Raw genomic sequence first — 70,088 nt, 5'->3', positions numbered from 1 at the left:
TCCATTTATTTTTATGGTTGAATACATTGTATGGGTATGTTATTTGGTTATGCATCAGTTGGTGAGCATTTGGGTTGCTTCTACTTGTAGACTGCTATGAACACTTGTGGACATGTCATTTTTTTTGGGTCAGGTACACCTAAAGCAGAGTGGCTGACCCATTGTATTCCCACTAGCAGTGTATAGGGCTTCTGATTTCACTACACCCTCACTTGCCATTATCTGACTCTAATCCTGGTGGTATGAAGTGCTAGTTGTGGGTTTGATTGCATTTCCCTGTGGACTCTTACTAGTCTTTACTAGAGCGTCTTTTCATGTATTCATTGGCTATATATCTTTGGAGAAATGTCTTTACCCATTTAAAAAATCCAGTTACTTCTCTTTGTCGTCACTGAGCTGTAAGAATTTTTTTTCCTATGATTTTTGTATTTTTAGTAAGAGAAGGGGTTTCGCCATGTTGGCCAGGCTGTCCTTAAATGCCTGTTTTCAGTGATCCACCTCCCTCTGCCTCCCAAACTGCTGGGATTACAGCTGTGAGCCACTGTGCCCTGGCAAGAATTCTTTTTTTTAGACAAGTCTCTTTCTGTTGCCCAGGCTTGAGTGCAGTGATGTGATCTTGGCTCTCGCTCACTGCAACCTCCTCCTCCCTTGTTCAAGCAGTTCCCCTGCTTCTCCCAAGGATTACAGGCATCCCGACTCCTTCCATGCCCGGCTAATTTTCTGTATTTTTAATAGAGACTGGGTTTCACCATGTTGGCCAGGCTGGTCTTGAACTCTTGACTTCAGGCCTGCCTCGGCCTCCCCACAAGTGCTGGGATTACAGGCGTTGAGCCACTGCACCGGGCCTAAGAATTCTTTATATATTCTGCAAACAAGTACCTTATCAGACGCATGATTTGCAGATTATCTTCCACCATTCTGTGAATTGTCATTTAACTTTCATGATGGTGGCCTTTGACCAAGTTTTTAATTTTTATGATGTCTGATTTCTTTTGTTGCTTGTGCCTTTGGTGTCAATCCTAAGAAATCATTGCTAAATTCAAAGTTGTGAAAATTTACCCCCTTAATTCTGAGTTTTGTCCTGTAGTTATATTTAGCGTTTTGTTCCATTTTGAGTAAATGTCTGTGTATGTTGTGAATGGAGGGGTCCAAATATAGACTTTGGGTGTAGATGAGCAGTTTCCCCAAATGATTTGTTCAAAAACTATTTTTCCCCATTGAATGATCTTGGCAGCCTTTAAAAGAGTCACTTAAGGCTCGGTACGGTGGGTCACGCCTGTAATCCTGGCACTTTGAGAGTCCCAGGCAGGTGGATCACGACCAGGAGATAGAGACTATCCTGGCCAATATGGTGAAACCCTGTCTCTACTAAAAATACAAATTTTAGCTGGGCATGGTAGCATGTGCCTGTAGTACCACCTACTCAGGAGGCTGAGGCTGGAGAATTCGCTTGAACCTGGGGGGCAGAGGTTGCAGCGATCAGAGATTGCGCCACTGTACTCCAGCCTGGTGACAGAGCGAGATTCCATCTCAAAAAACAAAAAAAAAAATCACTTACTATAAATACACGGCTTTATTTCTGGTCTGGTTGTTGATGTATGTGTCTATCCTTAACAGGTAAGAACAGTTACAACACTGTTCCTTTGTAGTTTTGTTTTTGTTTTTGTTTTTTTTTTTTAATCTCACTCTTGCCCAGGCTGGAAGCACAATGGTGCGATCTTGGCTTACTGCAACCTCTGCCTCCTGGTCCTCCTGCTTCAGCTTCCTGAGTAGCTGGGATTACAGGTGCCCGCCACCACTCCTGGCTAATTTTTGTATTTTTAGTAGAGACTGGGTTTCTCCCTGTTGGCCAGGCTGGTCTCAAAACTCCTGACCTCAGGTGATCCAGCTGCCTCTGCCTCCTAAAAAAAAAGTACTGGGATTACAAGCATGAGCCATGGTGCCTTGACCCCTTCGTGGGTCTTATAGCTGATTTTTTTAAATCAAGTGTGAGTTCTCTAGCTTTGTTCCTTTCAAGATTGCATTTGGCCTCTTTGGGTCCCTTAAGTGTCTTTTTTTGTTTTTGTTTTTTGAGATAGGGTCTTGCTCTGTCACCCAGGCTGGAGCGCAGTGGCAGAATTACACAGTTACAGTTACTGCCTCAAGTAGATCCTTCTGCTTTAGCCTTTCAAGTAGCTGGGACTACAGGCACACACAACCACGTCTGCTAATTAAAATTTTTTTTGGTAGAGCGGGTTCTCATTATGTTGCCTAGGCTGGTCTCGAACTCAAATGAGATCCTCCCACCTCAGCCTCCCAAAGTGTTAGGATTATAGGTGTGAGACACTGCCGACTCTTGGGTTTGTATATAAATTTTAGGATCTATTTCTACAGAGAAACCAGCTTGGGGAGTCTTCTAAGGATTGTATTTAACGTGTATATTTGGGGAGTGTTGCCATCTTGGCAATATCTGAACATGGAATGTTTCTATTTAGGTCTTTAATTTTTTTTTTTTAACACAAATTCACTCTATTTGAGTGTACAGTTTAACTATACATTACTTACATATATTATACATTGGTATAGCATATATTCATGCAAAACTACTTATTGAGCAGCTTTGTTTCCCAGCCCCTAGTGATCACAATTATACCTTCATTTCTTTTGAGTTTGACTACTTTTGGATACTTAACGAATAGAATCATACAGTGTTTGTTTTTTTGTGGCTGGCTTATTTTACTTTGTTCAAGGTTCAGTCATGTAGCATGCAAGAGGATTTTCATTGTGTGTGCGTATACATTTTCATTATTCAGCCATTTAACAGTTGGGTTGCTTTCATCTCTTGGCTGTTGTGAACAGTGAATGCTTCGATTAACACGGGTGGACAAATAATCACGTCGAGGTCCTGCTTTCAATTCTTGTGTCTACTCCCAAATTTTGAAAGTGCTTCATGTCTTGACGTTTCATTTGTAGTGATGATGATGATGATTTTGATGATGAGGAAGCTGAAGAAAAAGCACCAGTGAAGAAAGTGAGTAGATACAATGCTACAAGTTGTTAAACTAACAATAGAAATGGTAATTTTTTAGTGTTACTTGCTTGTTTTGTAGTTAAGGGAAGCTGGTGTGGGAGATCATCTCATACTGAAAATTAGTCCTGAGGAGGACTACAGAAAACTTACAGTGGGGAATGGTCTGTTTTCTTTATCCATGTAGCCCTCCACCTAATTTGTTAGTCTTGTGTAACCTTTTGTTCAAGTAGTTGCTGCTTTTTCTTTTTTTTTTCCTTTTTCCTTTTTTTTTTTTTGAGACGGAGTCTGTGTCACCCAGACTGGAGTACAGTGGCGTGATCTCGGCTCACTTGCAACCTCTGCCTCCCGGGTTGAAGCGATTCTCCTGCCTCAGCCTCCTGAGTAGCTGGAATTACAGACTCAGACCACAACACCGAGCTAATTTTTGCATTTTTAGTAGAGATGGAGTTTCACCATGTTGGCCAGGCAGGTCTCGAACTCCTGACCTCATGATCCACCTGCCTCGGCCTCCCAAAGTCCTGGGATTACAGGCCTGAGCCACTGCGTCCAGCCTGTGGTTGCTGCTTTTCTTCCATGGCTTGGACAGTTTTGTTTGCACTGTTGTTGGGGTCGGGGACAGTGATTAAGATAAATTTCTAATTGCAGTCTATACGAGATACTCCAGCCAAAAATGCACAAAAGTCAAATCAGAATGGGAAAGACTCAAAACCATCATCAACACCAAGATCAAAAGTAAGTGGCTACATTTACGTATGGGTCTCATTGATATAGTTGGGGAAAAAAGATTCTACTGTGGAAGAATCTAGTGTGTCTGAAATTTCATAGGCCTTTATAGAACCCTTGTAATTGCTGTTTTAAAGTTTAAATCAGCTTGCTGCAGCTGGGCGCAGTGGCTCACTCCTGTGATCCCAGCACTTTGGGAGGGAGGCTAAGGTCGGTGGGATCACCTGAGGTCAGGAGTTTGAGACTAGCCTGGCCAACATCATGAAACCCCATCCTTACTAAAAACACAAAAATTAGCCAGGCATGGTGGTATGTTCCTGTAATTCCACCTACTCAGGAGGTGGAGGTTGCAGTGAGATTGCACCACTGCACTCCAGCTTGGGCGAAAGAGTCAGACTCCGCCTCCAAAAAAAAAAAAAAAAATCAGCTTGTTGTGTGTTGTAGGTACACACTGACAAACATACTAAATGTAAGGTGCTGCTGGGGTTCCAGTGGCGGGGGGAAGCCAATAGACTTTTTTGAGAGAGACGGACCCTTGCTTTGTCACTGAGTCTGGGTTAGAGTTGCGTGATCTCGGCTTGCTGCAACCTTCACTTCCCGGGTTCAAGCGATTCTCCTCCCTCAGTTTCTCAGGTAGCTAGGACTACACGTGCGCGCCACCAGGCCCCGCTTATTTTTGTATTTTTGAGTAGAGGTGGGGTTTCACTATAGAAGTTGGCCAGTCTAGTCTCGAACTCCTGACTGCAGGTGATCCGCCCTCCTGGGCCTCCCAGAGTGCTGGGATTATAGGCGTTAGCCACCATGACTGGCCTGAATTTTTTAGGATTGTGAAGTCAGTAGTTGTTTCCTGTAAGGAATCTTTGTTGAAAAGTATGCCTGCATAGAGTAGAGATTCTCAACCTTGGCTGCATATTAGATTGAAGTAGAACATTTAGGGCCAGACAGGGTGTGATGGTCTCCTTTCTGGCCTTACCCCCTTCCTGCAGAAAATGGAATTTAAAGGAGAAAAACTTGAAAAGAACCCAATACTTGTGCTCTGCTTATGGAGATTGTCATGAAATTGGTCTGGGGTGGGCCCCAGGCATCAGACTACAATGACTTTCTTCCTTTATTCTTAGGGTTCTTCTGATTTCATTTTTTGAACTTAGTATTGTGCATAAAAAAGCGAACTCCCAAGTTACTCCTTTTTTTTTTTTTTTTTAAAGAGATGGGTGTCCTACTCTTGCCCAGTTGTGAGTACAGTGGTTATGATCATAGCTCTCTACAGCCTCCAGCTGCTGGGCTCAAGCAATCCTCCCGCCTTAACCTCCTGAGTAGCTGGGATTACAGGCATGTACCACCATGCCTAGCTAATCTTATTCCTTCCTTAGAAGAAAGATTTTTAAGAACAAAATTGTATGGTGTGAATTTATTGATAATTCCAGTTGTATAATTAGCTTTATAAGGGAGTTTTGTAAGACTATTTGAGGAAATCCAGACAGAATGGGTTTCAAATTAGGAGTCGTATTTATTCTTATGACCTTTTAGAAGCTCATTTCTTTTTCAGGGACAAGAATCCTTCAAAAAACAGGAAAAAACTCCTAAAACACCAAAAGGACCTAGTTCTGTAGAAGACATTAAAGCAAAAATGCAAGCAAGTATAGAAAAAGTGAGTAAAGTTATCTTAAAAAAAACTTTTGTCTCCCCCCTCAAATTGCATGTGTCTGGTTTACGTAGACTTGAATGTTTCTTGGTTTTCTTTGTTTTGGTTTAATATACTTGCCCTGTTCGTGGTGTGAATTTTTTATAAAATGAATTATAAAACATTTATAATCGTGTCTATGGTGATTTGCATATGCAAAATTAAATATGCCTTATTTTTCATTATAAAAGGAACGTAGTGCACTGGTTACAAGATAACATTCTGACCTTCCATGTTAAAATAGATCAGTGAGAACCCCTTTACCTTTCCTGGTTGTAAGATATGCTAGAGAACCAACAGAGGGCGTTAAGACTTCATTAAAATTGCAAACAGCTGGAAAAGTAGACGCGGGCTGTTGCTTGGTATTATAGTTAAATATTCATGATTGACCCTAGTCAGAAGTAATTTTCAGCAGATTGAGACATTTCTGTTTGCCCTTTACACCAAGTTGTCACCAGTTAATATGTGTAGTAATAGCTAGATTTTGTGAATGACTAATAGGCTTAAATCTAGTTTCCTTTTGTCTTAAAAAATGGAAATGTGGGAAGACGATTAGGTCTCTTGTCTGTTTGACTGGGGGATTTGAGTAGGATATGGAATAAATGGTTTAAATACCTTGGAAGCACATTTGAGAGAAGCTTTAATTCAATGAATAATATTTTTAGACTGCAATTATTGAGAACAAATGTGGGGTGGTAAGGAAAAATTGCCAACTCATTTCCCCATGTTTTTCCTGTGCTCTATAGATTTTTCTTTGGTTTCAGTAGATTTCCTTGTACAGTGATAAGTCCACTGGAAAAAAAATTTTAGAACTGGAACATATTTCTTGTTTTAGTCACACTGGAAACCCTTTAGCCTTCCTGCTTATCAGATTTTTGTCCCTTGGATACAATGCTAAAATGACATATTTTAGATTCCCCTCCCTTCCATTTTAATATGGTCCTATCTCCTTGGTTTAATTGCAGGCGCATTGAACAGCCCTGGGCACTACATGTAAATTAAGCCCAAAGATGGGGAGAAAGGAAAAGGAGAGACAAATATAGTCCATACTGAGTGTCATCAACAATCCAGACTGAAGTCTTCTATTTTAATCTCAATCCCCTTTTCTGATTTGCCACCCATGCCTCTTCAGGCTGGAAACAATCTCACTCTTGGTTCCCTAAAGCACTTTCTTCTGACTGCTGTGATTCAGTGAACCTTGCCCTTTACTTTCTATTACTTGTGCATTTGCCTCACCTCTGACAATGTTTTAAATTGCCTTTGTATCTCCTTAGCTGCTCAATAAATATTTGAATGAATCAATTTAAGAATGTATGTGACAATAATTTTGAAATGGAAATTGAGGTTTATTTTACTAGGTTATTGGAGGCAGTTAAGTTTCTTAACGCTATACTTGATTCTGCCAAGTTTGAAAATCTTTTCAGTCTTTTAAAAATGCATAAAAGATACTTAGAGGGAAAGGTATTAAATTTAATAAAAACAGATATATTCAGTGCTTTAAGGTAATTCCAAAGTAGTGATAAACATTTCAAGATATTTGCAATAATAATGTTTTGAAATTTTGGTGACAAAAAGTTACAGGTATCACCAACACTGTTGTAGTTTCTTGCCTATATCCATAATTTGAAGGAAATTGAAGGAAATGGTAAGAGTGATTAGTGAAGTGTAATTACTGTAATTTCTCCCCCATTGTAGTTTCTTGCCTATATCCATAATTTGAAGGAAATGGTAAGAGTGATTAGTGAAATGTAATTACTGTAATTTTTTCCCCATTCAACTTCATAAATCTCTAACTGATGACCAGATCATTGTTCTGAACTGGTTTGTGATCAACAAGTGTTTTGTGGGGTTTTGTTTGTTTTTTTAAATAACAGTTTGGGTCACTTGACATGGTTCTCCAAAGGGGTGTTATAGGTTGTGTTTGATTCTGGGTGATAAAACCGGCTTGTTAGATAATACAGATAAGCAACTGAGTTGCCATGTCATGTTTGTCTGTAGAATCTCAAGTGTAGCTTATATTTTATGTTCCTAGAGAGGTCGTCTGGGAAGATTTGACCCTTTGGCAAATCTGTTTGAATAGAGATACTAGCCATGCTGCCCAATAGGGCTTTCTGGCCCTGAAAAAGACATTGAGTGTTCTTGGAAAGTTGAAGGGGAAAAGGAGTAAACTGCTCTATGTAGTAGCATTGCAGATTATTGAGGAATTTTCTAAAGGTATCTCTCTACTTACCTGTAATAATGTTTTTGTCTCAATAGGGTGGCTCTCTTCCCAAAGTGGAAGCCAAGTTCATCAATTATGTGAAGAATTGCTTCCGGATGACTGACCAAGAGGTAACTGAATTTTCTGGGGACATGATGAAGTCCAAGTTTTTCGTGATTTATTATAATTCTGCCTTTACCCTTTTTAAGTGTTGGTTCTTTTTAAAAAGTTCCTAATCACAGATAATTCATTTAATGAAATAATCTGAAAACTCATGTATGTAATGAAATACATGAAGAATACAGTTGGCAGTCTGAGACGATAACTTTAGTATATTTTTCCCAGATTCCCTATAGTTGGCAAAGTATTTCTTGGTTATTGAATTCAGTTTTACTTTTTTGGTACTATGTTGGCTAAGGAAATTGCTGTGGTTTTCCTTGTTGCTCCATTTGGCTGCTTGGGGCAGTCTGGTCTTTGCTTTTTTGGGAGTTGGTAGAGACCATTTTTTTTTTCATAGATCTTATGGGAAATACATTTTGCCAAAATCATCGTAACATGAAACCTGGAAGCAAGACACTAAATTGTGGCTACAACTAGATATTTAAGCTTGAGTTTAGCTGTTAGATTTTACAATTAGTACATGTGAAAGTCTTAGTCAACATACAGTTTGTGCATTTATTTTTGCTCTTATTTATAGTTGACTTATAAGTGTAAGGAAAATGTAAAAGTGGTTAAATAGGGACGTTAGGTATTGTGTGGGGAACCGATGGCTGCATTTAATGGTTTCTAGATTTCCTGTAGTCAGCTTTTTAAAGAAAATTTGGCAATTAGCTGGTTTTTTTCTGCCATAATATTTAGCAGGTCAGTTATTTAATTGCACCTTAATTTTTAGTTTTCGGGTTTGTAAAACCGTGATATGGTTAATTTTGAGTTTAGCTTCGCTAAAGTTGCAGTTATGGGCTTTAAGATGATCAGATTCAGTCTTTTGGTTGCTGTTCTGTTTTTTCTCTACATTTGAATCCCAAAGTTTAAAGTGTGAGTTTTGGGAGTTTATTTGGAATACTATAAACATTGATTGAGCATAAGTTATTTTGAAACTTTATGCAACAGGTTATTTTGAAGCATTATGCAACAAGTTATTTAATATTGAAAATGGTGGAAAGTCAGACATAAATAACCAGTATGTACTAACAACTAAGCATAAGAGATGCATTTCTTCAGGTACAGCCAAGGAAAGTGATAATTTCATGATTAAGTTGCAGTGATCTTCTGTACTTTATAACAAAGGCTTGTAGCTACAAAGTCTTGTAGCTATTAAATTACTGAACCAGCACTTCTACCAGAAGTATTCTGTTTTTAAAAGTATTTTTGCCCAGATTGGTCTTGAACTCCTGGCCTCAAGCAGTCCTCTGATCTTGGCCTCCCAAAGTGCTAGGATTACAGGCACGAGCCACTTTGCCCAGCCTACCAGAAGTATTATCTTGCTCTAGAATTGAAGGTGTTCACGTGTCAGAATGAAATTTCTGCAATAAATAGTAAATGTTTAATAACTTGAATTACTATTAGAGATTATCAAAACTAAATGCTTCCCATCTTTGACATAGAGATGCAAGATGCAAGCAATGACAATGTATATTTGTTTGAACCTGATGATAAGAAGATCTTTGGCTGGGCGTGGTAGTTCATGCTTATAATCCCAGCACTTTGGGAGGCAACATGGCAAAACTGCGTCTCTACTAAAAATAATAAATTTAGCTGGGCATGGTGGCATGTACCTGTAATCCCACCTACTCAAGAGGCTGAGGCAGGAGGATCGCTTGAACCTGGGAGGCAGAGGTTGCAGTGAGCGCCACTGCACTCCAGTCTGGGTGGCAGAGAGAGAGTCCATCTCAACAAAAAAAGATTTCTATGATATTTAATATTGGCATTCAGTTATCTTGTACCTGAGAACCCGTTGGCTGTGAAACAGTGACAGCTGAGAGAATCCTGTCATCTCATTTTCTAGTTGTTGGTGAACTTCTGGATTTTTCTTCAGAACCACCTTGCCCTGTTGGCCAGGCTGGTCTTGAACTCCTGACTTCAGGTGATCCACCACCTCGGCCTCCTGAAGTGCTGGGATTACAAGCGTGAGCCACCATGTCTAGCCAGCTGTTTTTTGTTTTTGTGTTTGCTTTGGTCACCCATCTGTAATGGGATCTTGGCTCACTGCAACCTCTGCCTCTTGGGCTCAGGCAACCCTCCCTCCTCAGCCTCCTGAGTAGCTGGGCCTCCTATAGTTGCACACCACCATGCCCAGCTAATTTTTGCGTTTTTAGTAGACAGGGTTTCACCATGTTGCCAAGGCTGGTCTCGAATTCCTGAGCTGAAGTGATCTGCCCACCTCAGTCTCCCAAAGTGTAGGGATTACAGGCATGAGCCACCATGCCTAGCTTCAGCAGATAGTTTTTTCTAAATGTACATATGCACAGGCACACATGCACAGGCAATTCAGAATACGTTTCTGGTGTTTATGTAACTTTATTTGCTAAATCTGGCCAACTCTAAAGCTGATCTCAGGGGAGATGAAGTTGGAAGTAACATTGGCCAAATGGGTCTCTGGTCTTTATTTCCTTAAGTAAATAAACTATTAAATATTAGTATATTATTCACATTATTTTTATGACTGATTAAAGTGTTAGGAATTAAATTACATCTGAGTATACATTTTCTTGGAGTCATTTCTTTATCTAGAGTTAACCTATTTGGTGATAGAATGAAAAATAGATGTTGAACTATGCAAAGAGACATTTAATTTATTGATGTCTATGAAGTGTTGTGGTTCCTTAACCACATTTCTTTTTTTTTTCCAGGCTATTCAAGATCTCTGGCAGTGGAGGAAGTCTCTTTAAGAAAATAGTTTAAACAATTTGTTAAAAATTTTCCGTCTTATTTCATTTCTGTAACAGTTGCTATCTGGCTGTCCTTTTTATAATGCAGAGTGAGAACTTTCCCTACCGTGTTTGATAAATGTTGTCCAGGTTCCATTGCCAAGAATGTGTTGTCCAAAATGCCTGTTTAGTTTTTAAAGATGGAACTCCACCCTTTGCTTGGTTTTAAGTATGTATGGAATGTTATGATAGGACATAGTAGTAGCGGTGGTCAGACATGGAAATGGTGGGGAGACAAAAATATACATGTGAAATAAAACTCAGTATTTTAATAAAGTAGCACGGTTTCTATTGATTTATTTAACTGCTTTATACTTTGTCAAAGAAATAATTTACGTAGTTAGGAATGGCAAATAGTATTCTAAAATTCTATGAGAATGTCCCTGCCCCTCCCCTTCAATAGTTCACTGGAGCTAACCACTTTTTCATCATAAGGATTTAGTGCTGTGTTCCCACCTCCTGATGATAGTTAACAATTATTATAACTGCAACATGTTTCCAAATGTTCCATTAGACCTCCTATCCGCCTATTCTAGCCTCACTCACAAAGAAAATCTGGCATGTTAAAACAGCTTAAAAGCAGCCTTTCAACCTGTATTCTTGTTTTTTTCCCCTAGGCTGGAGTGCAGTGGCACAGTCTCAGCTCACTGCAGCTTCCGCTTCTTGGGTTCAAGCAAGTCTCCTGCCTCAGCCTCCCAGGTAGCTGGGATTACAGGTGTGAACCACCAGCCTGGCTAATTTTTGTATTTTTAGTAGAGATGGGGTTTCACCATGTTGGCCAGGCTGGTCTTGAACTCCTGACCTTCAAGTGATCTGCCCACCTCAGCTTCCTAAAGTGCTAGGATTATAGGTGTGAGCAACCGCACCTGACCTCAACCTGGATTCCTTGTCTGAATCAAAGCAGTTATTTCAGTGACTATTTGCTGAAGTTGCCTAACAGTACTTCTTACAGATGTATAGGAGAAAAATTATCACGTAGATATGAGGATATTCGGGGACTAATTAGCATCTTTATATGTTCTACCTTAAGCTGATTACACATGATCTGAGTTGGATATACTGATTTCATTTCTATTGTTTTGCTGTGGTGTATATACTCCAGTAGTTTGAGCAGATGAGGGAATGTTCTCCAGTTCTGTGCCATTTTCCTTGGGAGATTTTCATCTCCCACTTCTATCCATTCTTAGACTTGTTTGATTGTCTTGGATGGTTTTTCTCATTCCTTTTTGTTTAAACTCACGAAAGAGACTTTTATTTTGTCTTTCAAATTTTTGTGTTGATTTTAATATACCAACTGCTTGCTGCTTTGGGTGTGTATCTGAAATCCATTACTCAACATTTTATTTATTCCAACATTTTGAAGTGGTCTTGAATTTTTTTCCTTTCTTGTTTTGAGACCTGTTCTCCTTCTGTCCCCTAGGCTGGAGTGCAGTGGTGCAATCTCAGCTCACTGCAGTCTCCCATCTCAGCCTCCCGAATAGTTGGGATTACAAGTGTGTGCTACCACACCTGGCTAAGTTTGTATATACACATAGAAACAAATATGTAAATATATATAGTATATAAATATACTAAAATATATAGTATGTAGATTATATATATATATATATCATTTTTTTTTAGTAGAGATAGGGTTTCACCATGTTGGCCAGTCTGGTCTCAAACTCTTGACCTCAAGTGATCTGCCTGCTTCGGCCTTGCAAAGTGCTGGCATTGGGCGTGAGCCAGTGTACCCAGACAGGCTTTCATTTTGTGCTGGAAATCATTTTAATGTGATTTTTTCTTTCTTGCCAATTTTTAGAATGATGGATTGATACCTAGCAGCTTGTGAAAAAGAATCAGTGAATGAGTTTAACCTTAATTCAGGTTTTTATTTATTTGTATATATCTCAACCCACTCTTTTTTTGATGCTGATACTTTATTTTTGACCAAGGGAGTCCCCTTCAAGCTTGCTCCTGCCATAGTAGATCTCAGTAATCTGATCACTTTTTGATTTCTTCTGTGACAGGGTGTTTCATCTTGCTCATTCTCTTCCTCAGACCTGGAGTGGCCATTTCCCCCAAAGAACCCTGCCTCCCTTAGAAATAATGTTATTTGTAGACCACTGTCTGGGTGGGAACATTGCTTGTTAATACTGGGTTCTAGGTAGTCGGTTGATTAGATCAGACCAGACCCTTTGGAAAAACAAGGGAATGAACAATTTTAAGTGCTGAGGAGGGCATCCGTGCACAGGTTGGCTGACAAGCTTTTCGTAAGTCAACAGTGTAACTACATTCAGTCTCAGAGAACAGGTAGAATAGGTTACAGTAGTAAAAGGTAAGGCCATGCAGGGAAAGCAGATGAGCTTAAAAACACGCAAATACAGAATAATAGGTTTATAGTGGTGTATCAATGCAGAAAATACATGGTTTTGACTTAATATGTAGTCATGGGTCACTTAATGAATGATGGGGATACTTGCTGAGAAACGCACCATTAGGTGATTTCGTCATGTGAACATCAGAGTGTACTTCTGTGAATTTAGGTGGTATAGTCTACCATACACCTCAGCTGTAAGGTACAACCCATGCCTCCAAGGCTACAAACCTGTACAGTATAGGTGAACTGAATACTATAGGCACTTGTATCTCAATACTATTTGTGTCTCTAAACAGAGGTATGGTAAAAATAAAGTGGCATACCTATATAGGGCACTGGAATGAATACAGCTTGCAGAAGTGGAAGTTGCTGAGCAAGAATGAAAAGCCTAGGACATTACACTACTGTAAACTATAAACACAGTATATGGAAGTTGCTGAGTGAGAATGAAAAGCCTAGGACATTACTAAACTATAAACACGGTATACTTAATTAAATATAAAAATGTTTTTCTTCATTGATCTTAGCTAACTGAACTTGATAAACTTTAAAAACTTTGACTCATAATACTTAAAAAACTACAAAAATACATTTATGTTTTGAGACAGAGTCTGTTGCCCAGGCTGGAGTGCAATGGTGTGATCTTGGCTCACTGCAACCTCCGCCTCTTGGGTTCAAGCAATTCTCCCGCCTCAGCCTCCCAAGTAGCTGGGATTATAGGCACCCACCATCATGGCTGGCTAATTTTTTTTTTTTTTTTTTTTTTTTTGGTATTTTTGTAAGGGTTTCACCATGTTGGCCAGGCTGGTCTCGAACTCCTAACCTCATGTGATCTACCCCTAACCTCATGTGATCTACCCACTGGGTAGTGCTGGGATTACAGGCGTGAGCCACTGTGCCTGGCCTCAAAAATACGTTCTGTACATTTCTATTAAGTTTTTTTCAACTTTTTTGTTAACTAGGTGTAGGCTTACCCTAGGGTTATTAGCCTAGGCCTACCATAGGGTCAGGATCATCAACAAGTCACTCATCCACCATACATTGTCCCACTGGAAGGTCTTCAGGGGCAATAAGATGATGCTGTCATCTATAACATTGCGATCTGGAATACTGCTTTTTTTTTTTTTTTTTTTTTGTAAAGGATAACACTGATAAAATGCAACAAATATGTAAATCAGTAACATTTATTTTCGTAGTATCAAGTATGTGCTGTACATAATTGCATATACAGGTTTCTTTGCACCAGCATCATGAACACGAGTAATGCATCTGCTACAATGGTCAGCTCCCTTTTAGTCTGGGCCCACCATACAGGTGGTCTGTTGTTAACCAAACCATCGTTAAGTAGCTTTTTCTGTTTTTTGAGAGAGAGTCTCGCTCTGTTGCCCAGGCTAGAGTACAGTGGTGCAGTTTTGTCTCTGTAACCTCTGCCTCTCAGGTTACAGTGAGTAACCTTCTGCCTCAGCCTCCCAAGTAGCTGGAATTATAGGCAACATGCCACCATGCCTGGCTAATTTTTATATTTTTAATAGAGACGGCATCTCACCATGTTGGCCAGGCTGGTCTCGAACTCCTGACCTCAGGTGATCTGCCCGCCTTGGCCTCCCAAAATTCTGGGATTACAGGTGTGAGCCACGGCGCCCAGCCAGCTTTTTTTCTTTTTTTTCTTAACAGATATAATCGTTTTTTCTTTCTCTTTTTTTTTTGACAGGGTCTCAGTCTCTTGCCCAGGCTGGAGTGCAGTGGTGTGATCTTGGCTCACTGCAGCCTCCGCCTCCTGGGTTCCAGTGATTCTCTCACCTCAGCCTCCCGAGTAGCTGGGACTACAGGCGCACGCCACCACACTCGGCTAATTTTTGTATTTTGTATAGAGATGGTTTCACCATATTGGCCAGACTGGTCTCAAACTCCTGATGTCAAGTGATCCATTCGCCTCAGCTTCCCAAAGGTCTGGGATTACAGGCATGAGCCACCACGACCCGCTATGTAGCTCTTGATAGTACTAGCTTAATGAGCAAGGAGAGATGAGCATTGTATAGGGTGTGAGTCTTTTCTTGGAAATTGTCCAAGAAAAAAAAAGTTGAGGGTTACAAGTTTATACTGAGCCTATTATAAAGGTGGCCTGGACTCTGGAAATACAGTGTTAAAGTTTAAGAAAGTGAGGCTACTTTCTAGCCAGTTCCTTAATGAAAAGCCAGTTGCTCCCTGACTGGTGGACTTGGCAGTAGAGGTCCCAAGATTTAATGCTGTGCGCGTTCTAGGAGCTAGCTTCTTTACAGCCTATTTGTGCTAAGGGTCTACTTTGCTGTTTACCTGATACTACTGAAGACAGTGCTGCTTGAGGCTGCTTGTCCTTTTTTTTTTTTTTTTTTTTTTTTTTTTTTTTTTTTTGAGAGGGGGTCTCGCTCTGTCCCCCAGGCTGGAGTGCAGTGGCCGGATCTCATCTCAGTGCAACCCCCGCCTCCTGGGTTCAGGCGATTTTCCTGCCTCAGCCTCCTGAGTAGCTGGGATTATAGGCGTGTGCCACCACGCCTGACTAATTTTTGTATTTTTAGTAGAGACACGGTTTCATTGTGTTAGTTAGGCTCCTCTCAAACTCTTGACCTCATGATCCGCCCACCTCAGCCTCCCAAAGTGCTGGGATTACAGACGTGAGCCACCATGCCCGGCCTGTCCTGTGTTCTTAGGCTAGATGTTTTCCATCTCTGTCTCCACAATATTTGTACTCCACGGATTCCCTGAATCTGAGGTGTCTTCTCCGTCAAGACTGGGGAGAAGTTGAAAACAAGTGGAAAGATTGCAGTGCTCAGTTTACTTGCACACTTGAACAAAGGGATTTAAATACATTATCTTAGACAAAAGTTCTAGGTGCTTAGGGTTAGTAGGCAAGGCATCGAGATGCTCTGCAGGGCTTTCATTTCATTGTGTTACCAGTCAACATACATTCTTAACTTCCCTCAGAAAATTGCCTGAGTTTATTAACTTAGAGCTGTGAATTTAATGCAGGTGTGTCTGATTCCGACCCCAAAATAGCACATGGCTGCGTAGCCCAAGCTACAGTACCCTTACCTGGACTGGTAATAGCTAGCTTTCTTAGTGTCCTGCTTACTCCAGCTACTAAGAATGAAGTGGAATGGTGTAACAGCATTCCACTTCATTCGTAGCCAGGGTAAAGCTTTTTTAACAAACTGATTTTTGACTCAGTTTCAAAGCCCTTAACTGACAAATTGTGGCATATCTATACTATGAAATAGTATCCCACGATGAAAAAGAATTGACTACTGCAAAATGCAACAACGGACCAATCTCAAACATGCTCAGCCAGACACAAGCACATACTAGGTGGTTCTGTTTATGTGAAATTGAAAATAAACCAGTGCCAGATGAATGATTGCTTGGGACCAGTAATTGGGGGCTGGAAGATTGCCTGAGAAGAGGTGGTGTTTGTACCTAGATATATTTGTCAGAACTGAACCGTACACTTAAAACCGATGCATTGCAAAACTGGTACCCTTAAGCCATTGATGGCTACTTCATTTCCTGTGAAGACCTGGTCAAGAACATTGCCTGTTTTCACCCTTATCTCTTGCCACACTCTCCCTGGCTAACCCTGCCAGTCGCCTAGCCTTTTTCCACTGGAGACACTTTGCATTTTTTACCTGGAATATTCCTTTGCATGGCTATCTCCTGTCTTCGGGTCTGGGCCTAAATGTTACCAAGAGGTCTTCTGGCTTCTCTATCTCCTGTACTGTTCATCTCATCCCACTGGTTTCTCTCAAAGCACTGGTAACAAGCCAGCATTTATCTCTTGGTGTATTTGCTTATTGCTCATCTTCCCTAGTGGAGACGAAGTACTTTTTTAGTGCAGGGACCTTGCCTGTCTTTCAGTGAGGGCCCGACACTGTAGGATCTCAATAAATTGTGATTGAACTAGTAAGAAGTGACTACTAAAATAGTGGTATACATTAAGTGTTGTATGAACATGCTAAATCCAGGTAGAACCCATTTAAGATTCAGGCATATGGTAAATAGGTCATATTGGTAAATGGGTACATGAAACGAGACGTGAGGGTGTGAGTGGTGGGGAAAAGAATGTGTAGTATAAAATTGATTTGGAGTCAAAAGACATTCTGACTAGATGCCTCTTCAACTGTAAATTGGAAGTGATCTTGCCTCCCTACTTCATAAAATTGTTCAGAAAGAAATGTGAAAATAACCTGAAAACCATAATTAGGATTATTAGTTAACAGCTAAAATGTTTGGAGTTTTCATTGTGTGCCAGACCCTCATTGAGTACTCACAACTCTGTGAGAGTCGTTACTGTTCTTAGCCATATTTTGTAGAGGAGGAAGCAGAGTCTCAAACCGTTGCTTGCTGGAATTTCTAAGTAAATGTTGGTGACAGTATTCAAATGCACTATCTCTGACTCCTGACTTTATGCTTTTACTCAGAAGTGTTCTCTTGGCTGGACTTTTTGGTCAGTCTAATTTGTTTGATAGTTGAGATTGGCAAATATACTTTTATCTGAGCATTGAAAAATACTGCAAGCATTTTAGATAGGGTATAAATAATTATATACCTATTCCATTCACAAGTAATAAAAAATAGTAACAGTACAGAAAATTCGAAGCATGATTCTTAGCCAGGAGATACTTCAAACTAGCAGATGGTAAGCCAAAAACCCCTCTTGACTAGGTTTGTCAATCTTCCTATAAAGCAAGATCAAAGATGGAGGCAATGACTCAGGTCATCGGTGGGAGAATTTCTATCCATTTCTATTTATGGTTCGTCATTGCATCCTATCTTGGGATCGGTTCATTTTCTCCAAAACTTGGGAAGTTACGAGTAACTTTGCAAGTCCAGCTCTGGCAATCAGAATGTCTAAGTAAATTCAGCTCAAAAGCTTCATGCAGGAATTTTCGCCATCACTCAGCACCTGGTTTTGAAAAGGTTTTCTGCACTTGTGTCCAGTGTTGAAACAGAGGCTGTTTAAAATAGCCTCAGCTTTGAAAGGGAACTTAAAATAGCTTTCAAGGAGGCCTGATATTTGGAACAATTACCAATATTTTATATTCATGGCTTCAGGAAATAGCACTGTTCGACAGTCCTACCTCAGTTTATGCTCTAGTGGACCATCAACCATTGCCAACGCAAGGAGGCTTTAACCAAACAGTCCAGATTCCTGAGTTTTGGTTGAGGCTGTACTCCAATGTCTTTCTCACTGACCTATTTTCCTTAGCATCAGGCCTAAGCAGAGCTTGGCTGCCACCGGCTCTAGACAGTGAGGCAGGTGCGTGACAAGAACATCTACGTTTTGAGGTTGGTGGGAAGGACAGGACTTATGCCTCTGGAAGGGGCGGAGGCGGTAAGAACCAGTGTCCTGAATGGGACCCTGGTTAAAGGAACGAAGCTGCATAGTATGCAAACGGAGGCAAGTCTCAGCCCGGTTTTGGGAGGAGGCCGGAAGAGGGCCTCAGCGTGGTCGCTGACCAGAGTCCTGCTGGCTACTCCCCGGCGTGCAGCCGTCCGTGCTGGGGTTGCAGTGACGTCTCGGGGCCGCTTGGTGGTAGCCGTGTGTTTCCAAAGCTGGCTCGCCTACGGGAGAGCCCAGCTGGGATCCGGTGAACCGATCCCAGAGCCCCGGAGGCAGCAAGGGGTGGGAAGGAGAGACGCCCCGGAGCCCCCTTCGCAGCGGCAGGGACGTAAGAAGAGAAAGGGGGCTCACTTAAGTGTGTAGCCAGTCAAGAGGGTGGCTGGGAAACTCCACGATCGCAGAGCGGGTAAAAGCGACCCCCATTCAGTGGAGCCGCCCCGGGGCTGGGTCTGACCCGCTCCCTCTCGGCTCCCCACTCGAGCGCTGGTGAGTGCGACTAGCGAATATGGGCAGGTGAGGACGCTCCGTACCTAACTGCTTTCTTGGGGAGCATCGCCTGCCCAATTTGAGCAACGTTTGCGCGGAGGAAGCGGGTCACTGCGTTCGGGAGCAGAGCTCCGACGGCTTCCAGTGCTCACCAGCTTCAGTTGCGTGGGTCCTGCCCCTTCGGAGCTGCCGGTTCCGTCGCCGAGAGTCTGAGCGCCTCCCCTCCAACCCCGAGCCGCCAGGAGAAGGAGGAGGAGGCGGCAGCGAGAGGCCGCGGCAGGCAGGCGAGCAGGCAGGGCCGCCTTTGATGTGGGCTGGGCGCACCCAGGCGAGCTGAGCGCCCGTCCGGCCGCGCCCCGAGGGGGGAGCCCCCAGGCCCCGCATCCTCATTGTGCCGGCTCTGGCCCGGGCCCGCCCCCGGCCCCCCGCCCCCTCGCCGCCCGCGCGTAGAAAACGCCCCGGCCGCCGCCAGTGGTGGGAGGCGGCGATGCGCACGGCCGGAGAGACGCGGAGGAGGAGACATGAGCCGACGGGCGCCCAGACGGAGCGGCCGTGACGCTTTCGTGCTGCAGCCGCGCGCCCCGACCCCGGAGCGCTGACCCCTGGTCTCACGCAGCTCCGCGCCCGGGCCGGAGAGTGCAACCCGGCTTCCAGCCACGCCGCGCATGCTGTCCCCGAACTGAGCCGGGAAGCCAGCCTCCCACGGACGCCCGGACGGCCGGACGGCCAGCTGTGAGCAAGCTTCCCCGCACCGGCCAGGCGCCTCCTGCACAGCGGCTGCCGCCCCGCAGCCCCTGCGCCAGCCCGGAGGGCGCAGCGCTCGGGAGGAGCCGCGCGGGGCGCTGATGCCGCAGGGCGCGCCGCGGAGCGCCCCGGAGCAGCAGAGTCTGCAGCAGCAGCAGCCGGCGAGGAGGGAGCAGCAGCAGCGGCGGCGGCGGCGGCGGCGGCGGCGGAGGCGCCCGGTCCCGGCCGCGCGGAGCGGACATGTGCAGGCTGGGCTAGGAGCCGCCGCCTCCCTCCCGCTCAGCGATGTATTCAGCGCCCTCCGCCTGCACTTGCCTGTAAGCGCCCGCGCGCGGGGCTGCCCACCCTGCCTGGCCGTCTGTCCGTGTGCCTGTGCCCTGTGCCTCTGTCTACCCGCCCGTCCGTTCGCTTGACTATTCGACTGCGTGTCTGTCTGTCCGTGCGCCCCCCTCCTCAGGTCCCACTGACCGCTTCTCCATTTGTTTCCCGCAGGTGTTTACACTTCCTGCTGCTGTGCTTCCAGGTACAGGTACGTGGGCTCCTGACTCTGACCTTCTCCCGCCCCTGCCTCGCGGTACACGCCGACCCCCCTTCCCCGGCCGCGCCCCCTCCCTGTGCCCCACCCCTCCTGGGCGCCGAGCCCAGTGCACCTGTTCCCAGGGCGCGGAAGGGCGGCTCCGCGCGCCCTGCGCCGGCGGGGGACCGGCCAAGGGAAAGGGGCTCTGCCGTGGGGCCCGAGGCGGCGCTGGCTGTCGCGGCCCCTGTCGGCCTCGGCTGGAAGGAGATCCCGCAGAGCCGGCGGGCTCAGCCGCAGCAATATACCCGGCTCGAAGACCCCTGCCCGCAGTCAGCAGGGGTAGGACCTAGGGATTTTCTCTGCCAACCTTCCCTTAACATCACCGCTTCCAAACAAAAAGGCTTTCAGCCGAGTGGATTTCGAGTCCAGGGAGAAAGCTTCAGTTGTAAATTACTCTGGTTTTGAAGGCGCTTGCAGCACTGAGACACACATATAGACACACACGCCCGGGACAAGGGGAACCTCGAGGGCGCCTAGGCTGAGTGGCCGTTGCCCGCGAGGCCGCTCCCGGACGGGCCACGCTCCGCACTCCCTCGCCTAAGGTGGTGCAGCCCTCGTTGGTTCCCCGCCTGCTCCCCGTTCGCTCGCTCTCCGTGAATCAGAAGAGGGCTTGGCGCTCAGCCTGGAAAGCACTTGCTAAAATCTGATCTGTTACTTCAGCAGCTTTCAGACTCGGGAAGGTCTTGGCACACAGACAGTTGGAACGCTCTGGCTTCCAAAGCCGTAGAAATGAAGGAAAAAGGGTTGGGGGGAGGGAGAGAGAAGAGCGAAAAAGGGAGCCGACTTCAGCCCCGATTAGAACCAGACCAGGGCTGCCTCTGCATGTTGGGGGGGGGGGGGGGGGCGGGGGGCAAAGGGAATAGGAAGCGTCAGCTCCCCAAGCCCCCACCCACCTAGTGCTGCAAGGGGCCAGGCCAGGAGGATCTGGACACAGGCCAAAAGAAGGTTGTCTGACCCTTCCCCCTCGGTGGAAGGCAGGTGGCTTTCCGGGATTAGAGAAGATTCTTAGACCTCAGCCTTCTGGATTCAGGAGATCCCCAGAGCAAGCCTTAAGCACAGGAAATTGATGGTTCTCCCGGTTTTCTGGCTCAAGGAGTGTTGTGTGCCTTGAGCACTGCTGCGACTCAGCAGCCTCTCGCAGTGTTTAGCGGTGGTGGGCCTGTTATCTTCCCTCCACACCCAGGAGAGGGTTGTTACCCTCCTGATAGGCACTGAGCTGGGGGCATCCAGCAGGGCTTGGGGATGGAAGGGTGGACGGACTGATGGGTTCTTTCCTCCTGTTGGCCAGGCTGGGGTCCCCAGAGACTCCTTGAATCAATATAACTGGAGTCAGTAACTTAAGACTGGCTGTTTGCCAAAGCAGATGTGACCCTGTGTGGTGATTGGGGCGGGGGTGGGGAACGGCTGGTGTCAAAGAGGGAGGCCAGTGCCAGGCATGGCCTGCCTGGTCTGCAGCTGAGTCCCCAAGCAGAGGGCAGGCCCCGGGGTCACTCCAGGGGGTCTGCTTGTCTGACCTGGGCAAGAGCTCTTTTCCAGAGTTCTGAGCCTGGGGGCAGGAGTGATGAAATGGGCATGGAGTAGCAGCGAGGCCTGCAGACGTGTGGCTCAAGCCTCTGGATGCCTGCTGCTCCTGGTTCTTCTTGAAGTGGGGCCCAGGAGGGGCTGCTGTGTGGTCTTTGTGTTCTCCAGGGGAGCTGGAGGGAGGGAGTGTGGACTCAGCATCCCACCTCCACCTCCTGGCCAGAGCTAGAGCCAGCATCTTGGGAAAGAGCTGGGTGGTCTGGCCTGGTTAGGTCAAGAGGCAGCCTTAGAGCAGGTGAGGGAACCTCCTCTCCCCACCACCTCCACCTTCCCCCTTCCTTCGCCCCTTTGTCCCCACCGGGCTTTCTGCATCCAAAGTGCCATAGGACTGATGTTTGGAGTACCCTTGGAGTGTCAAAGGATGGGATTGTGGGAGGGGGAGGCCCCTGAAACATTGCGCAAAAATGGTGCTCAAATGTGCTGTGTCTGGAAGAGGGTTGTCTGCTCCCCACAGAGTTTCAAAACATCTATGACCCCTAAAGATAAAGAAATGTTATCCTGGGAGTTATGGGCAAGGTTGTCAGGCTTATGTCCCCACTTACACTATAGGAACAAAAGTCAGGTGGCCTTAATGATTGAAATGAGGGGTGGGAGCCACGTGAAGTTAACTGCTAGGAATCTGAGGCCTGCTCCCTGCTGAGGTTTGGGTAGGCTGCACTTAGCGGGTAGCAGTTGAAGCTCCTTTAGGGTGAGCAGGGCCCAGGGAAGCCTCTCTGCATGGAGGGAAGGGCTCAGGGCTTTGCAATCCAGTGGCCTAGGCCTGAACCCCAGCTCCAGCTCCGTCTGTCCCTCTCTGGGTCCCCAGAGTCTTCGCTGCATCATTTGTGAAATGGTTGGTCATGGAGTTAAACTGGTATATGATAGGGGGTGGGGAAGTTTTGCCAGTTCTCATCCACCCAGGAAGGCACACTGTGGCTGCTGGGAAATGGATGTGCCTACACCCTTCCCTCCCCCACCTCAGTGTTTTCCAGGACTGGTCCAGTCTCAGCAGTGGAGTTTCTGGGCCCCTCCTTTCCTCCTATCCATCGCTACCAGGCTCAGAATGGGTCCCTGCCCCCAGCTACGTTTCCATGAGCACATTCAATGCCAGACACCGTCCTGCCCACCCCCAAAGTGGTGAGCCCCACCTTCACCCGCTGGCCACCCTAGGAAGTAGGAAGCTGGGAATTTAATAAAATCCCTTCATCCCTTCTCCACACGACTCGGGACACCGTAGATAGCTCAAATTGGAAGAATTTTAAAAATTTCCGTGGGGAGCAAGCGGCGTGACCAGTAAATTGCTTTTCTGCACTTGGCTGAGCTCTGACAATGACACCGGGCTGGGCCTTTCCCGCAGCTCGGCCGGCACCTGCCTGACATTGTTCCTGCCGCCAGGCTCGGCTAGGTCCTGGCCTTCCCCAGACAGACCAGGCATGACGCAGGCCAGGCCGGGCGGGGTGCGGGGAGGGGGGCATCCCCTGGCCTCTTGTCCCTCCTGCCAGCCCCTTAGCCCCTTGTCCCTCCTGCAGCGCCACTTCCTCTCTCACCACAAGAAGTGTTCAAGTTTGGAAGTTTCCTTCCATGCCCCCTCTCGGCGTGACCACCCCCACACCCAGCCTCCTCAGTGAGGTTTAGACCCTTTCTTTAAGCTGGCTAGGATGGGGAAGCTGGAGACAGTGTCTTTTGGGACAAAAAGAGGATGCGATGCTCTGTTAGTGGATGGCACTTTTTTTTTTTTTTTTGAGCTCTGTCACCCAGGCTGGAGTGCAGTGGCGTGATCTCAGCTTACCGCAACCTCTGTCTTCTGGGTTCAAGTGACTCTCCTCAGCCTCCCAAGTAGCTGGGATTATAGGTACACACCACCATGCTGGGCGAATTTTTGTATTTTTAGTAGAGACAGGGTTTCACCACGTTGGCCAGGCTGGTCTCAAACTCCTGACCTCAGGTGATCTGCCTGCCTTGGCCTCCCAAAGTGCTGAGATTACAGGTGTAAGCCACCCACCTGGCCTTTTAATTTCTTAAAGCAACATCATCCATCCATCCATCCACAGTCAGGTATTCATTCAGCACATGCTTGCTGGGAGCCTGCTTCTTGCTGCCTTGGGAATAAGGTCCGGTCAGTCCCTGGCCTCTAAGAGCTCCCAGTTTAAAGGGAAAAAGTGCCAGATGAACAGAGTCTTGTCTATTCTGCTCCCTCCTCTCCCAGCACTGTGAAGTGGAGTGAGGCAGGCACATACATCTTCCTTCCGTTTAGCAGGGGAAGAAACTGAGTCCGAGGAGCAGTGATTTGCGTGAAGGAAAAAGAAGGTGCTTGTAGAAATTCTAAAGTGTCCCTTACATTGGGAAGCTGGTTCGGTTCTTTCACCCATTCTACAGGGAGGGCAAGGTAAGAGAGGGTAACAATTCTGTTTCACAGACGGAGAAACCAAGGCACAGAATGAGGAAGGGATTTGTTCAGGGTCATAGCTAAGACCCAACATGCTGGATTCAAGATCTTGTATTCTTTCTACCATAGCAGATGGACCTTCTTCTCAAAGAATCCTGAAATTATTCAGAAATAATATTGGTGTGCCCATGGAGTCCTTAGGGACATGCTAGGGATCTGTAGTGAGATTCTCTTTGGATTCTGGTGTAGGGGGGGATGTTGAGAGCCCAGGTAGGCGTCTCTAGGCTTGAGGGTGTCTGACTTGGAGTCTGCAGGTCCTGATCCTCCTGGAATGTGTTGATCTGAGAGGGTCCCAGAGTTAGAGGGGGATACTGGGGGGCTGGGGCCTGGAGAATTCAGCAGTCCTCTTCCAGCCTTTCCCCAGTGAAGGGGGAGGGGGGGGGGGGGGGGGGCAGGGCTCCCCACCAGCATTCCTGAAGCTCGGGAGTGTCACCCGCTCTGAGATAAGGAGGTGGATTTTTAGAATTTCTTGTGATTGGCACGGCCAGTGTCAGCAGGCTTGGGGCAACCCATCAGGGTCACAGATGCAGCCTCTACCTTGCCCTGGGCAGCTCCAAGGACACACTGGACCCCCAAAGGGAGACTAGAGGGGGATTGGGAAGAGATTTCCATTTTCTGCAGGGCCTTTTGGTTCTGACCTAGTCCTCTAGCAGGAGACTTGTGGGTGTGGAAAATTGGGGTGCAGGCACATCAAGCCACCAAAAACAACAACAATATTCATAGTGGCCACCAGGTATAGTGCGCTCACCACATACCAAGTGCTTTTTTTGTTATTGTTGTTGAGATGGAGTCTTGTTCTGTTGCCCAGGCTGGAGTGCAATGGTGCGATCTCGGCTCACTGCAACCTCTGCCTCCCAGGTTCAAGCAATCCTTCTGCCTCAGCCTGCATGCCACCACGTCTGGGTAATTTTTGTGTTTTTGGTAGAGATGGAGTTTAACCATGTTGGCCAGGCTGGTCTTGAACTCTTGACCTCAGGTGATCCACCTCCCTCGGCCTCCCAAAGTGCTGGGATTATAGGCGTGAGCCACCGTGCCCGGCTGCCATGTGCTTTTTTGTTTTGTTTTGTTTTGTTTTTTGAGACGGAGTCTCACCCTGTCACCCAGGCTGGAGTGCAGTGGCGCGATCTCGGCTCACTGCAAGCTCTGCCTCCTAGGTTCACTTCATTCTCCTGCTTCAGCCTCCCGAGTAGCTGGGACTACGGGTGCCCGCCACCACGCCCGGCTAATTTTTTGTATTTTTAGTAGAGACAAGGTTTCACTGTGTTAGCCAGGATGGTCTTGATCTCCTGACCTCGTGATCCTCTTGCCTCGGCCTCCCAAAGTGCTGGGATTACAGGCGTGAGAACTAGGGAATTCTACAGAGGAAGAAAAAGAGAGGCACCGGGGCATAAAGTAACCTGCTATTGGTCACATAGCAAGAGAGAGGCAGAGCTGGATTCAGCTCTGTGTCTGCCCGACTCTAGGACTCAAGCTTACTTGTATGAGGGCTCTGGAGTGTGGCTCTGCCTTCTCTTTGCTATGTGACCTTGGGCAAGTTACTTAACCTCCCTGGGTCTCAGCTTCTGCATGTGTACAATGGGAAAAAGCAACCAAGGAAACCGTCCCTACTGCCTCAGGTAGTTGTGGAGGGACCGTGCATGATCCAAACTCTTGTTTGTAGTCCCAACCAAGCTCCTATGCCTCTTACTCTAGGAGCGTTCCCTTGCCCCCTGCCCGCCCCCAGCAGGTATAGTGAGTCCTTCCCCAGGGCTGCTGTCTTCTCATCACTGTGGGGGGGAGGTGTTGATTTCTCCTTTCTGTGGGTGTGGGCTGCTCTGAGGAACCTCTGTATGCTCATAGCTTTTGCTGTGTCAGCTCTTCTCTAATGCATAGGACCCCATGGCAGTGCATGGAGGGGAGGGCTGGTCTTAGAAGGGGCTTGGGCTGGCCAGGCGCGGTGGCTCAAGCCTGTAATCCCAGCACTTTGGGAGGCTGAGGCGGGCGGATCACGAGGTCAGGAGATCGAGACCATCCTGGCTAACACAGTGAAACCCCGTCTCTACTAAAAAATACAAAAAACTAGCGGGGCTAGGTGGCGGGCGCCTGTAGTCCCAGCTACCCGGGAGGCTGAGGCAGGAGAATGGTGGAAACCCAGGAGGCGGAGCTTGCAGTGAGCTGAGATCTGGCCACTGTACTCCAGCCTGGGTGACAGAGCGAGACTCCGTCTCAAAAAAAAAAAAAAGAAGGGGCTTGGGCCTGCTGTCAGCACTTTGGGCCTGAGCATGGGGATTTGTTCTGAAACCCCAGCAGGTCAGTAGGCTCCTTGGGCTTTGGTCCAGCTTGCTAGCAATGTGTTTGCTCTGATATCTCAGTGGCAAAAGGCCTCAGGCCATTCAAAATGCTGTTATGCCAAGGATGGGGCCAAAGACAAGCCCCATGTGGGCCACAGAGTGGAATCCCTGAATACCTGGGTTCCAGTCCTGGCTCTGGCCTAGGCTCACTGACCTCTCTCTCTGAGCTTTGATTTACACACCTGGGTATCAGTGAGGTGAGGTCAGTGGCTTCTGTGATGCTTGAATACATAGGCTTTGGCATAGGGGAAGCCTAGGTTGAATCCTGGCTGTGCTTCTTGGCAGCTGCTCAGCAAATATTCCTTGACCTTCAATTTTCTACACCTCAGTTTCCCCATCTGTAAAATGAGATCATGAGAAATACCTACTTCTGGCCGGGTGCAGTAGCTCACGCCTATAATCCCAGCACTTTGGGAGGCCAAGATGGGCGGATCACTTGAGGTCAGGAGTTCGAGACCAGCCTGGCCAACATGGTGAAACCCCATGCCTACTAAAAATAACAAAAATTAGCCAGGCTTAATGGGTGCCTGTGATCCCAGCTACTCAGGAGGCTGAGACAGGAGAATCAGTTGAACTCGGGAGGCGGAGGTTGCGGTGAGCCGAGATCACGCCACTGCACTCCAGCCTGGACAACAAGAGCGAAACTCCATCTGAAAAAAAAAAAAAAAAAAAAGAGAAATACCTACTTCTTAAGGGTTATTGTGAGAACTAAGTGGGATATTGCACACAGAGTAGCTAGCACAATGGCAAAACTCTCCATGAATAATTGAGTAAAAGTAATTGTTCAATCAATGATATTGTCTACGTTAGGTACATAACATGCTATGGGGTGCTAGAGAAAGCTCGAAAGGATATGTTCCTTGGATCAGTGACATCAGGCCTCCTCCAGTCTGAGTTGGGAGCACAGGCTTTGGACTTAGTCTGGATTTAATTGCCACTCTACCACTCAAGACTGTGTGGCCTTGGGCAAGGCCCTTAACCTCTCTGAGTCTCCACTTCCTCACCATGGGCAAATTAAGGATACTAATCCCACTCCCCTGGCCTGTTGGTAGAAGTAATTGATGACCAGACATGTAGTAGGCACTTAAATATAGTGTTGCTCATCATCAACAATCCACAAACATTTACGGGACACTTGCTGCATACCTGGGCCTGGACTGGTTTTGAGGAGAATGAAGAAGGTATCCAAGGCTCTTCTTCCATGAAGAGATGGCACATACTTCGGCAGCTCTTGTTTCCCCCAATCCCCATCCCACCTTCTGCCTTGGAATCGCATAGCACCTGGCCACTGTCTTTGATCCAGGGCACTCTGCGGGGCTCACGGGGATGGATGGGGTCCAGGCCCAGCACGCTTCAGTTGGCCGTGCGATTGAGTGATTGGCCGGCCTCTCTGTGACTTACCATTCCTGTAGGCATTAGGACAGAACCTCCCTCCCGGGGTTGCTGGAAGGGTGAGTTTCCCCTGCCCGGGGGATGCACTTGGCATAGCGCCTGGCTCATGATAAGTGTTGAGTAAACGTGAGCTGTGTATCTGCGTTCAACTCTGGGGTGTCTCAAGGCCAGCTTGTCCACCAGCCCACAGGTTCTTGGAAGTCAAAGGGAGGTCTGGCCCCTGCCGCAGGCACCATGGCACCTGGCACAGACCTGGCATGCTGAAAGAATGTTGGGTCAGTCAGTGGAGGTTTGGGGGAGAGGTTCTCTGGTGGTGAGGACCTGGACTGAGTCCCCCCACCAACTCATCTGTGCCAGGGGCTGGGGCACAGCAAGGGCCAGCACCTATCCTAGCCCTTGGAGACTTGAGAGGAACGGGGGGTATATGCTGGAGAGCAAGAGCTCAAGGGTGCAGCGGGGACTCTGATGACAGGCCTGGAACCAGACTCTGGGGCAAGAGGGTCTGGTCTGGGTCGATGCTTCATGTAGATCTTCAAATAAGAGCAAACCTGGTGAAGAGGACACTGTGAGCCTCTGTGTGACTGGGGTGGCTGGCGCGTCCATTCCCAGGAATGGGGGTGATGGAAAAGACTGTGGTGGGTTTTGAATGCTGGAGTAAAGGGCTTGTTTGTTATCTCATGGGCATGGATGGCTACTCTCCCTACCCAGGGGCTTTAGAGAGCTGGAATTGAAACAGGGATCGGTGGGAAGAGGAGACGGAGGGAGAGAACAGGGCATCGTCTTTATGGCTCCAGGGCTGACTGCCTGCAGCAGCGGGGCCCAGACTGGCGATCTGTACCATGAGGGCTGATGTATGGGGAGAGAGAAGCCAACCCTCGGGCCCAACCCCCTATCCTGCAGCGCCCCCTCCCCTGCTGATGGCTCAGCCCTGCCAATCAATACATTGATAGCCCTGGGAGCTTAATGGACAGGCTGGGGGCTGGGGAAGGGCCCTTTGCGGCGTCACTGTCTGTCCTGGCTGAGTTGGTGTGCGGAGTGTGACAGGCAAGAGGCCAGAAGCCCGGGGTTGAGGAGGTGAGGGCACCCATTGGAGCCACACTCAGATTCAGGGTGGGCCCAGCCTTCCTCCTCCCCTTTCCATCCGTGGGAAACTCATGGGCTTCAGATCCAAAGTTGGGTTCAGATTGTGGCTCTGTCAGTTTCTGTTCAATTTGGGCCAGTCTCACGGCCTCTCTGTGTCTTCCTTTGTCACCTGGAACACAGGAATAGTAATAGTTTCGGCTGCTCAGGTTGTGTGAGGAGTGGACATGGGCCCTGGCATGGGGGCAGGTGCCCAGCCGGTGGGAGCCAACATGAACTTCACTCTCAATGACAGTAATCCAGCGAGTGCCCCTTGGGCCAGAGTCCAGGAAGAGTTAGGGGAGCTGCATTTTCAGGTGGAGAGAGTGGTTGACTTTACTGGGAACCCTCGCTGGAGAGAAGTGAAGGTCTCCAGTTTGAATCCAGAGTTTGGAGAAGATCTGAAAGCCTTGGCTGGCCCAATGCTGCTGCTGCTGCTGCTGGAGGAGGCAGGTGGTGTGGAATGTGGCTGAAAGTCTAGGGGCTGCCCCTCCTGGGACCAGGGAGATCTTCCCTTTCTGGGCAGGTTGCCTGGAGACAGGAGCATGGGTTACATGAAGCCTCAAGGATCAGAGAATGGGGACCTGGGTGGCAGAGGCTGTGGGGCCCCATCCCTCTCTCTTGAGTGGGAGTAGAAGGCTTAAGGGCTCCAGCTTTTTTGCGGACAATATTCCAACCTCCTTGCCCCCAAACTATGGCCTGTGGCCTGAACCAGTTGTCATCCTGGAAAAGTAGAAAGGAGGTGGGTGAGGAAGAGAAGGGAGAACAGTGGCAGATGAAGGCAAAGCAGGAGAGAGCCTGGGCTGGATTTGAATCTTGGTTTCTAACCACTTCTGTGACATAAAACAAGTGTTGTAACCTCTCTGAGCCTCAGTTTCCCTCTCTGTAAAATGGGGATATAATCATACCAGGTTGGGTGCGGTGGCCCATGCCTGTAATCCCAGCACTTTGGGAGGCCGAGGCGGGTGGATCATGAGGTCAGGAGTTCAAGACCAGCCTGGCCAAGATGGTGAAACCCTGTCTCTACTAAAAACTACAAAAATTCACCAGGCATGGTGGCAGACGCCTGTAATCCCAGCTACTCCAGAGACTGAGGCGGGAGAATTGTTTGAACCTGGGTGGCAGAGATTGCAGTGAGCCAAGATCACGCCATTGCACTCCAGCCTGGGCAACAGAGTAAGATTGTGTCTCAAAAAAAATCGTACCAAGTCATAGGGTTGTTCTGGGCATTACATACGAAGATGTCCCTCAAGAGATTCTTAGCACAGAGGAAGTGCTCAACACACAGTGGCTGTTTAAGAAACAAAACAAAACTAAAGGAAAAAGTTCCCATTTTGCCGATGGGAAAACTAAGAGCTAAAGAAGTCAAATAAGTTGGTTGACTGGGGGTGAAGTCAGGTGACAGCTAAGGTCAGTCAGTGCTGGTTACTGTGTTAGTGTTGCCTGTGTGGGGTGTGTACATAGGTGATGTGTGATGTGATGCACATTTGTGGAGGTGGAAATGGGGGCCAGGAAGAAAGAGGAAAATCCCAAACATGCTTTTCAGCCATGAGTGGGCTGGAGAGGCTGAAGTCTTCAGGCCAGAGGGAGTGATGGAGGCTGTTGGATGCCCTGGTGTGAGATGGTACCTTGGTTGATCCCTGGAAGCTGGCACTAGGCTGGGGGCTCACCTCAACCTCTTTTCACCCCTTAGGCACTTACCAAGGTGCCTAAGAGGGGAGGCTTGCAAGGTAGACGGGGCTTGATTGTAAGGATGACACTTGGCTGTTGTCCCGGGTAATAGGGAGCCTGGGCAGGGACATGGCATCACATTTTGTGTTAAGAGCTGCACCGGGAGAGGATGGAACCGAAGGCAGAAGGTGGGTGGGCTCTGTGCCACTGAGCCCCATGATTGTCCCCAGGGCCGGGGGACCTTGGCAGGCTTGGGGGAGGGATTTGAGCCTCTTGGGGCCTCCTTGCCTCTGTGCAGTTGCTGCATTGGAAGAGTGAAGATCTCTACCAGAACTGAAGCCCTCAAGGCAGGGGAAGCAGGGGCTGGGGACAACTGGAACCTTAGGCTGAAGAGGACCCCAGGCCACCATGCTGTGAGAAAAACTGCTTCCACCCAAAAGATAATCCATGTGCATGGCGTGGCAGGCAAGGTAGCATGACAAAAGGCACCTTGTCTCCGTCGAAGACTTGCTTTATGCACCAACCCTTCTCTCCTTTTGAGAGTTGTAGCAGGCTGGGTATGGTGGCTCACACCTATAATCCCAGCACTTTGGGAGGCCGAGGTGGGCAGATCACCTGAGGTCAGGAGTTCAAGACCAGCCTGACCAATATGGTAAAACCCCATCTCTACCAAAAATACAAAAATTGGCCTGTGTGATGGCGGGCACCTGTAATCCCAGCTACTCGGGGAGGCTGAGGCATGAGAATTGCTTGAACCTGGGAGGTGGAGGTTGCAGTGAGCCGAGATTGTGCCACTGCACTCCAGTCTGGGCGACAGAGTGAGACTCAGTCTCAAAAAAGAAAAAAAGAGCTTCAACAATTTGATTTTGTTCAAACCACAGCTTTTCAACACCCCTGATCATTGTATGCCTGGAGGGGTGTTAGCCAGGCCGACAGCAACATTGACTGTCCTGGGAAGACCTTGAAGATAGGTCCCCCTTGCAGGGCACTGAGCCAAGTGATCTGCCACCTGGCTGGTAGGACAGGAGAAGTGGATGTTCCCAAGGCAGCCCCACTATGCATGTACTCTGGCAGCAGACCTTGAAATGGGCTTTTACCGGTGCTCACCTCCACGGGTCATTGAGGTGCCATGTCTAGGGGTCATTTTCTTCTTATTCTTATTTTTAAAATGTTATTTATTTATTTATTTATTTATGACAGATTCTCACTCTGTCACCCAGGCTGGAGTGCAGTGGTGCGATCTCTGCTCGTGGCAACCCCTGCCTCCCGGGTTCAAGTGATTCTCCGGCCTCAGTCTCTTGGGTATCTGGGATTACAGGTGCGCACCATCACACCTGGCTAATTTTTGTATTTTCAGTAGAGACGGGGTTTCAGTATGTTAAGATGGTGTTGAACTCCTCAAGCTGGTCTTGAACTCCTGGCCTCAAGCGATCCGCCCACCTCGGCCTCCCAAAGTGCTGAGCCACTGCAACTGGCCTAGGGGTCTTCTTGGCAGAGTGTCTGGAACAGAGGAATGCGGAGCAGTCAGTTGCCTTAACACATCCCTCTGTGGGGCACTCTGGCTGGTAAGTGGGAGGGCTGATGTTGGCCTCTAGGTTTCCCTCGCTTTTGGCCTCAGCCTTTTGGCATGCGTTTGCTGGTTGCCTTCTGAGGGCAGAGCTGAGATTCAGGGATGAACCAGTCACACTGGACTTGGGACAGTAAGCCATTGCAGTAGAGTGTTTGGGGGCCCTCACCCAGCCTGGGAGGTGGGGCTAGGAAAGGCTTTGGGGTGGGGGGTGTCACACCCTCCAGAGGTCTTGCCTGCAAAGCCCGGGGTGCCTCCTGCCTTTCCAGGAGAACAGACCTTGTTTCCAAACCAGAAGCCACCTCCCGCCACCTCCCTGGGAGTTGATCTGGCCACAGAGTGGGGCTTCAATGGTGAGAGCTGGGCAAGATGGATTGTTCCCTCCCGCATCCTGGGGAAGTGCCACCCGATAGCCCCTGCTGACCCTGGGTCACCCACGCTGCCTCTGTCCAGTGGGGCAGGGAGAAAATCATTAATGGGAGGCCGGCTTCTGGGGCAGGGCAGCTCCCCTCGGGGACCCGGGGGAAGGAGATTGGTTTGACCTCTGGTCGATAAGGTCTCCGGTGAGGAGGAGGAGAGTTGGAGGACAGGGAGGGGACGCCAGAGGCCTGCCCTTGGGGGAGGGGACAGGGCTAGCCACCTCCGGAAGTCATTCCAGGAAGGTCAAAGGCCACGGGTGGGGCGTCTTCCGGACAAATGCCCACCAGGTGTGGGCCTCAGGGGCACTGGAGTTCTTCTGTTCCTGAGCAGCAGGATGTGGAAGGAGGCGGGCCCCAGGTATCAGACCCGGGCTGCGAGTGGTGGAGTGGTGATGTGTGTGGCCGCTGAGGGGAGGGGAAGTGAAGAGGGGGCACACTTGGTGGGCCAGCAGACCAGGCCCTGCCTCACTGGGCTGTGTGGTTTGGAGCAATGGACTTAACTTTTCTGGGCCATAGTGTCTGCATCCGTTCAGTGTGGGTGAAAAGCGTTCTCACGGTGCATGGTTGTCAGGACTATGAAAAGCAATAGCATCTTCCCACATGCTAATCTGGTTTGCAGGGCTTCACCGAGAGCCCCGTGAAAAACTCCCTTGTGTTCTCCCACTAGTTACCCCTAGTGAGCCAGGCACGGTTCTGAGCACTTAATATACGGCTTTATATGTTTAATCTTTACAGCCACTCATGAGGAGGGTGCTGTTGTCATCACCCTATTTTATAGGCGAGGAAACAGGCGCTAGAGTTTAATAACTTGCATAAGGTCCCTTAGCTGGAGAGTGGCACACCCTGGGTTTTGAACCCATGGCCAGCTCCTGATGGCACTGGTGGGGCAGGCAGGGCCCTGCAAGGCAGTGGCCTGGGGCCGCCTGCAGGGGTGGGGCACAGGAAACACAGTCTTTGGGGTCACAAGGCCTGGGGTTAATTCTGTGTTACTGCTCAGTTTCCTCATCCTTAATGTGGGATGATGCTTCCGCCCTGAGGACAATCGTGAAGGTTCAACAATGCGGTCCTGCTGACATACCTGCGGGCCCAGTCCAGGATCAGGAGATACATGCAGGTCTGCTTGGGCACAGAGATCCTACTGTAGCAAATGCAGGAAACACATGCCTGCCCTTGGGAGCTCACAGCTGAGAGGTGAGACAGATGTTTTGGCAGCCAGGGTCCTAAGAACACTGCCATGGGCTGAGTGGGGCTGTGCCAGCATGGGAATGGGGGTCCCTTGTGCCTAGCATTGTGATAGACTTTGTGGGCACACAGGGGACAAACCCAGAATGCTGTCTGGGCTTCAGGAATGGCTCAGCCTTATGGTTGACATGGGATAGGACATGCATGCAACCAGCAGGGTGTAGGGCACAACAGGACTCCAGGCCTTTTCAACATTTGTTCATGCATCCATTCAAGAAGGGTTTGAGTTTCTACCGTGTTAGGTGCTGCGGATATAGTGGCAAATGAGAGACACTGCTCCAGCTTTCTCTTTCTCTCTCTCTCTCTTTTTTTTTTTTTTTTTTTGATGGTGCTACCAGTCTACTGGGGCCAAAAGACAGAACCCAGAAAAGTGCTGGAAAGAAGCACAAAGCATGGTAGGGGGAGGGAGAGTGTCAGAGCTGGAGGTGGCTTCAGAAAGGGGTCCAGGAAGGCCTGCATGAGGAGGTGACATTTGAGCAGAGACCCGAGTGAGCTCAAGGGGTTAGAATGTAAGGATCTGAGAAAGAGCATCGAAGCAGAGGGAAGAACAAGTACAAAGGCCCTGGGGCAGGAGTGTGCTTTGATTTTGGAATGCGCAGAGCCATGCCAAGGTGGCCAGTGGCCAGCGTGGCTGGTGGGGAGGGAGTGGTGGGAGAGGACGGTGGAGAAGCATTCAGCGGCTCGCCTTGCAGGGCCTTGAGGCCTCGGAGGAGTCCTTCCCCGAAGTGTGATGGGAAGTCCCGGAGAGTGTGAAGAGGGGATTGGGTTTGGTAGAAGAGAGACTACCAGAAGGCGAGAGTGGAAGCAGAACGCCACTGAGGAGGCAGGTGCAAGTCGTCCCAATGAGAGGAGAAGGAAGATGAGCGCGGTATGTGTTGGTGTAACCAGAGAAGGCTTCCTGAAGGATGTGGACAGGCACAAGCTAAGCCTCAAGGGAGCTGGAATTTTGGTGGCAGATGCAAAACAAAGGCTTCCCCAGAGGAGTTAAGGATGTGGGCAAATGCTTGGTGTGGGAGCGAGCATGAGGACCCTTAGGGTGTGAGGAGGAGACCCCAGCATCAGCTGCAGGGGGCGAAGTCACAGAGGACTTGGCCTGTTGGTTCCCCGGATGAGGCTCTCCAGGCCTTCTTCTTTCCCCATGGATGCAGCGTTCCATCCGCTCTCGTTCCTCACCCATCTCCATATGGATTTGAGTACTTTTCTTCCCATTTGCTCACTTAGTCCTCACAGCTACCCCGGGATGGAATCAGGGTAGGGGCTCTGCCCCACCACTTTACCGAGAATTGTTCTTGCTTTAACTGGGGGCTGTGGTGGAAAGAGAAGCTTTGTTGTCACATAGACCTAGACCTGATTCTCTTGGGCAACTTACCTCACCTCTCAGAGCCCTAGTTGCATTGTCTTTGAATGGGAGTAGTGAGGGGGTGGTTATCAGTGTGTGCCACGGCCTGGCTCAGAGCCGGTGTAGAGAAGCCCTTGGTCTTTGTGGTGGGCGTGGCTGGCTCCTGCATGCAGTGGGCCTGGGACATCTTGGGTGGCTCATTATGTCCCTTTCCCTGCCCAGGTGCTGGTTGCCGAGGAGAACGTGGACTTCCGCATCCACGTGGAGAACCAGACGCGGGCTCGGGACGATGTGAGCCGTAAGCAGCTGCGGCTGTACCAGCTCTACAGCCGGACCAGTGGGAAACACATCCAGGTCCTGGGCCGCAGGATCAGTGCCCGCGGCGAGGATGGGGACAAGTATGGTATGTGCCAACCCTCTTCTCCTACCCCGTATACATGTCCTTCCTGGCCTCAGAGACCTCAAGTTCAAATGCCAGCTCTGCTGGTCCTGGCTGTGTGATCTTGGACGTGGCACTGATCCTTTCTGGGTCTGTTTCCTGATCTGTAAAATGGAAAATGGGGATGCAATAGTGAATCCTTGAGAGCATTGTCAGGAGTACTTACTGAAGATGTGAATGAGAAGTTCTTTGGCTGGTAAATGCCCCCTAAGTGGCATTTGCTGTGGTATCAGTGGCTTGCCTGGGATGGCCTAAAGCAGGTGGCTGCTCCCATGCCACCACTCACCAGCCCCAGGTTCGGCCGCTTCAAGGGGCAGGAGCGTCTAGGTGATGCTTTTCGGAAGCTGCTGATGGTGGAAATCAGCCTAGTGTGTGTGTTATGTGCACGTGTGCACATGGGTGCTTTCAGCTTGAGCCTGTGCACCTGTGATACATGGCACGCGTAACACCTTGGGCCATGGTCCTGTTGACCTGCCCTTGACCCTGGAACTGCCCAACCCTCCTGGAGTACTTGGGAACTCTCCCTGCTCCCCTGCCTGTGCTGCCTCTGCAATGGCTGGGAGGAGTGAGACATCTCAAGCCGCTCGCTGGTCCACAAAGGTGCTCAGCAGTGAGCGAAACAGGCAGCGCTCCGCCTTCCCAGAGCTTGGAGGGCATCTGGCCTAGACAGACACTGAGCAAATACCACACAGATTATTTATTTAAAATTGCCAGGCAGGAAAAGCGGAGACTGCTGCGAGGCCTCCTGGTCCTTGCCACTCACCGGGAAAGCACCTGCCCCCACGCATTCCTGCCTTCTCAGGCCCAGGTTCTGGGGATCTGTGGTCCTGTGTGTGGGGCCAAACCTGCCAGCCTGAGTGTTTGGGGATGATGCCCCGCCTGCCTGCCAGCCCTGCCTGTTGCAGTCAGGACATGACAACAAGACAAATAATTTCTTGGACCTTTTATCTTGGACACCATTTATTTTCCCTCAGCCCCGGGGCAGGACTGACCTCATAGTAGGGCCCAAGTGTGGCAGCTGCACCGTCACTGGGGGCTGGGCCAGGCCAGGCCAGGCTGGGTAGGGCTGGGCCACACTGGGCTTGTGCACCTCCGGGCCAGCTGCCTCCCTTCTCCCCGACATCACTGTTCACCGCCTCTGCTCCCCTTCCACTCTCTTTCCCCTTCTTCCTTTCCCGGCTCTTCCCCGTTCCCTGTTTTGTTTCTGTCCACCTCTCTGTTCCCCTCCCCACCAGCTCTGCTTCCCTTCTTCGGACCACAGCTTCCCTCCTCCCCACCTCTCCCAGGCCCTCTGCTGGCTGCCTCTATGGGGCCTCCCATCCCTTGTGCCCCCCTCCACAGACGCCTGGCTGTGCTGGGCTGACCCAGGTGGTGGTTTTCCCTGGGATCTGCTGTCCAGTCGCTGCCAGAAGGGGCAGCTGGCTGGCCGTGGCGGGAGGAGGTGCCCTTCTGGGGAGTCTCCGGAGCTCTCATTGGCCCCTCCAGGCTGGGAGAGTACAGGGGGGTCAGACTCTGGTCTGAACCATCTGTCCACACCCTGAGACAGGAGGCAGGAGCTCGAGAGGGAGGGGAGCCCGGAAATGGCCAGCCCCTCACCCCAGAAGCAACTCGCCCTCTCATTCCCTCTGCCTGAACTGGGAGCTCAGGGAATCTTTCCTGCTGTGTGACTTCAGACAAGCCCTTTGCCTTCTCTGGGCCTTGGTTTCTCTTCTGCACGATGCAATGGTTGGGCTAAAGCAGTGCTGCTGCTGCTTTTTTTTTTTTTTTTGAGACAGACTCTTGCTGTGTTGCCCAGGCTGGAGAGTGTAGTGGCACGATCTCAGCCCACTGCAACCTCTGCCTCCCGGGTTCAAGCGATTCTCCTGCCTCAGCCTCCCGAGAAGCTGGGACTACAGGCACCCACCACCACGCCCGGCTAATTTTTGTATTTTCAGTAGAGACGGGGTTTCACCGTGTTGGCCAGGGTGGTCTCGAACTCTTGACCTCAGGTGACCCACCCGCCTTGACCTCCCAAAATGCTGGGATTACAGGCATGATCTACCGCGCCCCGCCATGCTTCCTAAGTGTAACATGCGTGTGACCACAGAGGGATCCTGTCCAAATGCCCGTGTTGGTTCAGTGGGTCTCGGGGGCGGGGCCTGAACTGCTGCATCTGACAAGTGCCTGGGCGGGGCCAGTGGGCGGCACTTCCAGTACCTAGGGACTAGGCCTTCTTGGCTTCTCTGCCAGCACCACACTTTCTAAGATTTTATGATCTTCTCAAGGAATATGTTTCTGTACTCCTCCGACCCCTGACACCCAGGGCAGTGCAGGGCCTTGCTGCTGCTTCTCCATTTAAATGCCACATTAGAAACACAGATGAGGCCAAGGGACCCCATCTGTGAGCCCGGGGAGAGGAAGTGAGACAATGGAGCCAATTGAGGCTTCCAATCTAGATAATCAATACAAATATTATTGGGAGGGTGATTTATGTGGCCAAGCCAGGGCAGGAGGGTGGGGCTGCTCTGCATTAGAGGCCCGCCTTGTCTCAGGGGGAGGGCGGCCAGGGCGCCCAGGACACTTCAGTTCAGGAACCTGCTCCCACTGAGAATGATGCAGTCTGAGATGTACCACACACTTTGTCAGAATCGTGTGATTTGATAACATGCAGTCTCAGAGTCTCAGCAAACACCACGGATACATCCCTGTAAACACCTGGAATCTGGAATCACCACAGACACTCAGAAACTCAGATTTGCCTCTGTAAAGGCCAGAATCCTGAGGTACCAGCTCTGTGGGTGGGCACGAGGGGCTCTTGGCCTGCTGCACAGGAGTGGGTGGTCCTTCAGTGAAATCTGATTAGATGTCAGTGGGCTTCTGCACCTTGGTGTTCTGCAAGAGGGTCTCCCTGTGGCCCCCTAAAGCTTTCCCAGTACCGAAAAGCTTTAGGGGCTCAGAGACTGGGCCACTGCAGGAATAAGGGACTTTCTCAGCCTTGCTTTGGGTTCTGGAGGGAGAGCACAGCTGGCCAGAGGGCTGGAGACTTAGGTAGTTGAATGTCTGGCAGGTGGGAGGTTGTGGGGGAGGGACATCTGCCCACCTGGGATAATATCAGCCTCCCCTCTTCTTGCCCTTGGTGCTGGATACTCTGTCCTGCAGGCAGTTGCCATGTCAAAAAACACCACTGGAATGACAAGCAGGACACTGAGTTCCAGCCGCAGCTCTGCCACTGAGCATCCTGCAGAGCTGGGGAAGAGCCTCCATGTCTGGGCTTAGTTTCTTTATCTGCCAAGTGGGGAGGAGAAGGCCCCCTCCACCTGCCCTCAAGGTGGATGTTCCTAAGCCTGGGATGTGACGAGACGGGGAGGCACCAACTCCTCAGAAGGAGGGGCCAGCGGAGCCCACACGCAGGGAGACTCCAGCATCGGGGAGTTTCTGGGGCAACTCTGCTTTGAAAGTTTACGAAACCTTATGATTGGATATTCCTGCCGATTTTGTCTGAAAAAAGATTTCTCTGAGAAAAAAAAATGATTGAAAAACCCCATTTTGCCGTCGGCCAGCCTCCAGACTGACAGCGCCCAGAATAACCCTGGGCAGGCCAGCACAGGGGCCCTGCTAGCCAGGGAGATGGTATTTGGAGGACTGAGCTTGCCAACTCGGGAATCCAGTGGGATTTGAATCTTGGCTCCACCACTTTCGAGTGGGAGACCGTGGATCTGAGTTAGCCTTTCTGATCCTGTTTCCTCTTCTACAAACAGGGAAATTGAAATGGGAGAATCTTTTGCCCAAAGATTATGTGATCATTAAACCAGTATTAATAATCACCACCTGGCCTCCTTACTATGGGTGTGTGGGGCGGTGGTGCTGTCGTGGGCTCAGGTGAGGAGCTGCCATCAGGTACTGGTTCCAGAGGCTTCCAGAAAGGACCTGAGGGAAGAAGCAGCCGTGCTCCTGTCTGCCGTCAGTGGGACCCTGGCAGGTTAGATGCAGGTAGAGGAGGCGTCCTCCGGTGATTCCCAGCAGCAAGGTCTCTGCCCCATGAGGGAGGAGGGCCTTTGGCTGCCCTGATTGGGTGTGTCTCCCCTCACTCACTTATTCATTCAGCATAAATTACCAAGCACAAGCACCAGGGGAGGGGGCTGCTGTGGTGAGTGACATGCCTCGTCCCAGTCATCAAGGAGCCTTCAGTCTAGGGCCCCCTGTTCCTTACTAGAGGCTGGCTTTGAGTAGGAGGAACCTAGGCTATGAACTTTCCACGTGACTGTGAGCCCACCCGTTCTCTCCCTGAGCCTCAGTTTCCCCACCTGTAATGTGGGTGGGGTAAAGGGTATGCAGCTGGTACTCTGCAGCTTCCTCCAGCTCAGGCATGGGGTGAGTCTGTGATTCCAGCTTTGCAGGGAGTCAGTGGCCCCAGTGCAGATGCTTCCCTGAGCCCCCAGGCTGGGTGCAGAGCCCCGGAGCCCCTGTGCTCGCCCTTGTCCCAACAAGGGTCCTGCTGCGGTGGGACCATCTGTTGACGTGGCTGGTGCCCTGTGACAGTGTGAGCTCCTTGGAGGGAGTGACCTTGTCTTGCTCTTTGCCATGTCGCCATGTCCAGCACAAGGCCTGGCAGAGAGCAGGGCCCCTTTAAAGGCATCCAGAAGGATGCATAAAATATGTACGGGCAACTCAAAGCGGAACCAGGGGCTGCCCTCAGTGGCTCACACAGGGCGGAAGGTGGGGGCTTCAGGGCTATTGCTGAGTTGGTGGTGGAGCTGGGAGGAGGTCCTCTCATCCCCATTTCCCTCGTTCCGGTAGTTGCCAGAGGTCCTTTGGACTGGTTGGGTGGCTGACGTAGCAGGGACCCCTAGTCTCAGAGTTGAGCCCCCATGGTCCATTTTCCACGCACATCCCAACATGTGAGCGTGTTCCTCCACAGCGCAGAGGTGCTCGTCTCACTTCGAGTAAAACTCATGTCCTTGAGTCAGCTTGCAGGCCTGGTGTGCCTGGCTCCTGATCCTGTTGCAGCCTCAGGCTCTGCCTCAGCTCCTTGCTCATGTGGCCGCAGCCACAGCAGCCTTCCGGGCATCCTGTAAACGCCCTAGCACTGTCCATCTGAGGGCCTTTGCATTTGCTGTCCTGAGAGTGCTCTTCTCCCAGATATCCCCCGGCCTGCACCCTCACCCACTCAGGCTTCTGTACTATTGTCCCCGTATCAGAGAGTTCCCAGCTCTGTCCCCACTTCCTAGCACTTGTCACTATCTGACCTTCTGTTATATATTTAGTTACCCACTATCTGTCTCCCGTGTTTAGAGTGTAAACTCCTGGAGGGTGGAGGTTTTGTCTGTCTTGTTCACTCCTGCATCCCCAGTACACAGGGCCAGCCACGAAGACGCTCTCAGTGTATGCTTGAGCAAGTGAATGTATGGGTGACGCCTGTGTGTGTCGGGGTATGTGGCAGATATGATTTCCCCTGGTGCATTGGGGCAAAGGGGCTTCTTTCTGTTTGGCACAGATCTCAGTGCACAGTAGGTGCTTGGCAAATCAGTGCTCCCTCCCTCCTTTCCCACCACGCTTCCTTTCTATCCAGCCAACCTTGCACTGTGCAATGGGGATAGGGTGATCATCAGACCCAGCTTTCCCCAGGAGCTCTCCCAGCTGGGAATGGAACTTCTATCTCCACCTAAACCCCTGCCCCTCCGAGCTCATGTCCCACAACTTCTGTCCCCAGGGAGGACCATCCACACCTCACCAACCCCCTGACTGACATGGCGGCACTAGAGCTACAGCTAGGGTTAAATAGAGCACCTGATGAACCCTATTGATTTTTCCCCCCAACTTTCTGGTGTGTCCATACGGAGAAAGGGAACTGTGGGCACCTTTGAGAAAAGCCCATATACAGCAGTGTGTGTATGGGCATGGGTGTGTGTGTTACAGTGGACGGGGAAGCGACTCCAGAAAGGATACCTTCTCCTCCAACTCCGCCTGTCTCTCCCTCTCTCAAGACCTGGTCTGCCTTCAGTGGGGAAGGAGGGAGGGCTGACTCGGGGTGACCCCTCAGTGCTGTCTGTAGTGAGGATGGTTCTTCACTGGGGGAAGACGCCTGGAGAGCAGCCAGCAGCTCTGTCAGCACTGGGATCTTTGCTGCTGGCCAGCTGCTGGCCAGCCCTCGCAGGGCCCCAGACCGGGGGGCCAGCCCCTCACTGGCTCCCAGCTCCCCTGCTGCTCTTGCGGGTCCCGGGGACTTTACCCCAGGCTTGGGGAAAACAAACTCACCCTCCAGCTTTGTTCTCTTGGGTTCTGCCTCTTTGGGTCTTGTCCCCTGCGTCTGTGGGATTCAGCTCTGTCTCTGTGCTGTGTCTGTCTTCAGGCCTCTGGCTGCCTCTCTGAGTCTTTCCCTGCTGTTTCCTACCCTTCAAACCCAAAGTCTTCACAGCCAGGCCCCGGATCACCCTCTGGGAAACCCGACTGGGGAAGCACACTGGGATTAGTCAAGCAATCAATCAATCAGTCAATGCCACTTCCCTTTTCTGTCATCACCAGCCTGCGTAATGTCTGTTCCCACTCTGCCTGCATACCTCGGTTGGAATCTCCATCTGTCTCAAACTGGCTCTGGCCTTGCTCTGCCTGTGTTCAAATCCTGGTCCTTTTAACTTATCTGCATAACTTAGTTTCTTCATCTGTAAAATGGAGTAATAGTTCCTATCTCATAGGGCTGTTGTGATGATCAAATGAGATATTCCACATTCCCACTCTGTTTTATTTTTTTTTTTTTTAAGATGTAGTCTTGCCCTATAGCCCAGGCTGGAGTGCAGTGGTGCGATCTCAGCTCACTGCAACCTCCGCCTCCCAGGTTCAGGTGATTCTCCTGCCTTAGCCTCCCGAGTAGCTGGGATTACAGGCACACGCCACCACAGCCAGCTAATCTTTGTATTTTTATTAGAGACAGGGACAGGGTTTCACCACGTTGGTCAGGCTGGTCTCGAACTCCTGACCTCAGGTGATCTGCCTGCCTTGGCCTCCCAAAGTGCTGGGGTTTCAGGCTTGAGCCACCGCCCCACATTCACACTTAACATTGCCTGACACATGGTAGATGCTCAGATAACTAGTCACTGTTACCATCATTATTTAGTCATTTTTGCTGCAGGCATTAAAGTGGGAAGAGACAACGTGAGTTTTTTTGTAGAAACTTTTCTCTCCAGCTCCCTTCCTGCGCTCTTTCCCCTTTGCTGCTCTCCTCTCTGGATGCTGGAGAAGGGAGCAGAGCCTTGAGCCCTTTTTCTTTACACCACTCTCCTTGGCCCCAGCTCTGGGTGGCCTCTGGGCTTCTGCTCTGTGTGGAGCCCTGGGGAGACAGGCTCTGTGGGCCCTCCTTCTCGGGCAGCTGTGGCCTGGGGCTTCCCTTTTTGTATTCATCTTGTTTCATGCAGCCTTTTCTCCTCTTGATCAGATCTGAAACCTGCCTTGCCTCTCTCTGGCTGTGGTCGCAGCCCAGCCCTGGGCGGTCCTGAGGGCTTCCCCCTCTCCCGATATCAAAGATATCTTTCTCAGGGTGACCCTAGGGGCTCCCTCCTTCCTCAAAGTCATTTGGAAGTGGAGCTGAGGGAAGGTGGACATCCCCGTCCACTAACTGCTGCCCAAAGAAAGTGGGGCCAAAGAGAAGATCCTCCTGCCTCCTTCACTGTTCACTCACTCGCTCCTCAGGAAAGGGACTGGGGCCTCTGAGGAGTGAGGGCTGGGGTAGACAGGCAAAGTCCGAGACTTCTGGGTCGGACTGCCTGGGCTTGGATCTCAGCTCTATCACTGTGTGACTGTGGGACTTGGTTTTCTCACCTGTAAATTGGGGATAATAGCAATAGTTCAAACCTCCTAGGATGGTGGTAAGAATTAAATGAGATAATGCATGTAAGGTAGTTAGGACAATGCCCAGCACATCATAAACTCTAAAGAAATGTCAGTTACTGATACTTTCCAGTGGGGCAGAACTGAAAGAGGCCTCAGAGGTTACCTAGATCTGGCCCAGAGAGGGAAAAGGTTTTCTGCTGTGTCACTGAGGCTGGGGATGGGTGGGTGGGAGCCCATGGTTCCTGCAAGTAGCACCGAGAGTCACACCAGGAAGGCGCACAGTGGTGAAGGGCATTGACTGTGAAATCAGACACTGGACTCAGACCTTACCCTGCTCTTCCCAGCCATGTGAGTCAGGCAAGCCACTTCACCTCCCTGAATTTCGTTTTCATTAGCCAGTGAACGGTGTTAGTCATCTCCACACCACAAGGCTGTTGATGAGCTTATTAAAACTGGCTTGCTGGTCACTCACTCTGAGCCAGGCGTGGGATAGGCGCTGGAAGTCAGAGTGGTGATAAGACAGACAGGTTCTTGTCCTCGTGGAGCTTACTTTCTGCTGGGTGGAGACCGACAATAAAAATAAGAGTTTCGGAGAAGAGCGCTCAGGAAAATGGAGCAGGGGAATGGGGTAGGGCTGGGCTGGGGAGGGTGGTGCCAGCATTAGACATCATGGTCTGGGAAGGCCTCTCTGAGGGGCAATATTTGTGCCACAACCTAGGAGATGAGCAGCCACTCTGGAAGCTCTGGGCAAAGCAGCCTCCAGGCAGAGGAACGGCACGTGCAGGGGCCCTGTGGCAGGAGCATGTTTGGTGTGCTAGAGCGGAGCAGCAAGGAAGGGAGGCGGGGCTGGCCCACAGGGGCCAGGCTGTGTGCCCTGTGTGGGTCCCAGTGAAGAGTTTACATGTTCTTCTATGTGGGTTGGGGATCCCTAGGAGGTCTTTAGCAGAGAAGGGACAAAATTAAATTGATATATTTTTTATTTTATTTTTTGAGATGGAGTCTCACTCTGTCGCCCAGGCTGGAGTGCAATGGCATGATCTCTGCTCACTGCAACCTCCGCCTCCTGGGTTCAAGTGATTCTCCTGCCTCAGCCTCCTGAGTAGCTGGGACTACAAGTGTGCACCCCCATGCCCGGCTAATTTTTGTATTTTTTTTTTTTTTTTAGTAGAGATGGGTTTTCATCATGTTGGCCAGGTTGGGTTCGAACTCCTGACCTCAGGTGACCCACCCGCCTCGGCCTCCCAAAGTGCTAGGATTACAGGCATGAGCCACAGCGCCTGGAAAATTTATATTTGAAAGGATTCCTCTGGCTGTGGTGTGGAGGAGAGGTGGATGGGGGTGAGAATGGCAAGGGGAGGGGGCTGTTGAGTTGTGCAGGCTGGAGGGCACAGTGGCCCGGCTGGGGCCGTGAGGAAGTCTGATGAGCAGGGTGAGGTAATGTCATCAACTCCTCTGCCTGACCTGGTGCAGGCCCCACGAATGGAGCTGTGCCTGAGCCCGGATGAGGTTTTCAGCTCTTGAGAGCAGCATCCTGGGGACTTGGGTCATGGGAGTGGGTGCGTGATGCTGAGGACCTGGCCTGGGTGGTGTCTCTCTCTTCTCCTTCTCCTGTCTCTCTCTCTGTCTCGTTTTCTCTCTCCTTCTCTCTCTCTCTCTCTCTGAGAACTGCTGCTGCTATTACTCCCCAAAGACTTTACATAATTCTGGCCCGGCTCCCTCCTCATGATGTCATGTGCTGAGTGGAGTCTAGGTCACTCCATCGCATGCTGCGGTCGGGGAGAGAACAGACTTCTGGCTCCCCTGGCGTGACGGCCCAGCGCAGACCCTCCCCATGCTGGGGTGGGGGTGGTGAGGCTTGTTGTGGGGTGGAGGTGAAACCTCTGCCCCAGGCCCTTTGGACAGCCAGGCAAAGGCCAGGGCTTGTTTCCTTTGTTGGTGCTGGCTGGTGAAGGGTGGGGGTTGCGCTGGGAGCCCTGTCCCTCCAGAGCTGGGGGCCTCTCCCCTGGAGCCCAGGCCCCAGTAGAAAGAGGCAGGCAGTCCTGAGGTCAGTCCCTGTTACCGGGCTGATGCTCTGAATCTAAGTTTCCTACACTGTAGAATAGGGACAAAGACACCCAATCTCATGGGGATGGATGGTTTAGTGCGCTCTAAGGGGAGCACAGCAGGAACTGTTGCGAGGACAGAGGCCCAGGCATGTGCTGGGAAGGGCCGAGAGGGAGTCTCCCCCTTCGGCCTACTTGGGGTTGTCTGGGCCCCAGCTCAGTGGCTTTACCTACTTCTTGCATCTCCCATCCCTGCCCCTCTGCTAGACCCCACTTCCTAATCCCAAGGAGAAGGAAAATGGGGTCAAGCTCCTCCCCCTTGCACAGGTAGGGAAACTGAGGCTCAGAGTGGGGTATGACTTGCTCAAGGTCGCACAGCCTAGGATGGCAATGCCAGAAGGAAACTAGACCTGGTGAGCCCCAGCCCCAGGCATTTTCTCATGCATTTTACAGTGTGGGATGCCTGCAGCCCTGAAGGATGCTGGGAAGTTCAGGTCATAGCTCAAGACCTGGGGAGGGAAGCTCTGCTGCTCCTGCCCCCTTGCAGACACCTCCGATTTCCTTCCACTGTATTTTCGTTTTTCTTTTCTCTTGGGAAAACAGTTTGGTTTTGCAGTTTGTAGGAAAATTAACATTTATTGAGTTTTCTCTCCCTGACCTCTGAGAACAGAGTGCTAAGCTCTTCACAGCATCATTTTGTATAATCCTCACAATAACTATTGAAGATTATACCCCCATTTTACAGGAGAAGAAACTGAGGCCCAGGGTCATACGGTTGGGGCCATGGATTCATACCCAGATTTGTGCACCCTAAAGCTCTCACCTTTCCCCCTCATCAGAAGCGCCTGAAATTGTCCTGATGTCCCCATAACTCCTCACCCGCTGTGGGGCCTGAGCTTTGTGAAGAGATGGAGAAAGCAAGTTTCAGAGCTGCAGTGATGTTTGGCCCTGGGGAGGGAGCTCACAGATGAAATGACAGGGAGTTTGACTTAAGGGGAACAGGGAGGATCAGGGGCTTGTACCCACCGCCATCTCAGCGTTGGTAAATATCCCTGACTCAGTGTTGACCAGGGCTAGGGGGAGGTGGAGGGAAGAATGTGCCTCTCCTTGTTTCTAGAGTTACTAAATTCTTGTTAGATCTTTAAATTTTATGTAAATTCTTCTTTTTTTCCCTCTTGGAAAGGTGGGTATCGTATTTTAATTAGTAGTGGTGTCAAAGGAGGGCTAGATTAATTATTGGAAATCTCAAGTTCCAGATGGTTTTAATTTTCACAGCAGGGCACCAGGGTCTATATTTGTAATTTTTTTTTATTAAAATCATACCTAGTGTATTTTAGGGGCACTGAGGTATACTCTTTGTGGCTCCAAGGTTACTGTACTCAGGAATTTGGGGCTATGATTTTTGTTATGGAGAAGCAAGTCCCTTGTCACTGAAATTAAACTTTTGTGGGTGAGGGAGGGGCAGGGGCTAGGAAGCAAGGGGTCAGGAGAAATAATGCATGAATTGGGAGGGGGGTGGTCACAGGCAAAGAAAGCAGGTGGTATTGGGGAGTCAGGCACAGGGGTTTAAGACCAGAGAGGACAGAGAGCTAAGAGAGGGCGCGTGGCCTACCCAAAGTCACACAGCAGCCTACTGGGGAGAAAAATGTGGGCTGGCAGAGGGAGAGGAAAATTCGATTTGGATACAGCACACCTAATCAAGGGACAGTCACTCTTTGCCTGCTTGATGTCCTTGTTTAGGCAGGGCTTTGGGGGATCCGCTCTGGACCCCTCATCCTGAGGGAGGCTCTGTGGAGCATGGATGGTGTAGCATGGGGTCTCCCACCCTGGGGGGATCGCAGGGGGAATTGGGTCCTGATTGGAATTTCTGGGCTCCTGGGAGTTAATTACCCTTCAGCTTTGGTGACCTCCATGGAGGGCAGTGGAATATCCTGCGTACCCTTTTCCAGGGCACTCGCACCTCACTCCCTGTGCCCTTCCTGCTATGAAGAGCCAGGGTAAAGGTGCCAGGGGGCACTAGTAGGGGCTCCAGACGTTTGCTCTGCAGGAAGGGGCCATAGACCTAACTTTTGGAGGAAATAGCTTGACGTCCTGAAAGGCGGGGGAGGTGTGCATGCACATGCCTGCATCTGTGTCTGTCTGTCCCCTTGGTCCCCTTAGCTACTTCTCTGTGGTTATTTGTATGGCATCTGTCCTGATTTGGGGAGTGGGGTTATTTTTATGATCGTCTGTCTTGCTTTGGGTTTGGGGGATGGAGTTATTTGCACTGCCGCCTGTCCTGCTTGGGATAATGGCCTTTTTGTATGGCTGTCTGTCCTGCTTTGGGAAATGGGTTTTTTGCACGGCTCTTTGTCCTGTTTGGTGCAGTAGAGTTGAGGGGCTAGGGAAGGTGGGTGATGATGGGGAGAAGGGCACACTGGTGTTTAGCCACAAGGGGCAGAACTCCCTTCTGGCTGGAGCCATCTGGATCCCAAGTGGAGCCAAGAGAGGCTAGAGGGAAGGGAACAGGTGATAGGCAGCTTCCATCTCCCTGCCTGAGAGGCGGGGACTGCTGCTTCTCTTCTCTGTGATTATTTAGGCATCTGTCCTGTGGGACTTGTTAGGCCTCCCCATGCCTGATTTTGGGGGAGTAGGGGACCAAAGATAGGATCAGGGACCATGTCACTGAGCCTTTAGACCAAGCCACTGCCCCTGGTAATAAAATGTGTCTTGTTCTCCTTCTGCCTTTCGAAGCCCAGCTCCTAGTGGAGACAGACACCTTCGGTAGTCAAGTCCGGATCAAGGGCAAGGAGACGGAATTCTACCTGTGCATGAACCGCAAAGGCAAGCTGGTGGGGAAGGTGAGTGATGGTTTGGGATTCCTGGGAACTTGGGCTTCCCCTCTGGCAGCTCTGGGAGCTGGAACAATGTGTCTGTGGCACTGTCAGCCCCAAATGGAAAACAGGCCGTGTGTGTGTGTGTGTGTGTGTGTGTGTGTGTGAGAGAGAGAGAGAGAGAGAGAGACTGTAATCTCTTTCTTTCACCCCACCCCATCCCCCACTTCTCTTCCCTGGGCACTTGAGCTCACCAGGCTGAGGTATCCATGGCTATGATGCACACAGGGCCCTGGTCTCTCCTGCTGGGTGTGGAGCTCTGGCTTGCTTGGTAGTGGGAGGATCCTTGAGGAGCTCTGGGGCACCCCGGCTACCTATCCCTGACTCTGGGAGCAAGGAACCGGCAGGCCAAGGGCTGTGACTGCAGCGATCATTTTAACAATTGCCAGGAGCTTACAGCACCGTCCTGCAGCAGTGGCCTCTGGAACCTGGCTGCCTTGTCAGCGCTGGGCCTCATGGTTCTAGCATTTCAGGAAGATTTTATTACTTTGAAACTGGCAAGAGAGCTGCACGTAACAAATTAGGGCGGAGGCAGGGGAGGGTGCAGGTCGGGGGGACCCTCAGGTTGGGGAGACCCACGTGTGTGGAGATCTCAGTCTCCAGTGATGCTGCTTCTCAGCACCCCTGTTCGTTTCCTGGATGCGCTTGTTTGCAGAAGTCAAGAACTGGCTTCCTCTGGGTGTTCCAATGGAAGGTGTTATCCACAGGAGCTCTATGGTAGGGTCAGGTTTTCTGTCCTCTTCTCTCTTCAGGGACTGACTCCCATATCCAGCTTGTGTAACTAGGATTGAGGGGGTTCTGCCTGGATAGGTGGAGTGGAGTGGGGTGGAGGGTAGGCCTGGATTCCAAGGGGGATGGGCTTGTGCTTGGGGGCAATGCCCTGGCTGATGATTTGCGGTTCATTACATCTTGTTGGGGATGGGGGAGATGACTTCAGTCTTGCTGAAGCTATGTTTTTGATTTTTTGAATTCCCCAAGTCTTATCCCTCCCCCTTCCCCCATACCCAAGAGGCTAGGGAGGATGTAACAGGCCAGGAACCCCAGTCAGGGCATTGTCGCATTATTTTGTTAATAATTACAGTCATAATAGCCTCCGCTAATTGAGCACCGACTTTCTGCCTGGCACTGAACTGAAACGCTTCCAGTGAATCCCAGGAGGCTGCCACCGCTACCATCCCCATTCCACAGATGAGGAAGCTGAGGCTCGGCCACGCCCGGGCACTTGTCCCAGGTCCCACACTAGAGCTCGGCGGGATTCAAAGCCTGGTTTGGAAGGAAAGGATTCCAGCCGCACTGCCCACACCAACTGAGGCTTCTCAAACAGCAAAATAATAGTAATCCGCAGAGCGCGGCTCCGGGATGCCGAGGAGTGGTTTTAATTAGTGATTCACTTTCCGCTGTTGCAAGGCCGGCCGGCCGGCCGGCCGGCCGGCGAGGGGGGTCGGGGCCGGGGCCGCGGACTGGGGCGCGGGCGCCGGGTCCCCCTGGCCTGGCCGGTCCCCCTGGCCTGGCCGGTCGTTTCCTGTGGCGGCGCGGCCCAGCCCCGCGTCAGGCGCTTTGTTCTCCTGCCCGCCTGGGCCGCCTCCCAGGCCCAACCTGCTTTGAGTTTTCGGCTCGTTTTTCTTTCTCCCCCAGGAGGGGCCAGCGGCACCAGCCAGTGCCCGTGCCCACGCCGCGGCCCGCCCTCGCCGTCTGCGCGCGGTTCCCGGCATCCTGACCCCAGGAGGGCCGCGCGGGGGTCAAAAGAGCAGCCCCGTCCCCTCGGGCCGCCCCCCCACCCCGCCGCCGGCCGCCTCCCGCCCGCGGGCTAGCCGCTGAGTCACCGCTTCCACAGGAGCCGGCTCCGATTTCCTGCCCCCTCGCCCTCTCTCCCGTCATTAATATTGGTGACGGTTCAGCTGGCGCGGCGCGCCCTGGCGCAGCGGAGGGAGGCCCGGCCCCGGCCCCCGGAGCCTCCCCCGCTCCCGCCCCGGCCTCCACGCCCGCCCCCATCCCTTGCCAGCCTCCTGTCTTCTGGGCCCACCCGGGGGACTTGAGGACGCCCCCAAATCCACCTGTCCAGGCTTGACCTCTGTCCCGCCCAGCGCCCCCTCACTCTCTGGCCCCGGAGGTGGGAATCTGGCTCCTGGGCTGCGGTCCTCGCCACAGCCTCCCTGCCCGGTCGGGCCTCAGGTCCTGGGAGTCCCCTCCTGTCCTAACTCCTGCCATGGCCTCTGTTCTGGCCTCCTACCATCCCGGAAATCTTTGCCCCAGCCGCCTGGTGTGTGGCTTCTGCACCTCCAGGCCTTTCCCCACTTCCCATCTTCGGCTTTCTACAGCACACGTGGCCTTGGAGGGCAGCACATGGCCTGCCCTCCACCCCCACCCAGCTCCAAACCCATCCATGGGTCCTCCCACCTTGCTGTGGGACGCCGAAGGCCCTGGGGAGCCTCCCCGGCACATGGATTCCTTATGCTCCAGATGCGTGGCACTGAGCACCACTGCTCCATGGACGGGGTCTTTGGGCCCTCTGCCGGGCCTGCCCTTCCCTCTGTCCACTTGCCCTGAGTCCTGGCTGGTCATTCCTGGACCCCTCTGTCAGCCCACCCACCCCGGAGCCCCACAGGCCCTCGCGCAGCCCCGTGTTGCCTGTCTGCTGACCTGGGTTATCACTGTTTGTCTTCGTGCCTGCATCCTCTGTCACACTGGGAGCTCCCTGAGGGCCGATTCTGCATCCATTCATTTGAGATCTGTGTACCTGCCCAAAGGGCTCTGGGGGCACCAAAGAATTAAAAACATGTTTCCTGCTGTCTGTAGGTTGACTCTTAAGCTACAGCCTGAATTATCCACATCAACCCAAGGGAGTCTAAGCCCCCTGGACTTACTGAGCCTCAGCGTCCTCATCTGTAAAATGGGAGTGATAATCCGGGCACTTAGTAGGCAAGTAGGCACTTGCTAAGTGTTAGTCCCTTTCCCTTTGGAGCTGGGTCACAAGGTCACTTCTTCACCTGTGGGAGTGCCTGGTCTCAGCTCCAGTGTCGACTCCGTTGGAGTGGCTCAATGGGACAGCTTCCTTGGACCATCTGTGTGCCAACCCTGCACATCTCTGGCCACAGCAAGGGTCCCTGCATCAAGCCCTTGACAGAGCTTTCCAGAGGTTGCAGGCCCTTGCTGGAGTTACTCTTTCTGCTGCATTGTACTAATCAGATGCCAAAGCTCTGTCCCAGCCCCTGCATGCTCAGGCGGCCCCCCTTCTCCTTGCTACCCCTCTGGAACCCATGTCACCTGGCCCAGGAGATGGCGCTTCCTTTCATTTTGTAAGCAGTGGTTGAGTATCTAGCATGATGTGCTAGGCATTTTTTTCCCCCATCTCTGGAGATGCAACCCAGGTTGTATTTTTCTCATCTGCCACCACCTGTTGCGATCACTGATGAGTCCTTTTCGGGGCAACATAGAGCCACAGACCTTTTCAGGTCAGGGGAGTGCTCTGCCCACCAGCACACCTTCGTTAAGATGATTTTGGTTGCAAATGGCTGAAACTTAATCTAAAATGCCTTAAGCAAAAAGGGAATATGGGGCTTATATAGCAAACAACAACAACAACAACAAACTGCAGTCCAGGGGGTAGTTCTAGTTTCAGGTAAGATTGGATCTAGGGGCCAGTGGAGGTCATCAGGATTCCATCTTCAGATCAAATCGAAGGACTAGGGCTCCAGTTTGGGAAGCGAGAGGTTGGAGGTGGTAGTAGGAAAAAGATCAAGTTCTGCTACATCATCAGGGTTCTGGGATGGAATATTCAGTTACTCTCTACATACTGATGCTTCTGCCTTGCCTGAACTAATTGTGTCAGAGTTTCGGGGGGCGGGGCCCAAGCATAGGTGTTTTTGGAATCTCTGCTGTGGTGAGCAGGGTCATAGAGGTAGCCAGGGGCAGAGGCAAGTGTCAAGCCCAGTGTAGGGTGCTATTAGGTGCTTATCCATTTTTGCCTGAGGTCGTGGAGGGGAACTTGTGATCATCATAGCCAAAGGGCTGGTTGCCAAGATTTGTGAATTTCAGCCAAAGCCATTCAACCCTTTGAAGTGAACCCAGGCATGCACTGAGCCCGTGTGTCTGGCACTGGGTAGCTCCTTATACATCCAAAACCTCGCTTTGTGCCAATGGTGGCTATGTAGGCCTGGGGGAGGTGAGATGTTTTGATGGGCAGCACCTGCTCCTCCCCATCCTTTCCCCTTGCGGACCTCTCTGGAACTGGGCAGAGGAGAAGTGAGCTGCAGTGGCTAGGGCAAGTTCAAATCCCAGCTCTGCCACTTACAAGCTCCATGACCTTGGGCAAACCAATTTGCTTCTGAGCTCTGCTTTCTTCTACCAAGCAGAGTCGAAGAAGAGGATGAAATGCAGTAATGGAAGTAGCAATGTTTGGCCTGTAGTTGGCAATCAATAAATGGTTAATGAATGAGTAGGGAGACCAAGGGGGCTAGACAATTTCTAGGGCTCAGCTTGCTTTGTCTCCCTAATCAGTGTGTCCCAGGAGGGACCTCTCATAGCTTATGATTGTCTCTGGGACATTGACAACAGATCCGGGAGGAAGAGTCTGTTTTCTTCAGGAGGAAACCCCTTTCATGTATCATCCCACCGTTTCCATCCTCATGAAAATGCGTTCAACCCCAAATGCTTGGGGCACCTCTGTCTTGAGCTAAGGCCTGTGCTCAGCAACAAGAGAACCCAGAAGCAGCCCTGACCTCAGCAGGCACTTGGGCTAATGCAGAGGCCAGCAGATATGGAATTTCTCTGTTGGGGTGTGGGGAGAAGGAATAGGGTTCAGAAGATGGAGTATGTGAGCCCAGTAAGACTTGACACTTGAATGGAGTCTTGAATGAGGAAGAGGAATTGCCCAGGGAGATAAAGGGCAGTCCTGGAAGGCTTCCCATAGGAGGCAGTTTTTGAGCTGAGCCTGGAGAGATGAAAGCCATTTTCCAGGCAGTGGCAGGTATTCTAGGATGGGGAAACATCATAGTGTAGCCTTTAGTCTGTTTGCTCCTACTCTTTGGTTGAGACCAGGCGAAGAACCTGGATTCAGGTTGGACAGGCAGCATCCAGAATTTTCCATGGGGTACCCAGAGCCCAGGGACTACTCCTCTCCACCTGCCTTGCACGCTTACCCTGGCTTTCCTCACAATAGATCTTTGCTGCTCACGCCACCCATAGTGTCCTCTGGGTCCCACGTTTGTGTCCCAGGCCTGCCCCTGCCTGTTCTGCAGCCTCCTCGAAAGATCTCATCCTCCAGAGAGTGTTTTCTTACCCTGCCTGTCCCTTTCTGCAGAGTTCAGCACTTTGTCTGGAGGGCCCAAGCTTGCCCTCTGCTCAAAGGTGAACGTTCCTGGAAGCTCCAGCCTGTTTTCCACTTCAAACAAAAGGCTGGAACTTGCACCTCAGTCTCCACACACAGCCAGACCGCTGGGCTTCCAGCTTGGCTGGGCATCCGTCCGTAACGAGGAGTGGGCCCGGCCTAAATTTGGAGATGTTAGTTGGAAACTCGAGTGCTGCTAATTCAGGCCTTCCAACTTTGTGTGTTTCCCACTCTTCCCCATCGAGCAATTCGGCTGTCTCAGAGCGGAGACTAAAACCCTGCCTCCCCACCACCCCCTGTCCAGATCAGATCCAAGAGAGCCGGTCAGGAACAACTGCCCTTCAGGAATAATCTAGCAAGCTACTACTGTGTGTCAGATTCATTTATAAGCATCACTCCTACAGTGTCTCTGTGATGCAGAAGTCATTGTTCCCATTAGGTAGATGAGGAATTTGAGGTTTACAGAGTGGGACTGACTGGCCTGAGGTTACACAAGGGAAGTGTTAGAGGTCATTTGTTTTCTGACTCCAGATCTAGTGCTCCTTGCCCAGCATACCCAGACTCCCAAGGGATTTCACACATCGGCCCAGGAGCCTGAGAGCCCACAACTGATGGCACAGTTTGGACTTTGGCCATGTGAAATCTTTTGTTATTGGAGGCCCCCACCTTACTTCATACCAAGTATTAAAATGCACCACATCCCACATGGCATGTAATTTATATTTAACTAGATCACAGTGGAGCTGAGTTATAGCTGAGTTGCTGATTTAATGTCGGGTTTTATGCAAATCTATCAGGACTCATTTCTGTTGTACGCGATAGAACACAGTATCATCACCTGGTTTAAAGCAAACGAGCCATTATTGGCTCACATAACCGTGAGGTAACTTGAGCTTCAGACATGGCTGGATCTAGAGCCCAAATGATGCCACCTAGAGCCCAAACGATGTGACCAGTATGTAGTTTCTCTCCTTCTCCCCTCCTTGGCTTTGCTTTATCTGTGCTGGCTTCACTGTCAGACAGGATCTGCCCTCATGGTGATAAAGTGGCTGCCTCTGCTTCAGCCTTACAAACTCCTCCAGTTTAAATCCACCTATGTTTGGGGTTGCCTAGAAAAGGTCTCAAGGAACACTCTGATTGGATGGCTTGGGTCACTTGCTCACCTGTGAGCCAATCACTGAGGCCAAAGGGAAAATAGTGTCTGGATATCTTGCTCTGATAGGGATGAGGTGGAGCCCCTGGGCTATGAGGGTGGAGAGTGGGGAAGAAGGAATAGATTTCTTTCTTTTTTTTTTTTTTTTGGAGATGGAGTTTCGCTCTTATTGCCTAGGCTGGAGTGCAATGGCGCAATCTCGGCTCACCGCAACCTCTACCTCCCAGATTCAAGAGATTCTCCTGCCTCAGCCTCCCGAGTAGCTGGGATTACAGGCATGCGCCACCATGCCCAGCTAATTTTTGTATTTTTAGTAGAGACAGGATTTCTTCATGTTGGTCAGGCTGGTCTCAAACTCCCGACCTCAGGTGATCCACCTGCCTCGGCCTCCCAAAGTGCTGGGATTACAGGCGTGAGCCACCGCACCTAGCCAGGAATAGATTTCTGAATGACAGTGGGAGTCTGTTACCTAATTGGAGGGTGGGGGAAAGATGCAGGAGCCAGTAACAAAAGTTTACTCCACACATCCAGGAAGTGAAGGCTCTCTCTCCTGTGCTGCCCCAGCCACAGCCTCCTGCCCATGCCCCTTGTACCTACTGTCTCCTTTCTCGCCTCCTAACAAAGAGTCTTCACTTGGTCAAACTAGAGTCAGGCTCTTGAACCTTCTCTTAGGCCCATCTGTGCACTTCTTTGTAAAATCCAGTTTTAGCAAGAGCCCTGATAAGTCATTTTAGCAAGAACCCCCCACTCTTGATATATGATCAGGGTCCTCATTCCTCCTCCATCACCCAGGTGATGTCTGGTCACCCTGGCCTGTCCTCAGCAAAAACCCTGTTAGGTGGCTTTAGCCAGAATCCCCTGCACCCTCGATGTTTTCTCTTAGTCATTTTCCACTCTGCTCTTTGGTTATAAACCCCCACCTGCCTGTGCTGTATTCAGAGTTGAATTCAATCTCTCTCCCCCTCTGCAAAACCTCCTTACAGTTGTCCCTACAACGATCGCAATGGTCCTGGAAAAAACCTTCCTCACTGTGCTTTAGCGAGCATTGCTGAGTCATTTTTTTTTCTTGAATACTCCCCCTCTCTCCCCTGCAGCCCGATGGCACCAGCAAGGAGTGTGTGTTCATCGAGAAGGTTCTGGAGAACAACTACACGGCCCTGATGTCGGCGAAGTACTCCGGCTGGTACGTGGGCTTCACCAAGAAGGGGCGGCCGCGGAAGGGTCCCAAGACCCGGGAGAACCAGCAGGACGTGCATTTCATGAAGCGCTACCCCAAGGGGCAGCCGGAGCTTCAGAAGCCCTTCAAGTACACGACGGTGACCAAGAGGTCCCGTCGGATCCGGCCCACACACCCCGCCTAGGCCACCCTGCCGCGGCCCCTCAGGTCGCCCTGGCCACACTCACACTCCCAGAGAACTGCATCAGAGGAATATTTTTACATGAAAAATAAGGAAGAAGCTCTATTTTTGTACATTGTGTTTAAAAGAAGACAAAAACTGAACCAAAACTGTTGGGGGGAGGGGTGATAAGGATTTTATTGTTGACTTGAAACCCCCCGATGACAAAAGACTCATGCAAAGGGACTGTAGTCAGCCCACAGGTGCTTGTCTCTCTCTAGGAACAGACAACTCTAAACTCGTCCCCAGAGGAGGACTTGAATGAGGAAACTGACACTTCGAGAAACCAAAGTCCTTTTTCCCAAAGGTTCTGAAAGGAAAAAAAAACAAAAAGAAAAACAAAGAGAAAGTAGTACTCTGCCCACCAACAAACTCCCCCGAATTTTCCCAGTCCTCTATCCCTGCCCCAAACTCCAACAAAAATCGCTCTCTGGTTTGCAGTCATTTATTTATTGTCCGCTGCAAGCTGCCCCGAGACACCGCGCAGGGAAGGCGTGCCCCTGGGAATTCTCCGCGCCTCGACCTCCCGACGACAGACGCCTCGTCCAATCATGGTGACCCTGCCTTGCTCGCAGTTCTGGAGGATGCTGCTATCGACCTTCCGTGACTCACGTGACCTAGTACACCAATGATAAGGGAATATTTTAAAACCAGCTATATTATATATATTATATATATATAAGCTATTTATTTCACCTCTCTGTATATTGCAGTTTCATGAACCAAGTATTACTGCCTCAACAATTAAAAACAACAGACAAATTATTTAAAAAAAACCATGAGGCGAGTGGTGGCTGGTGGCAGGGCGGGCGCAGGGTGGCCTCTGTGTCTCATGCTTTCTGGTCGACCTGTGGTCTTTGCACTGAGAGCTAGGGCCTTGCACATTCATTCATTCATTCATTCATTCTTTGAATTCAACATTACTCTACACCAGACACTGAGAAGGCAGCCTTAGAACAGATGGGAATCCTTGCTTTCAGGAAGATTCCATTCTAATGGGTCATTGATTCAGTGGCTGCCTCGGTCATTTGTTCATATGCATTTACTCATCCTTCTCGTGTGCCAAGGCTCGATTCCAGACCCTGGGGATTTATCAAAGAATGTGGAAAAAAATCCCAGCCCTCAGGGAACTTCACTTCTAGTCATTCATTGATTCATTGCTTCATTCACTCATTTATTGATGGATTCATCCATTCAATATATATTTCTTAGACACTAAGTGCCGGGCACTCTTCTAGGTACTGGAAATTCATCAAAGAATAAAACAGACAAGAAATCATGCCTCTCAGAGCTTGAGTCTAGGGATTAATTGATTGAGTCACTTGTGTCTCCCACATCAGTGTTTTGCCAGGCACAGGCTGAACAAGGGAATATGGTGGGAAGATCTAGGTCAGTTTGGGACCTGGCGTGTCTCTCCTCAAACTCCCATGGGCTGGAGCTTGAGGAATCTGGTGATGTTACCTTCCAAGAACCCATCCTTCAAGGTCTTACTTCCCAGGGCCTGTCCCAGGATGTCAGGGAGAGGCCCGGTTAGTCTCGGGATTGAGGCAGATGGGAGGTTAGTGAGTCCTCTGCCCTGAGGTTTGGGCTGTGTGAGCAGTCAGGCTTAGAGTGGGGGACTGTTTCTGTTTTTTCCCCTCTCCAGGGCCTCCAACCTAAGTGTCTTCGTGGGGGAAACCATATATTCCTGGTGGGGCAGGAGATAGCCTGAGGCAGAAGGCACCTCTGCTGCTGGGGTCCTGTGGCTGTCACCTGCCTCCTTTGAAAACTCCGCCTCCAAGGCTGGTCAGGAGAGGTCCCCATGAGACCCTAAGGAGAGGTGGGGGCAGAGGCAGGGGAAGGGGTAGGAGTGCCTGCCCTGCAGGTTCCTAGTCGGGGTTGGCTTTCCACTTCTTCCAAGCATAGCTCTTGGTCTTGTCTGGCTCTCTGCATCATGAAGCCTTACCCCTTCACCCCGGGCCCTGTCCCGCATGTCTGTGGCTCGCCCTCCTGCCTGTCACAGCACAGTTCTGTAGAGTTTTGTGAAGCACTTTAGCGGCACATCTCATGGTGTTCTCAGGATGCCATTATTATCCCCATTTTATAGATGAGGAGAACTGAGGCTCAATAACATGACGCCACTTCTCCAAGATCACAGAATGAGAAAGCAGAAGTGGGTGGGCCTGTGTCCAAATCTTACCCTCTCCGGGATGGCGATGGCTGCCACTTGGAAAGTGTCTAACATCGTTGGAACCCCTGCTGGGGGCTTCAGTAGGTGCGCTGCCTGGGTATCCATCAGATAACTCTGTGTAGGAGGTGGGTATCCCTGCATGAGAGGTGGGCACCCCTTCTTCCACACTGGACAGAGACTCCAAGAGAGTATCAGCCTGCCCCAGGCCTCACAGTGAACAGGCGACAGCCTGAGACTCTGGCTGATAATCACAGTGATTCACGTTGTCATCGATGGAGCACCTGTTACATGTCAGCTGTGTTCACTCTTCCTGTATCATTTTATTTAATGGAAACAATAATCCTAAGAGATGGGTGTTTGCTAGAAAATTGTGGAGCCAGAAGGCAAGCAGTCATCTGCTCATTCATCCAAAAATATTTATTGACTTTACGCTGTGCCTGACACCATCCCAGGGGCTGGAGATACAGCAGTGAACTGCACAGAGCTCTGGTCCTCATGGGGCTTCCATTCTATTAGGGAAGGTCAATAATAAAACAAATAGATACAAAATATAACGCCAGGGAGTGGCAAATCATAAGAAAAAAATAAAACGTGGTGAGGGCATAGAGGATGCTATTTTAGATGGGGTAGTCAGGGAGGCTTCTGGAGGGGGGATATTTGAGCAGGGAGGAAGCGAGGGAAGCGTGTTTCACAGAGAGTACCACAGCCTGGAGGGCTGTCTCGCGATGAAGAGGGGCCAGAACAGCTGGAGCAGAGTGGGTGGGGTTGAGGGGAGGGGGCAGATCACGATCACAACCTGAGCTTTTACCTGGAGATGAGCAGCCACACATGATGTGCCTTACACCTAAAGGGATTGCTCTGGCTATCGTGTGGAGGAGGCTGGGCAGCACCTAGCCCGGCTGCGCAGCGCCATAGCCTGGGCTCTCACTCTGACCCGACACTGCCTCCTGCCCCTGGCTTTGATGTGCCCCTGCCCCCAGCACAGCCCAGGCCTCTGTCCTGGGTCTGTAGGCTGCTCGCACCTCCTGCACCAAAGACCTTGCCTTTGCTCTATCTCTGGGGGCAGTGGCACCAGAGTTCTTTCCTTGTCCTGCCTTTTAGCATCCCTGACATTGGAAGATGTGGGCCCAGCTTTTGTTTCCTCTAGACAGAACTTTCTGGACATTTCCTGAGCTGTGAGTATGTTGATGATAAGCACAGTGGACTGGGGGCACATTTCCCAGCCACGGATGCTGTCTCCTTAGGCGCGCTTGCTTGAGGCAGGAGGCTGGCGAGGGTTGCCATAGTCCAGCTGGGTAGGAACCCCAGGGATAACAGCTATGACTTGGAACATTTACTGTGTACCAAGCACAATCCTACTGGGCCCACCCCACCGACCTTTGAGGTGGGCATTTTTAACCCCACTTTATAGAGCAGGCTCAGAGAGGTAGAGTCACTTGCTTGAAGTCACACAGCTAATACATAGAGGAGCTGGGGTTTAAACCCAGGCGCTTCTGTCTCTAGAGCTCTAACTTGACCCAAGTCCAGATGCTTGGAGCTCTTGGCATCTGTCCAGGTTCCCGTCTTTTGCCCTTGACCCCCTGATTCTGCCTTGGCATCCATCATTTCCCAACCCACCAGAGGGTGGAGGCAGGCATAGACCACATTCCCAGGTGCCGACGGCAGCCCTTCTCCCACCCTCCACACCCTCCCCAGGATGTTTCTGTCATGGGGACCACAGAGACATGGGACCTGGAGTGCTTCCGTTTGCCTTTGACGTGGCCACTTTGCCAGCTGTGTGACCTTGGGCAAGGCACATCTTTTCTGTGAGTGGTGTCTCTCATCATCCCAGTCGATTCTACCTTGTGGGGCTAATGTAATGCTCCAGAGAGAGCAGAGCAAACACCTGGGGACGATTCCTGCCCCAGAAGAGGGGAGAGGACCCAGGCAGGGGGCTTTATCCTCTCAGGCTTCTCTCTCCATCTCATTGCTTTAGAGAGGAGGGAGCTGAGACCCAGAGAGAGGAAGCAGCTTCCTCCAGGTCCCCCAGTGAGTTAATGACAGAGCCCATTAGATGACCAATTCACAGGAATGATAGTGGGTGGGGTGAGTCGGGGCCCCTTCAGTGGCCAGCCAGGCCCTTCTTCTCATCCTTCCCAAATTTGCAGCAGAGGGCAGTGGGGAGAGGCCCTCACCATCCACCCCGCCAGCCCTGTAATGGTGCAGGAGGTGAGTGAAGACTGAACCTTGCCCTAGCATTCAAGGGGCAGGCAGGCAAGTATGGTGGCAAAGGGCCCCTGAATCTGGGACAGAAGTGGATTTGGGGACAAGGGCACTCTCCCCACCTCCCCAACCCTGTGCGTTGTTTGGACCCAGAGTCCTCTCCCTATGGCCACCCCTTGCCCTCCTGCTTTATACCCCCCTTGATGTGCACACATCCAGCTTCTAGTGCATGGTTCCTGGGGCAGAGGAAGCTCTTTGCTCTCTTTTCTTTTTTTTTTTTTCTTTTTTGAGACAGAGTATCGCTCTGTAGCCCAGGCTGGAGTGCAGTGGCATGATCTTGGCTCACTGCAACCTCTGTTCTCCTGCCTCAGTCTACCGAGTAGCTGGGACTACAGGCACCCGCCACCACACCCAGCTAATTTTTGTATTTTTAGTACAGACGGGGTTTCACCATGTTGGCCAGGATAGCCTCCATCTCTTGACCTTGTGATCTGCCATCCTCGGCCTCCCAAAGTGCTGGGATTCCAGGTGTGAGCCGCCGCGCTTGGCCAGCTCTTGCTCTCTTAGTTGTTACTCTGATCTCATTTGATTGACACAAGAACCTAGCAAGATAGATGTTAGGATGTAAATTTTGGAGATGGGAAAACTGAGGCCCTTAGAGAATGTAATTGGCCCAGGTTCCACGGTAGAAAGTGACTGAGCTGAGATTTGAACCCAGACCTCCCTGTTTCCATTTTCCACCTTCCCAGCGTTCTTCTCTATCCCTGCCTTTGCTGGGGGTGGAGTGTGGGAATAAAGCTCCAAAACTGAGGGCCAGAGAGGCAAGTGGCCCTACCAGGGTGGGTGGGGAGGGCCTTTCCCATGACAAGTGGGAGAGGCTGTGTTTTGGGAGTATACTGCCAGTGCCAGCCAGGTGAGTTGCAGGTGTGGGAAGGCACAGCCCCAGGCTGTCTGCAGGACGTTGAGGGGATGCCCTCCTGCCTGCCTGCCCAGCTGGAGCCTAACAAGGCCAGGCTCGGATGGCCCCGGGCTTGAAAGCCCCATAAATGGGGCAGAACCCTCCCTCCCCAGCAGCAGGATTGGGGCTCCCAAAGAACAATAGTGAATTAGGTGCTAAAGATGTGAAGGCTGCTCCCCGACCATGCAATTAGCTTGCAAGTCTGTTACAAACATTAGGCAGTCGAATTGGGGACCAGATGGCGGCAAGGCTCACCCTTGCTGTCCCAAGACGGCCTGGCTTCCTGGCTGAGGTTTCCAGCTCTGGCAAGGAGGGAAGGCGGCAGGTAGCCCCGGTGTGTGACCCCCTGCAGAGCAAGCAGCCATTAATCAGGCATTCCCTCCTCTCCCTGGGGCAGCTTCACGACCCAATTAGCACTTGCTAGAATTTCTGCCCTGCTCTTCAGTCTCCCAGGCTGACCATGCTGCAGCTGCAGGCCCCGTGTCATCCACCCTCTGGGGTGGGTTGGAGGTACAGCTGATTTAAAAAGACTGTCACAGACCTCAGTCTCTTTCCAGTACCAGCTTGGCGGGGGCCTTCCCCCAATTCTCTCACTTAATTCCCACCACAATCCTCCTGGATACTTATTTTTAATCTGCTTCCTACCGATGAGGAAACTGGCAAACAGAAGGGAGGTCACTTGCTCAAAGCCATCTGTGTGACTCCCCATATCCTGCGCGTGACTATTATGACATGGAACAGCGCCCCACCAATCCCCACACCCAGGAGTTGGTGTGACTCCTGTCTTACATAAGGACGGAAGATCCGAGAGGCAAGGTGACTTGCTCAAAGTCACAGTTATTAAGTGGTGAAGCCATGTCTACCAGGTTCCAGAACCTGCTTCTTCTCCCCTTCTGCACCTTCAAGCCTGTTCCTGTACTATTCAGGATTCTTTTGGCTGCAAGTGATAGAAACACATGAAAACCGACTTAAACCAATAAGGACATTTATTGGCTTATGGAACAGAAAAGTGCACAGTCCTCTGGCTTCAGGCAAAGCTGGATCCAGGTGCTCACTCTCCTCTCCTTGCTTTCTGCTGTGTTGGCTTTATCCTCAGGAAGGTTTTCCCTGTGTTCTAGGCTTATGAATAACTTCAGCAGAAAGAGAACCTATCTTTCCCAGAGGCTCCAGTAAAAGTCCCCGGGTGGACTCTGATTGGCTTAACCCTGTCTCTTGAGTACTCTTACATCAGTCACTGGGATGAGGGAGACAGAATAGTTTAATTGTCCAGGCCTAGGACATGGGCCAGTCCCTGGAGCCGGGCTGGGGAAGGGATAAGCCAATTTTACCCAACTATAAGGTCTGAAAGTGGGAGTGGGTGGCTTCCCCAAGGAATATGGAAGTGTTGTTACCGGAAGAAGGGGTGATCACAAAAGCAAGAGAGGTCTATACCAGAGGTTCTCACTCGAATGTGCATCAGTCCCCAGGAGAGCTCGTGAACACACAGATTGCGGGGGCCCACCCCTACAGTTTCTGCTTAAATATCTAGGATAGACCCGAGAATTTGCATTTCTAGCGAGTTCTCGAGAGATCCTGATGTTGCTGGTCTGGGGCCACATTTTGAGAACCACTGTTCTGCACCCTTCTTTTACACTCCCCAGATATTGTCCTGGAATGCGTTCAGTATTCACTACTAAGGGAGGGTCTTATGATAGCAAGAGAAATATTGGCAGTAGGAGTAACTCATTCAGGGACACAAACTCATGGCTACATTCCATGCTGTCTCTCTCTCTCTGTCTCTCTGACTCTCTCATCCATCCATCCATCAATCTATCTGTCCATCCACCTACCTACCTACCTACCTGCTGACCAACAAAATCATCTCAGAATCACAATGTTTAAGATTTGGAGACAGCATGCTGGGAACAAGGAATGCCTGGAGCATTTTCTTATCCATCCCTTCCTTGCTTTATATCTCTGTAAAGTATTTTGTCCAATTCTAAAGAGAAGAAGTTAAAATGTTTCAAACTTGCTGTCTACTGGTCATTTTTGAGTAAATGGTCCTGTCTTGGAGGGAAGTTTGTGTTTTTTTTTGTTTGTTTGTTTGTTTGTTTTTGACGGATCCTTGCTCTATTGCCCAGGCTGGAGTGCAATGGTGCCATGGTGCAATCTCTGTTCAATGCATCCTCTGCCTCCCAGGTTCAAGCCAGTCCCCCTCCTCGGCTTCTCAAGTAGCTAGGTTCACAGGCGTGCATCAGCACACTCGGCTCATTTTTATATTTTTAGTGCAGGCAGGGTTTTGCCATGTTGGTCAGTCTGGTCTCAAACTCCTGACTTCAGGTGACCTGCTGCCTCAACCTCCCAAAGCGCTGGGATCACAGACGTGAGCCACCGCGCCTAACTGAAGTTTGTGTTTTGTATTTTCTTGAACATTTATTCTGATTTGTGAGAGGAATATTTTCACTTAACTTGTGCAAAAAGACTACTGGCTACTATAAATCCACATTCACTTTTTAAAAACTTGGCTGTAAATCTTATTTTCTCTCACTCATCACTGCTCATATATTCATTCTCAGTGAATATTTATTTGATTTAGATGACCTTGATTGAGTATGAGATGGAGTCTACTAAAATACACAATTTTCAAAATTATTTAAGGGAGTTCATGAGTAAAAAGTGTGAAGAGCCCACTCTAGTCGAATCCATGCTTCGATGGTCTACATGCACACATAGATGCACAGCATCAACCTAGAAAACATTCTCCTGGGCCCTGGGAGCACAGAGGTGCCTCAGCACAGTCCCTTGTGGGTGTGTCAAGAGGTGGCCCTTGGGGAGCTCACAGCTGAGTGCTGGAAACAGGTGGACTTTGAGGCAGCAAGAGAGGAAGGTGGAGAGGCAGAACCTAAAGATTCGGATGCATAGAGGAGGTGATGACTAGCTGGGAAGCGGGTGAGAGCTAGGGGTCAGGAGACTTGGGGAGGCTGAATAGAGCTTTAACTGTAAAGAGAAAGAGGGAAGAGCAGCCCAGGCCGAAGGAACAGCACATGCAGAGGTGGAGAGAAGTAAAGCCGTATGAAGGTTTACAGAAATGTGGCATAACAGGAGCTTGGAGCAAGTGGAGCGATGGGAGCTGGAGGCAGGAAGGGAAGGAGATCAGATGGTCAAGGCTGTTGTGTTCCTAGTTCTCGTTTGTGCACTCACACTCTGATGATCATCCAGATGCTTACAGCTTATACCAACTTGGGCCTCCCCTCTTCCCTCCTTCCTTCCTACTTGCAACATTTTCTTTTTTTCTTTTCTTTTCTTTCTTTCTTTCTTTCTTTCTTTCTTTTTTTTTTTTTTTTTTTTTTTGAGACAGAGTCTTGCTCTGTTGCCCAGGCTGGAGTGCAGTGGTACGATCTTGGCTCACTGCAACCTCCATCTCCTGGGTTCAAGCAATTCTCCTGCCTCAGCCTCCCAAGTAGCTGTGATTACAGGCGTGCACCACCATATCCAGGTCATTTTTGTATTTTTAGTAGAGACAGGGTTTCACCATGTTGGCCAGGCTGGTCTCGAACTCCTGACCTCAGGTCATCCACCCACCTCGACCTCCCAAAGTGTTGGGAGTACAGGCGTGAGTCACCGTGCCTGGCCTACTTGAACATTTTCTAAGTGCCTGTTCTACACTGGGTTCCTTGGAGATTAAAGAAAAAATGAATCTGGTACAGTCTCTGCTCCTACAAGTCTTGTTGAGGAGACAGACAGTTAGCAACGACCACAACTTGGGACAAGAGCAACAGTGGGCAAGGATAGTACAAAGCAGGAGTCAGAGAAGGCTTCCTGGAGGAAGAGACATCGAAGACCTGAAGAATGAGGAGGCACTGGCAGGAATAAAATGGGGATGAGGCATTCTAGGGAGTAGCAGCAACGTGTGCAAACACATGGTTAAGAGAGAACATAACCTGTGGGAAATAAACAGAAAAGGAGCTGGAGAGGACTTATCATTTCCATATAGGAGTGGCAACTTTGTTAGAAAAAAACGAAGGGTTGGGGAAATGTTACCGGGGAGTTTGCGTTGGGTTCCTGGTCTCCTGGGGATGCTCGGGCCAGGGCTGATGATGTGTGGTGGTGGGTACCATCACCTCCTTGAGCATCTCATGGGCTGCCTCAGACTCACGTGTGGCTTGGTTCCACAGCACCTTGGCTCCAATGATCCGTGCAGCCATTGAGGACTGTGGCCTGGATCCGTGGTTCTCACCTGGGGTGATTTTGTTCTTCAGGGACACTTCAGCAGTGCGTGGAGACACCATTGGTTGTCTCCAACTCCCCAGTTGTCACAACTGGGGGCTGGGGGACTGCCGCTGGCATCTAGCAGAGAGAGTCCAGAGATGCTGCCGAACATCCTGCAGTGCACAGCACAGCCTCAACCACAAGGAACTGTCTGGCCCCAGATACCAACTGTGCCAAGGCTGAAAAACTCTGGCCTAAATTCATTATTACAGGAGGATGGCAAAATGGCAATTTTCAAATTCTATGATCTCTTCACTGTCTATTGACTGGGATTTTCCTAAAAACAAGAACTTTCTTTCCATCAACTATTCAGTTACCCCACGATACAATTCCTACAGGAAATATAGGACAAGTGCCTGATTCTTTCTCTTTATTTACCAGTTTTCAGAACATTAGTTAACTAGCACTCTCCAAAGACGAGGAGTGCATTGTTTAAGTCTCACTATGAACTTTTGGATTTTAAACTTATTTATTTATTTATTTGTTTATTTAGGGACTGAATCTTGCTCTACAGCCCAGACTGGAGTGCAGTGGCGTGATCTCCGCTCACTGAAACTTCCGCCTCCTGGGTTCAAGCGATTCTTGTGCCTCAGCCCCCCGAGTAGCCGGGATACAGGCGCCTGCCACCATGGTCAGCTAATTTTTGTATTTTTAGTAGATACGAGGTTTCATCATGTTGGCCAGACTGGTCTCGAATTCCTAACCTCAAGTGATCCACCCGTCTCGGCCTCCCAAAGTGCTGGGATTACAGGCGTGAGCCACTGCATCCGCCCGGATTTTAAAATTTATTTAATGAGTTTCAATCCATAGTAGTCACTGTTCTTTCTGAAGGTCAAATTTTTCAATTTTTGGCCAGTGAGGACTCCTGCAAGTGGCTCTTGTGTCTTTTTGTCATCATGGCCTTTGTGCTTTGACGGCTTTTTTGCTTTCTGGTGTGGAAAGACGTCCGATGTGGTTTCAATGTGCTGTGCGTTTCCCAACCCTGACCTGCGATCAGCTCTTTTTCCTAGGGCTCTGGGTTAATTTAGTGGAGAGTGTCAGGACTTAGTGAGGATTAAACAGAGACACAAAGAAACCCACAAAGCTGGAACCTGGCTTGGCACAGTGCCTGGAACATCATGTGGGCCGGGTGCGGGGGCTCACGCCTGTCATCCCAACACTTTGGGAGGCCGAGGTGGGCGGTTCATGAGGTCAGGGGTTTGAGATCTGCCTGGCCAACATAGTGAAACTCCGTCTCTACTACAAATACAAAAATTAGTTGGGTGTGGTGGCGGACGCCTGTAATTCCAGCTACTTGGGAGGCTGAGGCAGGAGAATCACTTGAACCCGGGAGGCGGAGGTTGCAATGAGCCAAGATCGCGCCGCTGTACTCCAGTCTGGGCGATAGTGCGAGACTGTCTCAAAAGAAAAAAAAAAAAAAAAAGAAAAAGAAAGAGCATAGCACTTGTGTAATATTGTGATTGAGGACAAAAGTCAACTCATCCAAGTTGCTTCAATTCCCTTCTTGTTGCCAACCTCTGATGCATTAAGACACTTGCTTTCAGTATCTCCAGACAGTCTGAGGAGGGGCCCAAGTGTAATGAGGGTTTGGGTTAGCAAGGAGTGAGGTGGAAATAGTGGCTTGCTGGGCAGGGGGACCTGCCAGCCCACAGAGCACGTCTATTAGAAATGAAGCCAGGGCAAAGCCAGCAGAGGAGAGGAGCAATTAGCTAATTCAGGAGTCGAGGCCCTGCTTTTATTTTCACTGACAATTTCAGTCCTGTAATAACCTTTGACCTAAGCCATGGGGCAATTAGTGCCTGCAAGGGAAGTGGTGGTGGGTTTGAACTTCTGCCTTCCTTCCCAGGCTGAGTCAATACTTCTGTATTCTATTACATGTAATTGAGGTAAAAGGGTTTATTTAAGCTAACAAATGATTATTTCCCACAATAGAATCTCCATCCCGGTTAATGAATTGGCTCTTCCAGGCATCCCCTGTTTTGTCTGCAGCCAAAGCCTGTATTTTATTGACTGCCTTGTCCTCTTCTCTCTTTCCTCCTGGCTTCTCTCTCCTCTTCCTCCTCCCCCTCTCCCTTGGCCTCACAATTCATTTCAGCAAATTCAATAGAACTAGGGCATTCCCCCCGGCACCTACCTTGGACCAGGTTCTTAGATCTGAGTACAATTCTGGTCTATCTGGAAGGATCTCACAGCCTAGCGACAAAGACAGACTAGCAAGCGATCAATTATAAATTACACTGTGCTATGATAAGTGCAAAGTAAGTCAACAAGTCTAGACAAAGGAGAGAGATGGCGTGGAATGGTCTTTATGCAAAGGAGTCTAGAAAGGGGGACAAGACTGGAGACATTTTAATCCATTAGACACGAGGCTCCCATGGACCAAAGAGGGATTTTATCCAAGTGGCCTGAGGGGTGGGTATTTAGAGAAGTATTGAAAAGAATGTGGTCGGCTTCTCACTACAGAACTGGGCCTGTCTCTGGTTCTGTGCTCCCAGGGGGTCATGTACTTCAGAGAAACTTTGCCCCCCTGCCCTCGTCATCCTCAAAGGGTGAGTCTTTTTTTGGTTTTTTATTTTCTTCTTTTTCGAAACAGGGTCTCTCTCTGTCACCTAGGCTGGGGTGCAGTGGCGCAGTCGTGGCTCACTGCAACCTTGAACTCCTAGGCTCAAGAGATCCTCTTGCCTCAGCCTCCCGAGTAACTGGAACTACAGGTGTGTATCGCCATGCTCGACTAATTTTTTAAAAATTTTTTGTAGATACGGCATCTTGCTTTGTTGCCCAGGCTGGTCTCGAACCCTGAGCTCACAGGCTCCTCCTGCCTCGGCCTCCCAAACAAGGTGTGAGTCTTGATTCATTACACCCCATCAGGCTAACTGCAGCCCCTGTGCCAATAACTGGCTTCAGACGGGGCGTGTGATCATGTTTTGGTCAACAAACTACTAGGGTCTGAGGGGTGGTGGTGGAGTTGGCGCATGTTTCTAGAGAAGTTTTATGATTTTTTTCTTTTTTTTTTTTTGAGACAGGGTCTCACTTTGTCATCCAGGCTGGAGTGCAGTGGCGTGATCTCAGCTCACTGCATCCTCAACCTCCTGTGCTCAAGCACACCATGCTTGGCTAATTTTCTTGTATTTGTTGTAGAGATGGAGTTTTGCCATGTTACCCAGGCTGGTCTTTCACTACCGAGCTCAAGCGATTTGCCTGCCTTAGCCTCTCAAAGTGCTGGGATTACAGGCATGAGCCACAATGTCTGGCTTCATGATTCTTAAAAACAGACACAAGGAAGTCATGATTCCTTTTTTGAGTCTGCATTTTGGTGAGGATGTGAGGGCTGGAACTGTTGTAGCTATCTTGAGACCATGAGGAAAGCTAGATGCTACACTGAGGATGGCAGAGCAAAGTGATGGAACGAGCTTGAGTTCTTGATGATATTGTTCCACTGCTGAATTAAGTCATATGCGGCCTTCTCATTGTCTCAGATAACAAAACGTTTTTTGTAGTTGAGTCTCTTGCAGCTGGGTTTTTTTGTTATGTGTTGCTAAAAGCTTCCCAACTGATACAGAAGAGGAGGTAGTATTTGAAGAATGAGTCTTGAAGAGAAAAGAGAGAGCTTTTTAGGAAGTGGGTATAGTCCAGATGAAGATGTTGAGGAATCAGGAAAAGTACACAGGAGGGCAGTAGGTCCGTGGCAGTTGTAGTTCTAAGAAGAGGTCAGATAGGACTCAGCCCATTAGGCACACCCCCTTTCCATTCCCTCTTTGCCTCTCTCTATCCCTTCATTCCTCCTTTTTTTTGAGGAGGATCTCTGTTGCCCAGGCTGGAGTGCAATGGTGCGATCATGGCTCACTGCAGCCTCGCCCTCCTGGGCTCAAGTAATCCTTCCACCTTAGCCTCCCAAGTAGCTGTGACTACAGGTGAACACCACCAGCTCAGCTAATTTTTAATTTTTATTTTTGTAGAAACAGGAGTCTCACTGTGTTGCCCAAGCCAGTCTCAAACTTCTGGACTCGAGCGATCCTCCCGGGTAGGCCTCCCAAAGTGCCAGGATTACAGGCATGAGCTACCTCACCCGGCCCCTTCATTCCTCTTGAGGGGTTCCTCTTCTTCAACCAGTGTCCTCTCCAATATACCTAAGAGGAAGATGCAGGTGGCAGAAACCTGAGCTTAAATATAAAATGTTTATTGCATGCTCATATGTGCCAGTCCTGTGCTGGGCTGCAGTGAATGAGAGATGGTTCCTTGGAACAGAGCTCAGAGCTCCCAGTTCAGAGACAGAGACTAAAACATAAACCTATGTTTCTAAACATATGGTCA

At 50.2% G+C, this 70,088-nt stretch overlaps 2 protein-coding genes across 3 annotated transcripts in view; both read left to right on the top strand.

Moving 5' to 3' along the window:
- NPM1 (nucleophosmin 1) overlaps positions 1–10,820 on the top strand; it is a 20,422-nt gene extending 9,602 nt beyond the window's left edge. The window contains exons 7-11 of one of the 2 annotated variants that reach the window (XM_023218930.1): positions 2,953–3,010; positions 3,656–3,742; positions 5,280–5,381; positions 7,671–7,745; positions 10,464–10,820. In XM_023218930.1, coding sequence (XP_023074698.1) covers positions 2,953–3,010; positions 3,656–3,742; positions 5,280–5,381; positions 7,671–7,745; positions 10,464–10,502 — 361 coding nt within the window. In that variant the 3' untranslated portion in view covers positions 10,503–10,820. Of the gene's footprint in view, positions 1–2,952; positions 3,011–3,655; positions 3,743–5,279; positions 5,382–6,379; positions 6,719–7,670; positions 7,746–10,463 lie in introns of those variants that run through there. The other variant, XM_023218932.1, reaches the window with a different exon arrangement.
- An 8,416-nt stretch (positions 10,821–19,236) lies between these two features.
- Positions 19,237–56,526, top strand: FGF18 (fibroblast growth factor 18). The gene is made up of 5 exons (XM_023218784.2): positions 19,237–19,821; positions 19,997–20,033; positions 35,389–35,569; positions 48,184–48,290; positions 55,897–56,526. Exons 1-5 carry the CDS (start codon positions 19,790–19,792, stop codon positions 56,161–56,163), a joined length of 624 nt encoding a protein of 207 aa, XP_023074552.1. The 5' UTR covers positions 19,237–19,789; the 3' UTR covers positions 56,164–56,526.
- Positions 56,527–70,088: the final 13,562 nt, after the last annotated feature.

This window comes from Piliocolobus tephrosceles, chromosome 4 (genome assembly GCF_002776525.5).
Source record: "Piliocolobus tephrosceles isolate RC106 chromosome 4, ASM277652v3, whole genome shotgun sequence".
NCBI lineage: Eukaryota > Metazoa > Chordata > Mammalia > Primates > Cercopithecidae > Piliocolobus > Piliocolobus tephrosceles.
Note: the sequence above shows the minus strand (reverse complement) of the source record. Positions and strands in the feature narration are given on the sequence as shown.

What these genes read in the sequence shown, in the direction of transcription:
- FGF18 (XM_023218784.2), top strand. Translation starts at nt 19,790, where the DNA reads ATGTATTCAGCGCCCTCCGCCTGCACTTGCCT. An exon ending in CCCTCCGCCTGCACTTGCCT is followed by an intron (nt 19,822 to 19,996) that starts GTAAGCGCCCGC and finishes TGTTTCCCGCAG; the next exon opens with GTGTTTACACTTCCTGCTGC. An exon ending in AAGGCAAGCTGGTGGGGAAG is followed by an intron (nt 48,291 to 55,896) that starts GTGAGTGATGGT and finishes TCTCCCCTGCAG; the next exon opens with CCCGATGGCACCAGCAAGGA.